The 72089-nt window shown below is 35.8% G+C and overlaps 3 protein-coding genes and 4 long non-coding RNA genes across 11 annotated transcripts; 5 read left to right on the top strand and 2 right to left on the bottom strand.

Moving 5' to 3' along the window:
* Nucleotides 1-13493: 13493 nt before the first annotated feature.
* Nucleotides 13494-14919, top strand: LOC147510659 (uncharacterized). Of its 2 annotated transcripts, none has more exons than XM_086599333.1 (2): nucleotides 13494-13561; nucleotides 14257-14919. In XM_086599333.1, the coding sequence occupies exons 1-2, from the start codon at nucleotides 13553-13555 to the stop codon at nucleotides 14653-14655; spliced, it is 408 nt and encodes a 135-aa protein (XP_086455459.1). In that variant the 5' UTR covers nucleotides 13494-13552; the 3' UTR covers nucleotides 14656-14919. The 2 variants fall into 2 exon arrangements, 1 of the variants encoding a protein (XP_086455459.1); XR_015216838.1 differs by lacking the exon at nucleotides 13494-13561 and adding an exon at nucleotides 13708-14075.
* An 18496-nt stretch (nucleotides 14920-33415) lies between these two features.
* LOC147510658 (uncharacterized) lies at nucleotides 33416-36342 on the top strand. Its single transcript, XR_015216837.1, has 4 exons — nucleotides 33416-33573; nucleotides 33929-34168; nucleotides 35490-35592; nucleotides 35699-36342. It is a non-coding gene; the product is annotated as an uncharacterized LOC147510658 (long non-coding RNA).
* A 13222-nt stretch (nucleotides 36343-49564) lies between these two features.
* Nucleotides 49565-50888, bottom strand: LOC147510657 (uncharacterized). Of its 4 annotated transcripts, none has more exons than XR_015216835.1 (4): nucleotides 50715-50888; nucleotides 50509-50604; nucleotides 50272-50369; nucleotides 49565-50156 (listed from the first exon to the last, which is right to left on the bottom strand). It is a non-coding gene; the product is annotated as an uncharacterized LOC147510657 (long non-coding RNA). The 4 variants fall into 4 exon arrangements; XR_015216836.1 differs by having other exon boundaries at nucleotides 50272-50359; XR_015216833.1 differs by lacking the exon at nucleotides 50715-50888 and having other exon boundaries at nucleotides 50509-50673.
* Nucleotides 50889-52279: 1391 nt separating this feature from the next.
* LOC147510656 (uncharacterized) lies at nucleotides 52280-53164 on the top strand. Its single transcript, XM_086598210.1, has 2 exons — nucleotides 52280-52488; nucleotides 52563-53164. Exons 1-2 carry the CDS (start codon nucleotides 52428-52430, stop codon nucleotides 53162-53164), a joined length of 663 nt encoding a protein of 220 aa, XP_086454336.1. The 5' UTR covers nucleotides 52280-52427.
* A 123-nt stretch (nucleotides 53165-53287) lies between these two features.
* On the top strand, nucleotides 53288-61666 carry LOC147510655 (uncharacterized). The gene is made up of 4 exons (XR_015218985.1): nucleotides 53288-53355; nucleotides 59929-60005; nucleotides 60877-60939; nucleotides 61020-61666. It is a non-coding gene; the product is annotated as an uncharacterized LOC147510655 (long non-coding RNA).
* Nucleotides 61548-67762, bottom strand: LOC147510654 (uncharacterized). Its single transcript, XR_015218984.1, has 4 exons — nucleotides 67657-67762; nucleotides 67342-67480; nucleotides 66828-67033; nucleotides 61548-61867 (listed from the first exon to the last, which is right to left on the bottom strand). It is a non-coding gene; the product is annotated as an uncharacterized LOC147510654 (long non-coding RNA).
* Nucleotides 67763-69408: 1646 nt separating this feature from the next.
* LOC147510653 (protein FAR1-RELATED SEQUENCE 5-like) lies at nucleotides 69409-70269 on the top strand. Its single transcript, XM_086598209.1, has one exon. It carries the CDS (start codon nucleotides 69409-69411, stop codon nucleotides 70267-70269), a length of 861 nt encoding a protein of 286 aa, XP_086454335.1.
* Nucleotides 70270-72089: the final 1820 nt, after the last annotated feature.

Below are 72089 nucleotides of genomic sequence, written 5' to 3'. Positions count from 1 at the left end.
GATAATAATAACCCAAAAATAGAAATAAAACCTTTTGTCAAAACCCTTCTAAAAAAATTAGAAAAACATAAACCCTTCAAATAAAGTATACAATGAATCATTAGCTATCAATATACATATATTATTTATTCAAGTAGATTTTAGGCTTTTGAGTCATTAGCTATTTATGTAGCAAGTCCGGCCATAGGCCGGGCCAAATGGCTAGTGATTTTAGTGTGTGAGAACCATAGTACAAAATATTGATATATTGCGATATTTCGCAATAAATATCTATATTTCAACAAAAGATATATAAATATCATGATATATTTAGAGATATATAAAACTGTAAATATTTGTGATATTATGATATTTGTGATATTTAGTAATATTTGGCGATATTTTGTGTAGGTAATAATTTTATTTAATATTTACTATTATATTTCAAATAAATATAAATTATATATCAATAAATATCCATAGTATCCACGATATTTTAGGTATATTTACGATATTTACCTATGAAACAATGTCAAATATTTCCAAAGAGAAAAATATATCCACGATACATATCCATAAATTGGGAATTGATATTTTACCATATCCTGATATTTTATACTATGGTGAGAACTTTACACTTTGTGGGCTTTACTTTGTGGGCTGATATGACACCCCCCACTAGACGACAATGCTAAGAGCAACTCTGTTAGGTTGGACGTGATCCAATTTTTTTTTTTTTTTGTTTTTGATTTTGTGATTAATTAAATTGGATGCCCTTAGTAATGAGTTATATAATTTGCATTAGTTTAGGGTTAGCACATTATTATCATCTGACTTACTCTCATGTTCAAAATAAATAATAATAAAATAGAAAATGATTAAGAAAACGATTGAAAAAAGAAACAATGAATCAGCAACATCGTCAATTATTCATGGGATTATTCATACAACCAGATTTTGAAATAAAAAAATGCAATCAAAATGATAAAGTAACTTCAATCGAACATTATCAGGTCTTGGCACCTCGCTCATTAATGGCTAGTATGATGTAGTTCCTCAGTCTCTCATGTTGGGAATGTGAAGGCGCATGACTAATTAACGTACCAATCCGGTGGGGCGAAGTGTAGTGAAAATATATGGTCCTAACAATGTTATAAATCAATTAGTCTTATTAGTCAAAATTAATCAACTAGCAAAATAGTTAATTGCAACAGACTAATAAAATGATGAACTAAAATATATAAAATTACCACAAAACCATGAGATTTTGATTAATATTACCTCCAAATCACGAATAATTTGATTATTCCCAACAAACTAATAAAATGAACTGAAATAAAATTATTCCCAAAAGTCGATCTCCAGTTAAAAATTACCTCCGAATTTGTTACACAATGTCGAGAATTGTTTCTTCCACACTTCCTAACAATCCAGGGAATTAAACGTGTTCGTATAGAATTCAATTCCACCTAAACAGGATTTCATTTAAGATTTCAACTTGTGTCGCAAGTACCTAACTTACATCAACCCTAAATTAGCCTAGGCATTCAAAATGTTGATTATATATACTAGCATAATGCACGTGCTCTGCACATGATAACCACTATTGATGTGCATGAACAATATATACTTGTGCTTATAGCAAGATGCACGTGCTATGCACGCGATATTAAACAAAACTTGCCGAAAAGTGTAAACATAATTTGGGTGAGCACGCTTACAATTGACATTATGTCTGAGCAGACACACTGGCAACCGTTTAAATTTTGAATTGAATGGAACTCCATTCCTATTTGATTTCCGGACATACCTAAGCAATAAACTTTTAAGTATAGCTCAAAATAACATGTACTTTGAGCTTCTCATCCTAACAAGTGCACGTTGCAAAACGACAAAGATAAAATATTAGTGCATCAAAAATATCTATGTAATGGTGTTCACTGAAATCAGTATCCAACCCTTAGGTAAATTGGGCATGCTTTCGATGAGCATGAACTGAGAAGTAGTCTTGAGTAATTGCTTCTATTTAATCGAGGACATTGGCTCGGTATTTCGCAATGTCGGTTGGCATGATGACATGTGCTTAGAGAACGTAGACAATGAAAATTTTGAATATTTAAACAAAAAATTGACTTGTGTATCTCAAATACATGGCAGCAAATTAAAGAAAAAATAGTGATATACATAATAAGAGAAAAAGGGCTGAGCTATGATGTGTCGGAGAAAGGATGAAGCCTTGTGAACTGCATACCGCTTCAAGCTAGCAAATGCTCGAGCAAGTAATATGACACTTGGATGTTGGAATAGTGTTCTGTAGTAGAAGCACAAACTTATATATCATCACAATCCAATATGTTCAATATTTTACTTGCCAAAACAACGACACCGATCCTTGATAGAAGAAGCACTAAGAGTCATGCAACTGAAATACGAATTGTTGTTTTTGTTCTGTATGCAATCATTTGGCAGTTCAACCATACAACTGGACTGGGCCATTTTTACAGAGTGGTCCAAATTTGTATAGGCAGTGGTTTCAAGTTCCAGAATACAAAAATGCATCTATAGTCTTCTAGCTGCAAAATAGTCAATCCTTCTTATCCAACAAAGTAATGGGCGAGTTTCTAAATACAGAATAATTTCAATTGCTCCCACATGCTAGAGTAACTTCTTCCTAACATATTTTTTATGGATGTTACCAGAAAACTATTATGTAGATTTGCTTAGATATTGCAAAAACTTCCACACCATCTTGGGTTCTGCGAAACATCTAATAGAAATCGGACTACTGCTAGCATCAAGATATTATATTGCATCATAGCCACATTCAAAACATTTCTGTCTAGGCTGGTCACATTCAAAATATTATACTCGTCCGTGCGAGCTGGATACAATTTTTACTATCCATAAGCTTTTTCTTCTACTTATTTACTAAGACAGACTTGGTCTCCAAAAGAAACCTAATCATCGAAAAAAAAAAAAAAAAAACTATTTATGAACAAATATAGAGAAGAAATCCCGTAATTGCAGTTGGGTCATCACATACCAATTTTGAGTTTTCAGAAGAAATTTGGATTTAAAAGCACAATTTAGTATCCAAGAGTTAGTTCGACAGATGAGAAAAAACAGTAGCAAACATATCTTTATGTCAAGTAACATCCGATAGTGGTAATACTTATTTACTTGGAAACATTTTCCCATCATTCTAGTATATAGTAGTCGTCGGAAGTTATAGAAAACTCACAAAGTTGACCTTATGGGCACTTTCAAGTGCTTGGCCACCTTTGATCAATACACCTTGAGAAGCACCAACTCCAGTACCAACCATAACTGCAGTTGTAGTTGCCAGGCCCAGTGCACATGGGTAGGCTATGGCCATAACAGATATTCCAAACTGAAGAGCCAGCTGAAAGCTATCCATTGAAGGAGGTATCTAAGATTTGGGGTACCAACTAAGTTTACCGCCCATATACCAGGCGAGCCAAGTGGACAATGAAAGCGTAATGACCTGCAAAAGTATAAGATATCATAAGATTCTAAATGGAGCTACACTGATTCAAAACAGATAGCATACAAAATTATTCCTACGGTCTAACTAAACTCAGTAGGTCTATGAAAATTATTCAACTTCACAATAAAGATTATTGATCCAATCCCCAAATGGTCCAACACTTGAGGAACACTGAATTGTAATGTTGTCTACAATAAGCTGTTAAAGAAAAAAATGGTCTGTTATCCTTTTAGTCTTTCCATTTACTGAAATGTATAAAAAAGTGAATTGGCTAAATTTATCCAAGAACAAATTTCTCGAACTTTGCGAGTAAAAAAAAAGGAAAAAGAAAAAGAGAAGTCTCCAACAAACTGAAAGGGAAGAAGAAAATGGCAAAAGTAAATACTAACCAGAGAAGACAAATGGACACTACTTATTACTCTTCTTCATCAGCTCCTTTGCTAACAAAGAAGAGTGAAAATGTCAAGGAAGAAGAGAAGCTTATAAGTTCATCACAATCTTTTGCAAAAGATTTGTGGGCTGAAACAAAGTTAATATGGTACATAGCAGGCCCAGCAATTCTAACATCAATTTGCCAGTATTCTTTGGCTACTGTGACTCAGACCTTATTGGGTCATGTTGGTACTTATGAACTTACCGCATTTGGAATGGAAAATCTTTTTGTTGCTGGTATTGGTTTTGGAGTTATGGTATGATTCGCCACTACCTTTTCGACATTTTTTGATCCATTAGCATGCATTTCTTCGTTTAGTTATGATCTCTGTATGACTGTATTGTTCCATTTAGTCATAGTATCACAGACTCACAGATCACTTGGCATAAGTACTTTTCTGGAGCACCGGGCCTTTTTTTTCGATCAGTTCTTCCAAGTTATTATACCATCTATTTAACAAAACTTTTCTCCTTTAAGGAGATTTCCCCCCCTTAAAATTCACTTAAGCTGGTGTATACAGTGGAGAGGCCGAGAGGCAGGATCGGATAATTTTTGTTAAGCTTATACTTATTTTTAATGGAAATGTGATTAATAAGTTTAGTAGCTTCTGATCCCAAAAAATAAAAGTTTAGTAGCTTGTATTGGTGAATGTAATTGCACTCACTTGTCTGATATTCGTATCATTTTTTTGGTAAAGTGATACTCGTGTCATCACGGACGCTCATTTCAAACATTACATATTGATACTGGCGAACGGGTTGAACGCGATTGAGAACCATATCGGTGAAAATGGGTGTCATAGACTCATAGAGCATGTACATTATTCTTTGAGAGGGTCGATATTATTATTACTCTTGTATCATATCGGACAGTAAAGGGCATTGTATGAAGCAATTATATATAGTGGTGATTCCACAAATTCCACAAGTCGAACCATCTGTGACAGGGCACTTTCAGACCCAACTCGTGTTGCTTGAACATGTAATACACCATTCTCATTCAAAGTTCCTCCAATCACTACATCACCCTTTTTCTTTGCCACGGGTCAGGCTTCTCTTGTTATCATACTCTCATTGACATGAACTTTGTCCCCATGTAACAATTCCATCTGAAGCTACCTTTGTACCAGGAAGTTCCTTAATTAAATCATTCTTTTGTATTAATCGACTATCAACTTCTTTTTCATTTGTCACATTTCCCTCAGTGTCAAGAGTTAACAACATAGCTGTTTCGGGTGCCAATTTCATAAGCTTTGCAATGGCCTCCGACGTCTTTTCCTTGGCTAACACTTCCAAGTAAAGGACGTGTTACTATCAGCATTCGTTGTTGGCGTGCAATAGAATGACGATCTTTCGGTGCCTCGGGCAACTGTAACAGTGATGGTGATAGTGCTGTCTGATTATTAAATGGTGCATGCACCTGTACCTGTTGTGAACTACACTTACGTTCTCTTCACTGGAAATTCCATTTGCCTGATCGAACTTGTCTGCTTTAACTTGTCTCTGTTGATGCGCATTACTTCTGTGCCCTGTAAGGTTTTTAAGTTCTTGGGTCATATGCACTGGCTGGTGAACAATTACATTGCTTTCCACAGAATGTTGCTTTAACTCTTCAGTATTTACTTTCAGGGACTCAGCCAAGCATGCTTGTATACTTACTTTTTCTGTTCCTTTGGACCTTTTTGCAACAAAAATGGATCCGCAAACGTTGGATGAAGTACGCCACAATTTAGCAATACAAATTTGAGGTAATGTATAGAACTTTGTTCAAAAAAAATTCATAACTTTGACCCATAATAAGTATAATGTAAACAACCTAAACAATTAATATTTTCTTCGATTACAATCACAAAGAGAACTGATCTTTCAAACGAAAGCTAGAATTTTAAAAAATGAGAGAATCACACTGGACAAAGATTATCTAAGAGCCTACACACATTGAGAACAGTTGGCACAGCCCAATATAATTCATGTCACTATAGTACAGAAAATAAGCTGCTGATATATGCATGAGAATTAATCTCAATTTCAATAGAGCAGGAGAAGACAAAGCTGAATGGTGCACAATGGCAGTTTTAACTCAACACTCCACTGACACTTTACACCAAAAATATTTATGCAGTCTTTGCCCAACTCGACAATTGCATATTCCCCAAAACAACAAAAAAATTCTAAGATTAACATTCTTATCTAGTGTTTGAAATTTCTCATGCATTCTGAATGGTGCATTAAACTTTCTATATGTATCTGAGGCCTTTCTAGAAGAGTGGCATATCAAGTAGATAGTCGAGTGAATCTCTAAAGCTCCACGTACTCGAAGGATGGACAACAGATACATAAAGCTCCAAGACATTATATTACGACAAACACACCATGCATATTAAATATCGATAAGTCTGCGAAAACTATTTATCAAAGAAAAGATCGAGTAGACCACAAATAACAATATTTAGAAACAATTATATTTGGCGTTAAAATTGAATTAGACACGCCAATATCTAATAGAATTGAAATAAAATAGACTGGAATGACCACATGGCTAAAATTTCAACAAAAGGATTTTCTTTTCTATTTTGGTTAAAGAAAAAACACTTTAATGACGAAGAAAGGATTAGTGGAATACCGGCTAAGCTAGCACCGATGAGCTGAAACCATAAGTTGTGAGGCAGATTCGAACATTGCTTTCAAGCCGACCGCAGACCCGACTCACTTTTGTAGAAGACTGTAAAAGTTTAATATATATATATCAATGTTATCGATTATCACGGTGGAAATAAAGATCCGAGTTTGAAAGTTTCCACGAGCTCAAAAGTTTCTCTGCTAACTTGTATACCGGTTAATGTACTTTCGTCCATTGCTTTCTTTGCAAGGCTTTAATCAATTAGAAGTTCTTGCATGCTTTTTATGCAAAGGATAGATGCAGGGTATTAGTAATTTTAGGTATCTTGGAAAAAAAAACGGAACCCTTTTTACTCCTTTCTTTGGAGTTATACCTTAAATCCGGCGACAAAAGAATACTGTCGGTGTAAATGATTGCGGTAATCTTATCAACAGATTATACTAACTGCCTAACATGCCCATTCAGTAGGAATAATGTCTCTGGATTGAACTTACTACCTAAATCGAAGTCCTGAACCTGAAGGGATCTCAGATCGATTGTCCTAGGTGGCTATGCTTGTCAAGATGAGGGAACTGCATAGTTTAGTGAGACGCGACGAGAACCTTTTCAAGGATGTGTTTCTCAAGAATTACTTCAATTATTAGATCTTTTGACACTCATGTAGTCATATGATCGTTTTTTAGGAAAGAGATTGGCAAGAACCAATGGAAGTCTATTAGTCGATATTTATGGTCACAGGATCAGTCTTTGTGATGTTACAAAATAGGTGGTAAAGGCCGTCCTCATAATGAACTTCAATCTTCTAGTTTGCATACCAACAAATGTAGTTTTTCTCAATGAATTATATCTGAGACTAAGGTTTTCCACTAATTCAAGTGTTTGTTATGTTCTTAGATGCTGAAATAGAACATTGCAGTTTTTTTTATGAACTCACCACAGTCTTCGAGAAATTGGTGAACTTCGTTGAGATTAGAGGCTGGTTGATGCCAGATGAAGAAGCTGCTTTCCCAATCTTTTTCCCTAATAGCTTCTTTACTTTGCAAGCCCTTGACAATATCTGAACCATAGAATCTTTCCTTCATGTACTCTTCATAATGCATGTTCACTAATCTTTTCACCTTCTCCATCAGTTCGACGTCAATCCCATGGTTCGAAACCTGTAATAAACTATTAGTACCTTAAAAAGATAGTTTAGAAAGAAAGGGAACTTGAGAAGTAAGAAAGATTTTTCATTGTTCGAACCTTAAAGAAACCCCACTTCTCACAAGCTTGGTGAAGAAGGTCCATTGTCTTATTGCTTAAATCACCATTAAGACCCTCGAGATCAATTACAGAGATCTCCATATTCTTCTTTCTCACTGACTGAAATAAAGGGGCACTCTCTGATCCATATACAGCAATGGACAACTCCTGGATTTTATGTTCCCTAACCTTAATCAATAACATTAACCATCTGATCAGTGCATCATACTATTTCCTTACTAATGTGTAACAGGGCATTAGCATTTCCATACTACAACCAAACTGACAATGATAGAATAGGAAACAGAGGGAATACCAGTAAGATTTTCCTGAAGCCATTTTGAGTTCTTTGGGCTAATATGACTGTCCCACCACCATGAATACATACGCCTCTCGATTCGGGATGTAACGATGTAGCCATGACTCCAGCCAAGGGCACAAAACTATCTTGTTATGTTACGCTCTGTTTACACCTCTCGTCTTTATACTCAAGATAATATTATCCAAACCAATATGGATTTAAAACTACTCTTTAATATAGAAATATGTGCTGAAAGCTAAAGCTAGCTGATCACTCCTTTTTCTTTTTCCTGCGTACAAAATCCAAATCAACTACCAAAAAAATAGAGATAAAAAATGACTGTAATTTCCACATACAACAATAAGAAAACTGGTCAACAAACAACATACAAAATAAATCAATGAACCAACGAACCAACCTTATAAATAAAAGTGTAACAGATGCTGATGTAGCATTGTGAAAGCAAGTTCCAGCAAAACCCACTGACCAAAACATGACAAAACCAAACCCCAACAATGAAATCTCACAAAACTCAAAACCTCTCAAGCATCGAATTGAGCATAAAACTAACCTTTTCTCAGGAGAATCATTTTTATTCACACCCAGTCTTGATGAAAAAAAAAAAACATTAACGAAGAGGACGAAGAGATGCGAAATCAAGTAATCAAATACAAGAGAAATATAATACCTTTTGAAACCGAGTTTTTGTTTTGTTTTTTTTTTTTTTGCTTTACTTCTAATAATAATCGGAAGTAGAAAGACAATCAGGGATATATGTTTGTTGTTGTTTTTTTTTTTTTTCTGTTTTAGTTTTTTTTAAGAGAGAGCAAATTAGAGGTGATTTGGGAGAGAGAAGAAGAGAAGAAGAAAAAGATGGTTGGTCTAACAATAGCACGAACCAGTAGATCCTTGGCGTCCCCTCGTGTTTCTTTTTCAACATGCTACATATATGCAAGAATAAAAGGTGGGATACGTAGAGATTAAGAGGGAGACGAAAAGAGAAAGGATTAGTATATTTATGGTAATTCAAGTCTTAATTTATGACTAATAAATATAGGCGTACAATTCATATAGTCATATAGTGCGTGCATTTGGTTTTCAACCTGAATTTACACGAAACTCCTTTGTGAGTGTGTTATAACTCAAGGGTATAAATGGAAATAAAAGTCAAAATGTCGGAATAGTCCTTTTTAAAGGTATTGAATATTTTATTTTAATATCTAATCAAGGGTATTTAGTTGTAGATAAAAAGTTGGTCTAATTTAAAAAGTCAGATTAATTATAGTGTACTTTACTAATATATATATATATATATATATATATATATATATAATATAAGTGAAATCCTTAAGCAATTGACCTTGTCTCTCACACAATGTATCAAATTCGGAGAACACCTATGCTTGTCTCTTTAAATCTCTCCATGGACTTTTTTATATTAGCTAAAAACCACTTTTATCTGTATTTGAGATGCCTCTTCAATAGTCTTGCAGAACGAACCAGGTAACATAATGAGTCCGGTATCTTCTCTTCATATTCATATATTTTGGAAATTTTAATACAACCCCTTTGGATTCTTAAAGAATTCTATAAATTCTCCAATCTATTGAGTAAAAGCCTGTAGTTGATTACGACCCCTTTGCCTCTCAAGACACTCTACATTGTTTAGAACGAAAGTTTCTCATTCTCTGCTTGGAGAAAAAAACTTATGGATGACAAATAAAAGACCAAAATCTTAGACTAGCATTTATAACTACAAAGTGTAAGAAACATATAACAAAACTAACTATTTATACATACTCCATTCTTGTTGATTTAGGGCTAATCTTTCTGCATATGGGTCTATAAATATGGCTTTATAAAATCCTCCAGAAAGAAGATAGTGATAAAATGGTAAAATTAACACTTGACAATCCTTCATGTCTAAATTCAGGACAAATGTTTTGTAACCCATATAACAATCTCAAGCTCTACGACCATGATTTGTAATATAACAATCTACTTATTAGTACAAGATAATGGAATTTTATGAAAAACTTCACTCTCTCGACAGTCAAAGACATGCGAAAAATTACACTCGGTAAATCCTCACCACTCTCTCAATAGGGACCCTGCAAAAAGGGCATATGTTGTGTGCAACGAGATACTCAAGACACTCAGTGCAAACCCCCAAATGCCCACATGGGAGTATAACCACCTATCTTGTAGTAGATCTCCATGCACAGGTTGCACAAACTAGATAGATCGGAAATTGCCTTCCATTTCATTATAGTTTGAAAAACTGAACATAATATTCAAAACAACTCACGATCCTAATACAAATAACAAAAATATAAAATAGATTAATTAAACCAACGAATTATACAACACAATAATTTACTTAGAAAAAAAAAGGAGGGCTCAAACCTTGAATCATTTTTGTTGTAAATGCTAGAAATAAAATTTGAGAGGAAAAAAAAAATGAGAGAGGAGAGTTTAGGGTTTTATGATTTATGAGAAGTAATTAAGAAATGAGGGTTTAGAGACTATGAGTTACACATAAGTATAATCCTAATACAATGAGAAATGTGTTTCGATAAAGTTTTATACTTGGGCATTGATAAACGTAAAATGAATAGTTTACCTACGAAATGAACGATGAACTCAAAACGTAAGTAAACTAAACTAAATTATGAGCCTATATTTATCAAAGTTTCTACTCTCAAATCTATCGAAATAGAGTGGAGTAACAAATTCGTTCCACTCCTAGTTCTCTAGCATGTGATGTTTTCTAGTTAACTAATCGGTCTTAAGTCTAATGAGAGTTTTACGAGGGGGAATTATACTACGATGCAATATGAAATTGATTATTTTAAATCTAACTACGAATGCTATGGAAATATGATTGTTTTGAATCTAGATAAAGGATTAGAGGGGAATTGAATCCACCTCGAATCCAACTTAATATAGCCTAGCATAGATTCTTGTATCTCGATTCTTACGTTCTTACGACAAGAAATTCGAGTTCTAATCCCTAGTGTTCATGGCATTTCTACCGAGTACTAATTAGCATGTGAGGTCGTCCACCCATTCTCATGGCGAATCACGACCTTCTAGAGTGGAATAGATTCTACAATGCTTCTACACTATACCACTAAGTTTTTATCAAGGCTTCATCAACCTCTCTAATGGAGGTTTTAGTCTCGAATCATCAACCCATCATTTCCCATTGAATTATAACTACACATCATATCAAAATTCTAACTTTACTAATCTAAATTAAACAATAATTGAAATCTAATTAATTAACTAAGAATGAAATAAGAACAAGAATTTAAACTAGATCTATAAATGCAAATGACAAAAATCGAAATTGAATAATAATAACTATTTTATTTATCTAATTAAATGACGAACAATCATTCAAGGAATTAAATAAAAACAAGATATGAAACTAATTAAATTAAACTAATTAAATCTAAGGAAAACTAGATCTAGAATTAATTAATGGAGGCTACTAATCTAATCTTTAATCTAGGTCTAATTATCTACCATTAACAAAGAGCTAAGCTTTTGTTTTTATACATTCAGATCCAAAAATCGTGCATGGGCTTGGAGCCATGTTTTGGGCCAAAGAATCAGGCCCAAAACCCAATTCTTTCAGTCCAAAAAGGCCTCTTCAGCTACAGTTGGCTTAAACAGACTTTTCGTCCACTTTTGCTCCTCTGATTGGGTCAAGGCTTGGACCATGGGAAAGCTCTTTCCGAGCCGGTCATTTTGACATAAGGTAGGCCCTATTCCGAGGTCTGAGTCCAAAGATACGACGCCGGAAGTTCTGCACGACTTGTGTCTTTTTTCTTTCCAGCGTTGACTTTTCAGCTTTTGACCGGGCTTTAGAAAGGCTTTATCTTCTTGAATCTTGGCCTTTAATCACGGAACTCCTTAGTAACCGACCTTTGCTCTTTTATCTCGCTAAAGTGGCACATTTCTGCACATAATGGACTTTGAAGCCTGAAATGCATAAAAACACGTAATCAGTGTTAACTCTTAATTATTACTAACATAATTGGTCTAAAAGTATGATTATTAAGGGGTTAAAACTACAGTTTTGGGCTCTTATCAAACCACCCCCAAATAGCATTTTGCTTGTGCTCAAGCAAATATGAGAAATTAGAATAAGTGACCAAAAATGGAGTTCTATCTACTCTCGTTTCGCTGAGTGCGATTGCATTGATCATATGCAACAAGGCCTTAAACCACTAGGAATTCCCTAGTGGACCGAGTTATAGTCTAGTGAGAGTTTTCAAAGTGAAGGTACTCACAAACTTCATCTATACTACAACGACTAAGAAATAAAACTATTGTTTCCTTATTCATGCTCTAAATTAACTATACCTCTCACTAGCAATGCATATAGAGTAATCAAGTCGAAACCTAAGCTAATATATGCATAATAATCAATCATCTACTTAATAAACATATATACAATGATAGTAATGCTATGAAATGCAATAATGAGTCCGTTTCGAAACTTTGGAATAAGCGTCCTTAAGTAGGTTCTCACATAAAAGTCAAGACAAAAATCACTCATTTTTTCCACCCAAGTTTTGCTACTCCAAAGGTGTGCGGTGGGCATACTTTACCTTACAATCTCAATGACACACAAGGAAGCCGAAGTTGATCAAACACATCTGCCACTTACTATCCCACTAACCTATTCCTAATTGAGCTAGAGGTCTTTATTAGGTGTTGTGGGGATTAGGAGATGGTTTAAGAAGGAATGAAATGGATATTCAAAAGGGACAAGTCTGAGATAATAGAGTCTTCATATTATGTAACTAGAGAAAACCTTGTTATTTACTTTTGCTTCTACACTTTGTTTCCATCCTTAGCCATATTTTTTATTTTTATTTTTCTTTGGCTTTTGACTCCTTTTATTCTATTTTTTTGGAGTTTTTATTTTATTTCTATTTTTATTTTTCTTTTCTTTGGATGGAAACTTCTTTTCTTTATTTTCTGAAGCAATTAACTAACTTTTGTTTACACAGGTTTTTCTCTTCTTCTTTCTTCCTTATTCTATTCTCAGACTTATCTAAATTGGGTAGGTTGATATATATATATATATATATATCGGTTTGTCTAGAGTGCCACTCTAAATCTGCCACTCTTATCTCACACTTTTCTTCAACCGTCCGATCTCACTTCAAGATCTGATGATCTAACACTCCAAATTTCAACCAACAAAGTGAGAGTAAAAATGTCTTTTCCTTCTCATCTTCTCAAAAACAAAAGAAAAAAACCAGATCTACAAATATAAATCAGTTCCTTAACCTTTCCACCCCGGAATTGTTATTAAGGTTTGGTCATGGATTTGTTTAGTACCGGTTATTAATTTGTGGTGTTGTGGTGGTATTCAAGCAAGAATACATATCTTGCTTTGTGTTCAGCGGTATATTTGGTGGCTCAGTACGCTCGCTATGAAATCAAAAGGATGGAAGCGGTACTGATACTTCCTTTTTCTGATAGCATTTCATATATCTTTAACTTATATTAAACTGAACCTTATTCGTAATAAAATTAGACCAGTAATATTCTTTTTTGTTTTAAGAATTAAAATTTGCTTATGAAGTGGATGTGATTGCTGTTTCGCCCTTTCTCTTTCTTTGCTTACTGTATTCTTTGGAAGATCCAAATGCAATATGACTAGAAGCAACAACTAACCTATCCAATATCCTTCAATACTCGACACTGAACCATGATCACCCCTATTTGTATTATATTGCGAAGTGGATGAGGGAGTCTTAGCTTTAGAGTCGTTTTAACTGCTTTAACTGTGCAGCTACTCTTATGCTTAGCAGTTCAAGGAGCTAAATGTGTTTAATTAGATGTTGGTGCAAGTCCAGTGAATGAGTGGGCAGCAAACCTGTCTATCCATGCCAATAATTTGATTATTAAATGAGAGGGTTATGATATATGTCCACTGTTATGGTCTTATGAATTGTCCATGAGCTTCAGTATGTGTGATCTTTACCCATACCATTTTTTTTTTTTTTTTTAAAAAAATCCCTTCAAAATTTATTCCTCAAGAAATTTTCTATTTTTGACATATTCCTCAAAAAATCCCTTTCATATTTTGACAAACTTCCTACTTTTACTTGTGTAGGTTTAGCCTTGATAATTGATTTCTCTTGACAGGAAGCAGGGGTTAAAAAAAAGCAAGCTGAAGAAGTAGAAAAGGCTAAAGAGCTGGAAGCGCTTGTTTTGGAAGAAGAAAAGAGGAAGTATGATCCTGCGCTATTGGAGGTAAAGGTTAGACTAGACGCGTTAGAGGAGGCTGTCAAAGGCATTGCTGTTGAACCTAAGAAACCGTCTGCTTCGGAGTTAACCAAAGACCAAGAAAATACAGAGAAAGAGAACCTTCAAACCGTCACGTCAAAGTTTGAAAGTAAATCACAAGACAGCACTACTGTGGCAAGTGATCGTTGCCGTGATCTGAGTTCAGGATCATCAAAACCTGATCCAAGCGAGAAACAAGTGACTGGGCCAAATCCAGCTATCAATGATCAAATAGGCCTGCAAAAGGGAAAGTCTTAAAGCTGACCCTAGAAGCTGGAGAAGTGCATGTGTATGTTTGCATCGATGATCCTCTTGGTTTTCTTATCTACCTGTGTGGGCTACTCCTCGCCATGATACCAATAGGCTTCCCAGTCCCACAATAGTTTGGATGGCAGAGCCTCTTCTCAAGGCTTTAATTTATCTTTTGAATGTTTGGTTTATATATACAAAAACATTTAGTTCACATTGGATTGTGTAGTTAAGTGTAGTAACATTATTACCATTGCTTGATTTAACCTTGTATGCTGAGCTGTCTTCCAGGTTACAGCTGCTTCTGAAAATCACTGTTATAGCTCAAAGTCCAAATCGTCCCGAGTCTCAACTCAAGTAGATTGAGAGTGGTATAGGTTTTCTCTCAATCAAAGATTTTCTCAACTGTCATTAGACATTAGAGTGTAAAATTACCTTTTTATAATTGGACATAAAGGCAGTCTCAGCCTGGCTATTTACGCTTCAAAGTAGATACGGAAGACTGGCCGAATTGATGATCCGGCTTTAAGGTTTCGTTGATAATTCATCATCAGTTATCAGATAATATAAATTACAAGGTACGAGAGAAGGACAGTCTTGATTTAAGATGAACAAGTATTAGAACGGTTCTAACAACAGTTCTACATAGATAAATAGATTGGTGCACAACGCATAAGCAACTGACTGACTGCTATTTTGGATTTATTCTTGGTCTGGAACAAGTTCCTTTGCTCTATAGGTGAAAATGATCCCAGGAAGACCATTATGGTTTTATGGCCTAAAACCTTTTGAGTTATGGTCTTAGTCTTGATGTTTCGGGTAAAGGGGGAGAAGAATCTCATTATTTTCTAGACAAGAAATGGATTGAATAGACGAACTTCAAAACTTTTTTTCGCAAACTGTAAGTATCCATCCAAGGCAGTAACCAGGGCAAAATCTATTGTGGAGAAGTTGTATGCAGGAGTTGAATACCCTTTTCTCCCTGAGACAGTAGAAACTGCATGTTTGGTTATCGTGGTTTAGATCAGTAGCAAGCATGAGCAGAGGAACTCTTGGTGAACGACAGTGCAGGATATCAGTATACATAATCCTCCATGACCAACAAACTGCACCAAACCATATAAAATCCTTCTGCAAACTCAGCTTCTCTGCAAATATAGATACAATATGATCTGGAAAATCTAACCAATCAACCTGGTGTCTATCAGAAGGATTAGGGATATAGGGGAAGATACTAATCTGTCTTCTATCCTTCTTTTTGTCTTCTAATAAAGTAACATCCTCAACATAAACACCAAAACCAAGTCTAAATAATTCATTTTCCTTCTGAATGCTTTTTTGCTGAATATCTGAATAATTCATTTTCCTTCTGAAAATTTTCTGAAAATTAGAAAGTTACATTTCTTAGAAGAGAGAAAGAAAGAAATTTATTCCATTACACAGAAATAGAAACAGAAATATTCATATTTCCTTGGCTATGTTTTCTCATGAAAGTCACTGTGCTGTATCTAAAATATCCATAAACAACAAGAGTTTCTCCAGATATATCCGAGTGCAACCTGTCTAGTTGAAGTACTTTCTGTTCCAAATTCTCTAATGTTAATCTATCATTGCTTTCATCCCAAAATGGCAATACCTCTACTACTACTTTCTGCAACAAGCCATTCTCGAGACCCTCCTTGAGAAGCTCTTTTAAATCTCCTCGTCCACTATGCAAGTCCAACAAAACACTGCACAAACCCCTTTTCCCGCAATAATCCAATATCGTGTTCAAATGCATCTGATCCAAGACCACACAAAGCAAGATATGTATTCTTGCTTGAATACCACCACAACACCACAGATTAATAACCGGTACTAAACAAATCCACGACCAAACCTTAATAACAATTCCGGGGTGGAAAGGTTAAGGAACTGATTTATATTTGTAGATCTGGTTTTTTTCTTTTGTTTTTGAGAAGATGAGAAGGAAAAGACATTTTTACCCCCACTTTGTTGGTTGAAATTTGGAATGTTAGATCATCAGATCTTGAAGTGAGATCGGACGGTTGAAGAAAAGTGTGAGATAAGAGTGGCAGATTTAGAGTGGCACTTATATATATATAGGGGAGGGATAGAGCCACAGGTACTGTAGCCACATTATAGGCACAGTGAATCCCAGCTCTCCATCTGTTTTAATCTAAGGGTCATGATGAAAAGTGTAATCGCCAGTTTTCACTTAGAAATAAAAGGAGGGTATTTTCGGAAAGCAAAATTTACCAAATCCCAAAACCCATTTTCTCTCCAAATCAGTTCGACCTTCTTCTCTCCAAAATTTGGTTCGATCAATTTCTCTAAAACCCTTCTTCACTGAAACGTCGACTCCTCTCTCTCCAAAGTCAGACGCCTCATGTAGGTAAATCTAGAGGTGTTAATTGGGATAAGATAGAAGAGGTACCATCACACATATTATTGCAAGACCAAATTTTATTTCCATTTTGGTGATACATCTTATCGTGGTGATCTAACTTTAGGAAAAAGAAGAGAAGCTAGATGGTGAATCGACGGCTTTGAATAAATTTTTCCCAACATATACTTAACTCCCCTTGGCTCCTACATGGGTTCAATGAGCAAATCATTTGTAAGTTTCTCAAAATTATTAATTAGTGTGTGCACATTTTCTTCTTTTACAATAGCATTTATCCGTGTTTTAAGCTAATTTCCTTAAAAATTATGGACTTGTAAAAGATATAAAAAATCCACCAATTTCTATTTGAATATTTTTGAAACAATTGTTGATTCACTTTAGAATTATAGATTTGTCATGAAATGGTCTTCGTCCAAACCCTTATTTATGACTATATTGCATTATCCGTTGGCTTCTCATATAAATTTGCATACTAAGATGTCATTGGGTTTTGCTAACATGACAAGTTGTTGAATTTTTATTTTACTTTAATTTTATTTTGAATCAAATATGAATTTTTCAACTAATTGGAAGGAGGTATGCAAAGTTTAACAACTCCTCATATGGTGAATGGAGCTTAACTTGAAAACTTTAAGTTCATATCTTTTTATTTGGCTTGTGTTTTGGTTTTTCTACTTTAATTCATGTTAAAATAAGTAACCGGTTATTCTTTTATTTTTTTTGTGATAGTTGTCCCTTGCATTTTGAGGTAGGATTATGTTAAGATTCTGAAATGAGTTTAACAAAGACACATTTATACTAGTACTAACATATAGGTTATAATATTGTCACATTTTTTATTTTGAATAATGGGTAGACTATACGCTTTTGCAAAAAGAAGTTCAAGATCTTGTGAAGTGGACCAATTTAACTTTAATTTTGTCCTAAATCTTATGCTTTCATCCGATTCTTAAAGTTACTAGTTTAATAGGTCTTTGATTCAAATCTATGTCAAAATTATATAGGTTTTTCGAGTTCATATTTTTTTGTTGGTAAATCCTTACTTGCCCTCAAAGTCCATTGCATGGTGGTAATTGTTTTTCACGAGTCTGTCAATTTCTTCCATTGTTGGGAATTCTCATGTCCGTATTTATACAGCGTAGGGACAAACATCTTTTCATTATCATCCCAAAGTGTGGGGTGCGAGGAGGACCACTCAAATGGTGAACGGTTAAATCTTCACCAACGGAGGTTGTGATTAAAAAATTGCATAATCTTATATATATATCTATCTGCCTTGCTTTTATGATTTCCGTGGATGTTGAAGAAAACCACCAGTTTGGGGCTAAAGTAGGGTGCTTCGGATCATCTTTTCATAATGATTTTCGACTAAAAAGTCGATAAAAATTATGGTGAGCATCTAATGTCTTGAACGAATTCCCATTTCAATTTCACATGTTCTCGCAATTTTCAGGATGCTCCCGGGTAGAATCTTTGAAACACCCGGACACCTACCAATTCCTAGCCAAGATATGGTTCATTCCAACTCAAAACTTTTAAGCTTAGCCAACCACATCACAAATTTTGTGGCCCTCTCTCTCTTGTCTCTCAATACTCATCTCCACAATTGCCTAATTCCCAAATAATTTCCACTTACACAAGCTCAAACAACCAAACTAAAGCACATTAATCTCCTCGAACTCTTCAAGCATCATCCCTAATCATCTCTTGTGAGAAGTCATTCTTTAAGGATGTACTAATTTTGTTCAATACTGTTGTAGGATCAACTCATTCTTCAAGTAAAGCATTTCCTATTTGGAGGTAACATAAAAGTCATAGTGGTAGATTTGATGTGGAAACTACGTCAACATTTCATTGCAACGTAGTTTACATCAAATCTACCACTGTTTTTAATGTTACCTCCAAATAGGAAATGCTTTACTTGAAGAACGAATTGATCCTACAATCTACATATTGAAAAAAATTAGTATCCATAAAAATGAGTTCTCACAGAGGGATGACTAGGGATGATGCCCCTCCGTTCGAGAGATTAATGTGCTTTAGTTTGTTTGAGGCTTGTGTAAGTGGAAATTATCCATGGGAATTAATGTTGTTGGAAGAGAGAGGGCCACAAAATTTGGAGTTGGCTAAGTAAAAGTTTTCACTTAAGGGGCTATGCTAGGAATTGGTAGGTGTGGTGGTGTTTCAAAGATTCTACCTTGAGCCGATTGAAATTGCTGAACCATGTGAAATTGAAATGGGAAGAACTGAAAAGTGCTCACCATAATTTTTCATCGACCGGTGGTGGAAATCGCTACTATGTACTCGATGGCAATTCGTTCAAGACATTAGATCTTTAGCCCCACATGTGCTGTTTTAACCCCCCGTGCCCGTCGACAATCATAAAAAGATGATCCAGGTGCTTAGATATATATATAAGGTGATCTTTTTAATCACAACCTCCGTTAGGTGAAGATTTAAACGTTCACCATTTGGAGTTACTTGCACCTCCCACTTGATACCACCCGAGAAAACACTAGTGGTCCTCCTTCTTGTATAAATACGGATAATGAGAAGATGTTTGTGCTACCTGGCTGGTGGCGGAAGAAATTTTCAGAACCTCCGTAGGAACAATTAACTTGACATGTTGTATCGAAGCCCAACAACGAAGTTGCATTTGGACTTGGAAAAAATATGAACTCGAAAAACCTATGATCCCAATTTTGACATAGATTTGAATCAATGCGACCTATTAAAAAGATATAACCTAAGAATCTTTATTAACGGATGAAAGCATAAGATTTAGGACCCAAAATTATTTAAATTGGTCCACCAGATTTGATCTACTTTTGCAAGGAAGCATAGTCTACCCATTATTTAAATAAACAAATGTGAAAAGATGTGCTCTTATGTTGCGTAGGTTCTAAATGTGTCTTTGTTAAACTCATTCTAAATAATCCTAACATTAAACCAAGACAAGCATATCACACATCAGGAAACTAGTTGACCAAAAAAATTATTTCTAACATGAATTAAAGCTACTAAATTAACCAAAAAAAAAAACAAATAAAAAGCATATGAACTTAAACTTTTCAAGTTAATCTCCATTACCATATGAGTTGTTAAACTTTGCATCCCACTTCCTTCCAATTTGTTGAAATTCATATCTTGTTCTAAAATAAAGAAGAAAAAAAGTAAAAATAAATATTCAACAAATTGACATCTTAGTAACGAAAACCCAACGGATAATGCAATATAGTCATAATAAGGGATTTTGGGCGTTCCCATGTGGAACATCTCCACTAAAGTGAATCAACAACCAGGGTTTCAAATGTATGGCGCACAATCATTTCATTGATTTGCAACCTATAAAGTCCATAATTTGATTAAGGAAATTGTTGGAAAATATTCAAATAAAAATTGCAAAATGTTATATCTTTTATTTTCCCTTTGACATTTTACAAATGATTTGCTCATTGCCTTCATGCTATAGTAACCAGGCATGTGCCCCAAGTGGTATATGAAGAAACCAACTGAAAAAAGAACCCATTCAAAGTTAAGGCGATCACCATCTAGCTTCTTTTCTTTTTTAACATCTTAGATCACCATAGAAGAGTCCGATAAGCACCACTAATGGAAATAAAATTTGGTCTTGCCCTAATAACTGTGATGGTACCTCTTCTATCTTATCCCAATTAACACCTCTAGATTTACCTACATGAGGCGCCGACTTTGGAGAGAGAGGAGTCGACGTTTGATGAAGAAGGGTTTTAGAAAATTGATCGAACCAAATTTTGGAGAGAAGAAGGTCGAACTGATTTGGAGAAAAATGGGTTTTGGGATTTGGTAAATTTTCTTTTCGAAAATACCCTCCTTTTATTTCTAAGTGAAAACCTGGAGATTACACTTTTCATCATGACCCTTAGATTAAAACAGGATGGAGAGAGGGATTCACTGTGCCTATAATGTGGCTACATGTGGCTCTATCCCTCCCCTATATATATATATATATATATATATATATATATATATATATATATATATATATATATATATATATATTTTTTTTTTTTTATTTTGTTTTGTTTTGTAACAGGGTAAATGATTTGTGGTTTATGAAAAGGGCTAATAAAAAAGGCTCGATTAAGGGTGACTAGCGGAAAATATACTTAGGTATATATATCGATCCAAATTTATATCGAGGGCCTATATATTAGGACATGGTATATGGTCATAAGTATATTTCTCTATATACTTCTCCCTTGTGTCATTTCTCAAATGTTTAACTCATATAAGGCTTTAGGCTATATTCTCACAGGATTTGTAGAATAAGTACTCTAGCCTAGATTTGAAAACTTACTTGCCAAACAATTATAGATACTCATGTAATATATTTATAGATAGATGCAAAGATTATTACCTACATATTAACCTAAGTTTCTAAAAACTATTCTAATGCAAAAGCTACATTGAGACTTCTAGATTATTAAGAGCATAGAGAAAAGAAACAATACCAATATTCCTAAGTGTATAGCATAAACTTTTTATTTTTATTTTTATTTTTTTTAAGACAAATAATACGTAATATACAACCTAATATGTGCTTAACATTTACATCGTGTTTCTATACCACCCCAAACAATTTGGGAGAAGGGGTTCATGAAACAATTCAATAGCACAATTAAATTATGTAACTAACTAATTTTTATAATTTTTAATATTTTATAAATAAAAGTGCATAATTTACATCCTAAAAGTGTCTAATTTTTGCAAATGTTTCTATCCCACCCCAAACAATCGAACGCTTTGTCCTCAAAGTGTAAAGAGATAAGGAAAGAATTTACCATAGAACGCGTGGCAAAATTGGCGCAGACTGTGAATGAAAATATTGTAAAGATGATATGATAATATGAAGCACAATTAAACCATTACGTGCTAAACTAACACAAACTCTTTTGGAGTAAACATGACAGGGCTTAGGGTGGCAACAAGATTTGAAATGAATACCAAAATCATACCCCCCCAAACAAAATTGGAAAACTCTTTTTAAGTTTGAAAATTTTGTTTGGCTTATACTCCAGAAAGTTGGTATTGTACGAAAACTTGGGTCTTTTAAGGTCAGATTCTCGAGACTTACTAGATTACTATTTTTATAGCTTTAAACTTTTTTACTTTTTATGAATTAGGTTTAATATAGAGGAAAACAATAAGCAGTAAAGACATAATTCACACCATAGAGAAACATGACTCAAAAACCAAGAAAACATGCAAGAGTGGAAAACGTGAGTTATGTGAACCGTGGACTTAGGATCCGGTACTTACAAGCACACACTCCATAGGGAGGGCTCGGTTACCTGAATGGTGCATTCACCAATATGGTTTTTGAGTGTGTGGTTAGCAAGGGGGGGACTCGCGAAGTGGTAAAGAAGCGGTGCAAAAGAGTTGCAGGATTCTTCTTCGATTTCGTCTACTACCAGGGAGTCATTGTTAAAGTCGGAATTTCCGAAGAAAAGGAATTTGTTAATTTGTTTCTCCGGAAACATGTTTTCGAAGTAATCTTGAGCTAAGCTCTCGATCATGCTAACCTCGCCATTTGTAGATGAATCGGGATCTCGTGTCCTCGTTTTGAAAACATTTACCTCAATGAAAAGATGGCCAAAGGACAAGGACATCGAACCATCGCGGCGGTTTATGGCCGCCGCGTTGGCGTGACCAAGAAGGGGCGCCCTAAAATGATAGGTACAGAGTCGTTAGTGACTTCGTAGTCGAGGATAACGGTCGGCCGGTAGTAAAATTTTGGACTTTAACCAAAGACGTTTTCAACCACACCCTTAGGATATTTAATAGTCCGATCAGCTAATTGCAATGTCATTTTAGTAGGTTGCATCTCCTCTAGACCTATTTGTTTATACAAATAAAATGGGAGTAAGTTAACACTAGCCCCCGTGTCTAGTAGCGGTCGTCGTGTGAGAATCTCCTAAGGTGCATTGTCATTGGGCTGATCTAATTGTGGTCCTTGTACTTAACAATTCCATTATTTTCGGATAAAGTTGGGAACCTTTAGGTTGGGAACCTTCAGGTTAGAAAGGCATCTTTAGGTATGTTGGTCTTACGCCTAGTAGTGCACAATTCTTTAAGAAACTTAGCGTGGTTAGGTAGCTTTTTATAGCTTCGAAAAAGGAAGGTTTATCGTTAGATTTTTGAAAACGTTCCTAATCTCCTCAAAGTTAGTATCCCCGGTTAGCATGGCTAATTTCTCGAGGGAACGGTGGTTTCGCTCTATATTTAGCGTATGGCTCGACTTGATGTGTAACCTTGGCTTTTCTGTTTCTTAGGTTGTGGTTTAACCGGTACCTCTACGGTGGTAGGTTCTTCGGTTTCTATTTCGTTATCTAGTTCGATATCCGGTGTAGGAGTATCGATGGGGTAACTATAGGCATAGTTACTTTGTTATCAACCACTCTTCCGAATCGGAGAGTGGTGATGGCATTTAGCTCACCTACGGTTATAGTTTCCGCATACTAGTATTACCGTTTACCTTAAAAGGTGTGGTTTGCCGTTCTAGGGTTAGGTATCGCTTGGCCTGAAACACGCCTTTTGGTTGGAGCTTTCTCTTGGGCTAACTGTTGGTTTAAATTATTAACGGATTGTAGAATGTGTTGGTTAGATTGAGCCATGGTTTGGAAAAGTTGTTGGCTCACTTGTATGAAGGTGTCAAGACGATCCGGTTGTGTGGGTGTAGTAGTCACGGGTGGTGTGAACTAACTATCTCGTTGATTATTTATGGGCATATTGTGATAGTTATTATTTACCTAACGATACCTCTATTAGCATTATAATTATTATAACTACATTGACCTTGTGCTTGACTTTTGTCGAGGTTGGCGCTTTGGTTGTTATAATTATTATAATTACCCCGATCCCCGTCCTTGTTGTGGTGGAGCTTGGTTATAACCGTTGTCCTAACATATTGATTATTGTACCACAGTAGGTGTGACTTGTTGGTTATTTCTCCAACCGAAGTTGGGATTTTGTCTCCAAGGGGCGTAGGTTCACTATTAATGGAACAAGAATGTTCATAGGCTATAGGACGATTAAAGTCGGGATGCTCGGGACTCCAACAGAAAACTACATGGATTGAATTTACAATTCATGACGGGGATAGGCTTTTGTTGTACAGAAATGGCCTCTACCTTTTTTGTGAGGGATTCAATTAGAGTTTTAAGCTCAGGATCTGATTTAACCTCAAACATACTGGTAGCCTTAACTGTTGAAGAAGAACTAGCGGAGCGGGAGTAATCGTCACTACCCCCCCAATTATTATTACGCTTAGTCTGATCTTCCAAAAATTTATATGCCTCTGAGGCTCCTTTACTTAGGAAACTACCCCCATTCATTATGTCTAAGACTTCTTTATGGTGGTGTAGAAGTCCTTTGAAAAAGGCACGAACTAACGTGTCTTTTGCTAGGTGATGGTGTGGACACTCTATAAGGAGATCGGTGAAACGATTCCAAGCCTCAAAATGATTCATGAGGATTCACCGAAAAGAAGTGAATCTTGGAAAGCATTTCATCCGTCTTTAGGGGGGGTAAAAATGTTCCATAAACAAATGAACAAGTTTGGCCCACAAGTCCACGAGAATTAGGCGGGCGCAGTTAACCAAGACGCCTTTATCAGCTAAGGTGAAAGGGAATACCCTCAATTTAATTTGTTCCGCACCAACCGTAGGATGGTGGAATGTTGTAAGGACTTGTTCAATCCTACGCATGTGCTGATAAGGTTTTTCATGGTCTAAACCATGAAAAACGGGTAACAAATTAAATATATTTGGGGGGATGCGGAAATCCTCCACTGGGTCTACTAGAACGATGCAAGATTTAGGGCTATCGCTCAAGGCTTTATAAAAGTCAGAGAGAGGAGTCTCTCTTTCTTCATCCATAATATCAGGTGGTGTATGTGAAATAGTAGCTAGAGGTGTAGTGGGTGGTAAACTAGATAGACTTGTTTGTTGACGTTGCCGTGTAATTACGTTAGTTATTTTTCTTCGACCAGACCTTAATCTCATGCAAGACTAAGTCGAACTTAACTAAACATGCAACACTCCAAACAATTCTGATATACTAGTAGAAACCTCTAACTTGAGATGCGAGGTATGGAAGAAAGGAATACCTGATAGCGTCCTTGCTTCGCTTATGAATAGCTTCTTGTTTACGCGTGTTTAGTGTAAATAACAAGTTAGAACACTGAAAAACTTAAAAATCGAAGTTCGAAACAAACCTGTAGAAATCCGGAAAATTTTGCTTAGAACGCGCCGCGCGCATAGAAGCGGGGTCGCTCCGTGTTCCAAGATAACTTAGCGGGTCGCTTCGGTATGGCGGGCCGCGCTCGTGTTCCAGTAACTTAGCGCGGGTCGCGCTCGGTATGGGCGCGGTCGCGCTCCGTGTTCCAATAACTTAGCGGGTCGGCGCTTCGGTATGAAGCGGCGGTCGCCGATCGGTAATTTTTCGCGAACTTTTCAATCTTTGAAACGAACAACCACCACGATGAATCAAACAAGGGTGGGTGGGTGAAATGAGACTTAAAAATGACTAATTATACTATGAAAACAATGCTAAAGTGAAACTAAGATGGCAGCGGCGCCATTTGATAAACGTAAAATGAATAGTTTACCTACGAAATGAACGATGAACTCAAAACGTAAGTAAACTAAACTAAATTATGAGCCTATATTTATCAAAGTTTCTACTCTCAAATCTATCGAAATAGAGTGGAGTAACAAATTCGTTCCACTCCTAGTTCTCTAGCATGTGATGTTTTCTAGTTAACTAATCGGTCTTAAGTCTAATGAGAGTTTTACGAGGGGGAATTATACTACGATGCAATATGAAATTGATTATTTTGAATCTAACTACGAATGCTATGGAAATATGATTGTTTTGAATCTAGATAAAGGATTAGAGGGGAATTGAATCCACCTCGAATCCAACTTAATAGCCTAGCATAGATTCTTGTATCTCGATTCTTACGTTCTTACGGCAAGAAATTCGAGTTCTAATCCCTAGTGTTCATGGCATTTCTACCGAGTACTAACTAGCATGTGAGGTCGTCCACCCATTCTCATGGCGAATCACGACCTTCTAGAGTGGAATAGATTCTACAATGCTTCTACACTATACCACTAAGTTTTCATCAAGGCTTCATCAACCCCTCTAATGGAGGTTTTAGCCTCGAATCATCAACCCATCATTTCCTATTGAATTATAACTACACATCATATCAAAATTCTAACTTTACTAATCTAAATTAAACAATAATTGAAATATAATTAATTAACTAAGAATGAAATAAGAACAAGAATTTAAACTAGATCTATAAATGCAAATGACAAAAATCGAAATTGAATAATAATAACTATTTTATTTATCTAATTAAATGACGAACAATCATTCAAGGAATTAAATAAAAGCAAGATATGAAACTAATTAAATTAAACTAATTAAATCTAAGAAAACTAGATCTAGAATTAATTAATAGAGGCTACTAATCTAATATTTAATCTAGGTCTAATTATCTACCATTAACAAAGAGCTAAGCTTTTGTTTTTATACATTCAGATCCAAAAATCGTGCATGGGCTTGGAGCCATGTTTTGGGCCAGAGAATCAGGCCCAAAACCCAATTCTTTCAGTTCAAAAAGGCCTCTTCAGCTGCAGTTGGCTTAAACAGACTTTTCGTCCTCTTCTGCTCCTCTGATTGGGTCAAGGCTTGGACCATTAGAATGATCTTTCCGAGACGGTCGTTTTGACATAAGGTAGGCCCCATTCCGAGGTCTGAGTCCAAAGATACGGCCTTCCCGAAGTTCTGCGACTTGTCTTGGCTGTTTTTCGCCCAAGGCTGACTTTTCAGCTTTTGACCGGGATTTAGAAAGGCTTTATCTTCTTGAATCTTGACCTTTAATCACGGAACTCCTTAGTAACCGACCTTTGCTCCTTTATCTCGCTAAAGTGGCACATTTACATACATAATGGACTTTGAAGCCTGAAATGCATAAAAACACGTAATCAGTGTTAACTCTTAATTATTACTCACATAATTGGTCTAAAAGTATGATTATTAAGGGGTTAAAACTACAGTTTTGGGCTCTTATCAGGCATCAAGGCTTTCAAATAGATTTTGGAGGTAACACTAACGTGGTAAAAGTCAAAGGAAGTCAAAGTATAAAAATCTTAATTTTGGAGGCAAGACTAACGTGGTAGAAGTCAAAGTGTAAAAATCTTAACTGAGGTAATATAAGAAAGTAAGAAACTATAAAGGAAGATGAAAGTTGATTTTCTGAAGGGGTATTTAGCTTTTGGGCCACATTATAAATGGGTAATATGCAATTGGTCACTAATTGTTCGTTTATTAGCTATTGGGCCAAAATTGACGGTGATCCGTCCATATTTTCTAAAATGGCACATTTACCCTTGCACGTGATTGAAATAAACGGCTAAGATCAAAGTTATTTTCACATCAACAGCCACCATAACGTTTTATCTTGACCGTTTATTTGTGACACGCGTCCTAATCTCTCACTACATATCCTATTAGCTGGAAAAACACTAATTAATCGCCCAAAAACACTCACTTCTTTCAGACAACACTCTCGCTTACATCATTCTTTCAGACAACCTGTTTGTGTGCGAGGGTAGCAAACCTGTTTCAGACAACCTGTTTTCATATGCTAAGAACCAACTTAACACATTTTCAAACGCTAGGAATAAATGTGGTAGCTTTGGAGTAGATAGACTGGACTTGTAGATCTGATATGTGCATTCAAGCTTAAGGAAGTTAGTTTGTAAGTAAAAACTAAACCTTTTTCAGTTTAGTTACGTTTGTTCAATTGTTTATACTATTTTGCATGGTTTGAATGTTTGTTTGTATAAAGAAGTACGTGGGTGTCTTTTTGGAGCAAATCCTAATTATCAATTAAAAAATTGGCCTAAACCCTAATTGTTTATTATGTTGTGGTTCCAAGCCCTAATTCTTAAATACAGTAATGGTCCCAAACCCTAATTTTTAATACAAAAAATTAGGGCTTTTTAAGTAATCTGGACTACTATAGTTACATTTTTTTTTAATACATTTTATATTAATCAATTAGAGGTATATATTAGTTTGTTGCCACATTATTTTACTGTTTAAAAAATGTAGCACCTAAACCCTAAACCTTAAATGTAACACAATGTTCACTTGTTGGTTGTTGTCTCACAGACCTATAAAATGGGAAAAAGTAAGGGCAAGGGTATAAAGGGCAAGGCCAAGGGTCCAAAACAAAGGAGAGGTGAGGAGTATCCAGACCATTTAATGTCTGTTTGTAGATTTAGGTATAACAATTGGGCAGAGGATGAGGTTAGGGCTGCTAGAGCTTATGTTGATGAGCATGGTGATGATGTAACTCGTGAACAAGTCCATGATCACATATTTGAATATAGGGACAAGAAAGAAGCAGACAGGAGTTGTTGTAGGACTACCTCCATTTGATTCTGATGATGATCAGGATCTATCTGAGCATGACTTGGAGTATTTGGATTGGCTTGATGCAATAAGTAATCCAAATGCTGCTGGGGAGGGTGAGGATGAGGCTCAGGCTAAGGTTAAGGGTGAGGGAAGTTCAAGTCAAGCACAAACTGCTGGAGGGGGAAGTCAGGCACAACCTAGAATGGTTGTGTAGGTTTTGATGTGTCCCCAGGAGTATAAAGCTATGCAGACTGCACTGAAGAATAAGAGGAAGTCATGTTATTCTTGTTTTAATGTGATGGTGTTATGTTTGGTACAATGGCTATAAGGTGTCATGCTTTTGCTTGTTATGTTTAGGGTCTTTATGTTTATGTTTTAGCCCTATGTTTTATTATGGATTGTAATGTAGTTTATTATGGATTATAAATGTTATGAAGTTTATAAATGTTATGAAGTTTATAAATGTTATGAAGTTTATTCCATTGTTGATTTATATAGTTTATTTTCATTTTATGTTCCAATAGTATGGTTGTATCTGTTATGGGAACTCTGAGAGGTGATAGGGTGTTTGTGTTGCACTATGATGGTTTTTGGATGCCTTTTGCACCTAGGAAGGTTAATTACTCTATGTATAGGGGTGTGGAGAGGTGTGACTATGAGGTAAATGGTGAAGAGATGTGTTATCTCGATTTGATCAAGGAGATACATAAGCAGTTTGGGGATGACAAACCAGTGTCATGTGTCAAATTCATTGCTAAGGAATGATAAGGATATGTTGAAAATGTGGGATTTGATTAAACCTGAAAGGGATAAGAGGTATCATTTGTTTGTAACCCCATCAAGTTTTGAAGATAGCCTACAACTAAGTCAAGCCCAGCCCAGTGTCGACAATAAGCCCTTGAAGCCCCCAACATCCAACAAACAGCCTGAAATCCTATTAACACCAAAAGCAACAAACCAAATCAACCATGAAGTGAGAAAATCACCTAGGATTAACCTTAACCCAACAGTCCCAACAGTCCCAACAACACCAAAAACAAAAAAACAAAGGGTGGTTGTGTCTGAAGTCAGAAAATCACCTAGGCTTAACCATGTTCCTTCGACAACCCCAACAACACCAAAAGCTCCAAATCAGACCATTGCTCAGCTAAGAAAGTCACCAAGACTTCATCCTACACCTACAACACCAATGAAAGCCAAAAAACTCTATTTTTAAGCTGAAGGTAGGGTGGAACCTCAACTCACTGCAGAAGATGTTCTAAAGGACTGGACAGCTGTGATTGATAGTGGTGTGGCATTTAAGGACTTGGTTGACAATGAAGTGAAAGATTGTGAGGGTGGAGTCATTGAAGATGATGAGGTTGATATGTTTATACAAGTGGGAGATGAGTATGGTCCTAGTATTAAGCTAAGTACTGATTATGTTAGTGAAGCTTCTTCTAATGAGGAAGATGTTGATTTTGTGCCTAACCCTATAGACAAGGACAGTGAAGGTGAAGAACCTGATTTGGTGGATGAGCAACCTGATTTGGATGGGGATAATAATGATGAGGATGATGACATCAGTGCTTTTGTGAAGTTACCAAATAATTTTTATGTAGATGAAGAACAGGAGATAATAGAAGAAAATGGAACCACAGAAGTGAGATTGCAACTGCTACCTAAAATGGAATGGAGAACATTTAAAGAGTGTAGGGAGTTTATGAAGAACCTAACAATATATCAGAAGTTTAGTTATGTTCAAGTTAGAAATAACAAGACCAGAATCCACTTGAAGTGTAAGGACCCAGAATGTGGATGGAGTGTGTATTGCACTGTGATGAGTGACAAACACACTTTCAAGTTGAGGAACTATGTGGAGACTCACAGTTGTGAGGCTGATGGAAAAAATAATAATGCACAAGCAACATGTGGATGGGTAGCTGATAAGTTGGAAGGGTTTTTAAGATCTCATCCACAGATGAAACCCAATGACCTAATTTTGGAAGTGTTGGATCAGTTTGGGGTTGGCATTTCTTATTATACTGCTTGGAAGGCTAAAGTTAGAGTACTTGAGAGGATTAATGGTAACTATGAAGCTAGTTACCACAAGATAGTATAACTGAAAACACAAATACTTAAGAGGAATGAAGGATCATTGGCAAAGTGGTATAAGGATCAAGATGGTGAGTTTATTAGTTTTTTCCTGGCCTATAAGGCATCACTTGATGGATTTGTTCAAGGATGTTGTCACACCCCGAATTTCGACAGAATTCGGAAAAACAATATTTGTTCCCGACTCTTCGATCTCCGAGATGTGACACACTCTCAACTTCCAAAAACCCATAAACAGTTTAAATATGTGGATAATTAAAAACCAATAAGAATTTAACATTTAACAAAAGTCCTCTTCATTACAAAACTTCACAAATAAGATTAGGTTACAACTCTCCTTTCAATAACTCTTTAATTAAAATTACAAATGAAAATACAAAAACATTGTCTAGACTGAAAATCTATATCACCTCAAGGGAAAACAAAACCTATCTTGAAAAGTGATGCTAACGCCAACTACAAGCAGCAACCAACCTTCTTCAACACTAAACCTGTCAAGACTTATCAACTATGTTCATTTAATGAACACACCCGATAAGCAAACATGCAAATCGGGTCAGCATTATAAAAATACTGGTGTGAGAAGCTTTAAAATACAACATATACTTATACATATACATACATAATCCATAAGGCAGTTAGTTCCTTCCCCGAGGCGCCTTAACTTTCAACGACTAATACAGCATCCTTAAGTATAATAATTAAGGCAGGTAGTTCCTCCACTAAGGCGCTTTATCTTCCCACTAACCACACAACAAACCATACACATAATAAAAAGGCATTTAGTTCCTCCACGAGGCTCCTTAGGTTCTAACTAAACTATAACCAGCCAAGCATATTCCATACTTACCTCATTTCATGCTCAATTACAGAGTGAGTCGTCTCTGCACAAGTAATTAGTTTGACCCACCCTTCTGCTAAACCATATACAATCATCTATTTAAAGATATATCATTAACCAACATATTACCATAATTATATTAATTAAGGCTTTCTTTGTGTGTCCCTAAAATTCACGTCGTATCTATGTTTTACCTAGTTTCCCTGGCTACCACAATCGCTTCCCAATGCCGAACATGTACATCCACATGCCTCCCCTTACATAATGAACCACTCCGTGTGTAACTACTCTGAGCGGGATGCCGCACACTAGGTAACCCTCACACGAAAGCCATTATGTAAGTACTGCCACTATTCGGCATAAAATATCGCGCGTCTCGTTCTAATTTTGCGAACGGAATAATCAAGCCACCATTCGGCTACGATTGCCCAACACATGGGTCAATCAACATCTTATATATACACCCTATATAAGGGCCAATCAAATTACTGCGCCCACAGGGGCAAATCACATGAGTTGTGGTAGCTAGGTTCTAGGATTTTCGTTCGTAATTTATTCAGTGTCATACATTTATGACTCATAATAATTCCACTATATCACGTCGCAAGGTCAAATACCTTATTGCACTAAGCCACAATATTTAAAAATATCTCAATTATATCTCGTAACCACTTTCATTCTTTCACGTGCCAATGTATTATTGCACTACATACAATCCCGGGAAATATCCACAAATACTCTACTAGCATCTCACGGATAAAAATAATGGAGTGTCTATACATTTATTTCTCCACAACTATTGCATTTAATATATATATATATATATATATATATATATATATATATATATATATATATATATATATATATATATATATATATATATCTTACTATATTAGAAAAAATCTGGGGGGGTTGATGAACGATTTTTTTTCACGTCACGTCCTGAGGGGTACAATGGTCTTTTCACTATCTAATTCGGGGGTATTTTGGTATGTTAATAATCTAACAGCCCCTTCCTTCGCTTACATGTGTTCTCTTCATCAAACTGAATTAATTAGACAGAAACCTTCGTTCCCCATTATTTCTCTCATTCTCAATTTTCGTTCTCACTCCTCCAATTTCTCGGCGGAAAAGAAAAAAACCGTGCAAAAATCAAAACCCACTCAACGAGGGTATCTCTAGAGCTGGTGTTTATTTTATTCCTTCGTTTTTTAAGACTGGGAAAGATGTTAAAGCCTGAAGAATTGTTGGAAGCAATTTTTTTTACTGGTGCTGATGCTTCTCCTGAAGACCAAGAACGAATTGATAAGGTAAATTTGTTAATAAGTTGTTTTGTTTTGTGTTTTCCAGTTTCAATGATGTAGAAGAGATATGGCTTTGGGTATTAATAAGGATTTGTGTTTGTTGATATGAATATATAGATGGCAACATTGAGTCCAGTGAAATAGAAACTCAAGTCTTATTTATACCACCTCGACATCATATCGATTTTGCAGACTCAGGTGTGTTGTTTGTGTTATAAATCTATCAATATAAGAAATCCCGAATCATATAAAAAAAAGTTTGACATCGAATCATGATGAGTAGTTAACTGGTTTATCCTTTTCCACCAAGTTATAAACAATATAAATGTAATTTTAAAAATCGTTATTATTTTCTTAAATGTGACTCAACTTCTTTCTTGCAGTTCATAGAAAAGATTATTGAGGAGGCCACAAAAAAAGTCCCCCACATTAATTCTTTGCGGGGTTGTGGCTCATGTATCCCGAACAATTAGATATTACGTTAAAGAGTTGGCCGCCAGCTTTAACTTCACCTGGTTACGGTACTTGGAGGCTTTTCGGAGAATTACTCTTCCGAATTTGATTCTTCTTGCTCTACTCTCTCATTAGTCTTGGATATTTAGCATCGGTTTGTTATTTTGACAAATTGCCCAAAGAAATGCCAAGTTCTTTGACATTGTGTTTTCCACTTTCTTATGCCAAAGTTCTCCTTAAAAACAGTGGCTTTCGATGAGGATTTCGAAGCTGAATTAGCTGAAAGTCATGATGCAAGAACAGAAGTATCATTGCTGGCTAAAGGCTCGGACGTTGAGCTAACTGAAGTAGGTTATTTGATTTATTGGTTACATTTTGGTATGCCAGTATTCGTTCAACCATGCATATTCGTCCTTTTTTGCATGCTACTTTCTATTGCTGCACCCTTAATAGAATTTTCATTACAATTATGTGATTTTATGTGTGTACTCTTTTACAGTAAAAAAACCTATCAAAGAATTGCATTATTTTGTAAAATGTCAATTTAGACCATTAACAAATAACCACAACAAACAAAATGAAAAATAAAAAAATTTAAAACAGAAACAGAAACGAACATTTTGAGCATTCATTGACGCTATATATTCCTTTTTGGTTTGCTTCGTAGAAAAGATTCTAACGTTCTGTTGTCCTTCCTGTTAGGCATTTATGAACACCGAATTGTATGCGCGTGTTTCTGTCGCTGTACTCTTTCATGAGCTAGCCAATCGGGCTGATAGACTGGGATCTGTAAAGGAAAATAAAGACTGCCATGTTGCACTCCATGCCGGAAAATCTTTTCTGTTAGAGCTTCTCGATTCAACAGAATAGATAGGTGTTTCCCTGTGGCTATACCTTCTTTGTCCCATAATAATGCTAAGCCATCTCTTTCCAATAATACAGGTATTCTATCACCTCGATTATCTGGTCATAAAAAAAAAAGAACGTTTATGCACTGTACACAAGGTGGTTGACTTTGATATTTATGAGCATGTGATTAAGTTAACAACCTATGTTAGTGAATGAAAATATAAAATATTAGAAAGTAACTATGTGCTATGAGCATATGCAGGTTATTTTACCCTATAAGAAATCTGATTTCTTGAGATTAGTGAATGAAAATGGCATTTGATTATGAACTACCCTGAATTTTGGACGCATACATGAACCAAACCAATTTTAACATGGTCTGCCTTCCCCTGAATGTGAAAATATGAGAGTTACCAAATCTATAATTTAAAATATTTGTCAATGTAATCAAAGAACTCTATCAAATAATACTTTAGAAGTGTAAAGATCGACCAATTTCATTAATTTCTCTTTATCACATGTTACAGAGGCTCTTGTGTTTCAGTGTATATTGATTATGTTGTTTTGTTGGTATGGTGCGTGGCCTGTTCCTTGATCTTAGAGTTTTGTGTTTGACGAATGCAGTTCCAAGTTTCATTAATTACATTAGTTAGTCTATGTTTCATTCCTACCCTATGAAAAAATATTTGAGCAAATGATATACTCAGGTCAATCTTAATTTTTCACGATGCGGTAATTGCATTTAGATATTAGAACAAATACAGATAAACCCTGGCCCGATGCATGACTTGGCCCGATGCATGACTAAGTTATACCCTCCCGAGCTAAAATATGTCAAAATAGTTCTTACTATATAATTACATTTCTTATGGGTGTGTTAACCGAGATAGTTAGAAGTCCTAAAACAGAATTATATAGTTGGAAGTCCTTACTATATTGACTGCAGAAGTCCTGAAACAGAATTTTGGTCCTGAGGTTGTTGTATGGAGTGCTGGACTAATCTTGTTCATCCTACTTTCTGGGATTTAAGTTTTCATGTATCCCAAGTCAATTTCAATTAAGCGTGAAAGTGCGTCTCCTACTCTCTTCTTAGATTCGGTAGGAAATAGAGATTGATCGTTTTCTTATGTTTGACTTTTGTGGAAATGCCCGAGTTGACGTAGCAACTTTCTATGTTAAAAAAAACTAGCTATAAACTGAGTTAAGTTGAAATCAGAACCTTTTAAAGATCCTATTCTTCTGCATTTCTTTCGTTTCGTTATTTTAATAGAATATCTTTTGCTATTCCCATTTTTGCTATTGTTGTTGATCTTTTGTATAGTGTTTTGTATAGTGGCTCCTATACAATCTATAGTTGAGCATGCTTCCCTTACTGAGTGTGACCGTAATCAATTATTTGTTTATCCTTGAGTAGGAGTTGTTGTTCACCTTCCTACTGAAGTAAATACTTGAAGATGCGAGGGAGAAAGTGCATCCAAACTAAAAGACCTACTGGCAAGAAAAGGACGCTTCATACGGTATGTGCGTATGTACGTTAATTAATTGGACCTATATTATTTTAACCTGTTCTGGTGTGTCTGATGCCTTTTGATTTTTACATATCCTGACTTTTTGTTTCCATAGGTGGAGCAAGGCATCTGCTTGGGAATCCAGTCCCTTATTTGCTGACACTGATTGGAAACGAATTGTGGTGCCTGTGATGAGATTGTATATGGAGACAACTGATGGATCTTTCATATAATCCAAGGAGAGTGCATTAGTCTGGAACCATTAGGATGCAGATTTGGATTCTGGGTCCTGTAAGGCCATGGAGCTATTGGACCATTTGGAAAGTGTACTTACAAATGAACCTGTTGCTGTTAAGAAGGGGCATCATATTGTCGAAGTTGTGAAGATGCTTCAAGGACTTGCATCTGCTTCTTGTCAGAAGCCAATCAAGATATAGTTATAATACTCAAGTCTCTTTTGAGAGTGTTGAATGAAATACACCTGAATCATAAACTTTTGTTCTTGAGTTGCATACAAGTGCGATGATGTTAATATGGTATGGATAGACTGCATGCCTGATAGTATACCTTGGATTGTGTACTTACACGTCCTTGGGGAACGGTGTTGTGCGAAAATGTAGGAATATGCTTGCTATTGATAGTACCTTAATTGAATACTTTATGAGGTGTTGTTGATACAATTTTACTACATGGGTCATGCTGGAACTACTTTGTTTGAGTTTAACAAAGACTGGCTTGATTTTCATAATGCAATGTCATTTGAAAAGTATTTTGAAGCTGATCATTTTGGCCGCCTCAATTTTCGGCTATTTTTCTTCTTTTTTTGACCAGTCTTTTTTTTTTATCAGACTATTTTTTTTTCTTCAATTTAGTTGGAATGAGAATGAAAACTAGATCAATTATGAACCAAGTTACTATAGATGGTACTTAGTGTGGGTGAGCAAGTGGATGTTGTAGGCACTAAGCAGCAGTTCAATTTAGATTTTACAGCAAAAAACAATTTTGCAATCTTGAACTGATATGTTCAAAAAGTTCGTGGAGTTGACGCAATAGTATAAGCAAATAACTACTGAATGCAACACCACTTTGCATACCACGCCATCGAAGGCGTGTTTGCAGTATATATATATATATATATATATATATATATATATATATATATATATATATATATATATATATATATCAACATGTTATATAATGTCACAATATCAAAGTCAAATCTTAATTAGATAATGACAACCAAATTTATACAAGCTTCCACAACATTTTAGCATTTGATTTGTCCATACAATTTACAACATAAAATGTAGCACAATTAAACAGTCCACAGTCCACAATCAAATCCCAAAAATCTAAAGTCCATGAATCTAAGTCCGTATGTAGTTTAATACTCATAAAAACATATATATCAAATTCTTATTATCAGAATTCCCCTCTAGTTACGTGCCAATATTTATATGCTTTAAACACTACTTACGTCAAATCTTAATTAGATAATGACAAACAAGGTTATACAATGTTCGACAATATTTTATTACTACATTTGTCCATATACTTAAATATGTGAAAAACTGGAAAAACAATATTCCACAGTCAACGGTCAACGGTCAAAGTCAAAGTCAACACGTCATTGTCAAAGTCAAACTGTCGTTTCCATGTTCAACAGGTTCAGGGTCGTAGCCATGGTTCATGGCTAAGGGCAAAGGTGCATGGCTCATGGGCTCATGACTAAGGTAATGGCTAAGGTCATGGTTCGGACCCACTAGCCAAGCCCAAACCCAACCTTAGAACCCGAAAGTCTAAACGTTTAAAGACCCAAATAGATCTATTTGAAGTTATATGGACCGGCCCAAAAACCAAAATTAGAAACTGGCTCAAAACACAAATGGGTTTGGCCCGGAGAATTAAACTGAAACCGGCCCAACACTTAAACTAAAACTGGTCCACAACAAAGGATTAATCCGGCCCAATAACTAACTAATGTTTAGGCCCAAAAACTTAAACTGAACTGGCCCACAACTTAATCTGGAATTGGCCCAACACACTAATAGATTTCAGCCCAAAACAAAACAAAATAGAACTGGCCTAAAGGAAAACCAACTAAGGCCCAACTAACACAACTAAAACCAGGCCCAAAGAAACAAAATAGAACTGGCCCAACCAACTTAAACTTGCTAAGGCCCAAGACCCAACCCCCAACCCCCAACAGTTCATCTTCTCCAGGCTTCTTCCTCCACCAGCAGCCCCAAATTTCGGCCACCCCAATCTCCACTTGCCACCCAAAAACAACCAACCGAAATTGGTTAGGGGGAAAAACCCCACAACATTAACAAAACCGAAACCCTCAAATCATTCAATCCATATCTTCTTCAAAACCAGATCTAGAATTTTCCGACCGCCATTAATGGCTTCTACAACCTCCGACAGTCCCCCACCAAATACCAACATTCAAACATACCTCAACAACCAACAAAATCAACCAAATAACAGTTTGAATTATGTTACTGGAGGACGTCTGGGCATGCCGCCATTAATGGACCTTCTAGCTTTCAATCAACACTCTCCAGCACTCACTTAACCCCCTCCCCACGAATCTACAACCCATCATCAGTCCACAACCAAACGAAAATGACAATGACAGTTACATAAAATTTGGACAGGCGATTCCTTGGTGCCGCCATGAATACATTTACAGAGCTCCGACAGAGCTTCGACAGCACCATCCACCGCTTCTAAACTCGACATCAACCAACGAGATTTAATATATAAACAGTGTTCAATAATCTACAACAGTTCCAACTCGTATACAGACCAACAGTTTGTTTTGGCTCGCAGCCATTAACGGCCTCCAAGCTTAAGCTTCGACAGTTCAAATACAAATTTTCGATATTTAACGAAGTTTAATAATACGACAGGCACGACGTCGAATAAAACATGATAATGAGCAATATCAATAGGCCGAAACCTTAGACAGAGAAATATGTACACGGAAAACTATAGATTCGGTAAAATAGCAAAAATAGCTACTCACCTTTATTAACAACTCCACGAATCCCTCGTAGTCCGAATTGTCGCGCTCCACCCTCCAGCAATCCAGCTTTTATCTCTGCCTCCATTTTTATTATTTTATTCTCTAAAAACTTTATTCTCTTTAACAATGTGATTATATACTTGGGTTTGAAACCCAAGTCCAATACAGACTCGGGCCCAGAAACCAGGCCCACATATCTCAAATCCAATCCAGCAAATTTTAAATAATAATTAAATTAATTAATTAATAAATAAATACGTATTTTAAATATGGGCGTTACAGATGTAGACCAGTAATTGGTCTAGATGGATGCTTTCTGAAAGGTAACTATGGGGGTTGTGTATTGAGTGTCATTGGATTAGATGCTATGAATGGGCTGTTTCGTCTTGGTATATATATATGCAGAGGTGAAGATAAGTGTACATGGAATGATTTCTTGAAGAATCTCAAACCTCATTTGAACAAACACCCAAAGAAACTTACATTCATATCAGATAGGCAGAAATGGCTTATAGATGTTGTTCTTTCCTTTTGCAAATCACAGGTACAACCAAACTTATATTCATATTATAGTTCTTATCTTATTATAGATTGCATGTATAAGAATGGGTTGTTTTCTTTATTGTTCACATATTTTGTTTTAGACATATGTATAAGAATTTCAAGTCAGAATTCAAGGGTGATTACTTGCAAAGTTTAAGTTGGGGGTGCAACAAAGGCATATAAAGTACCTGAGCATGTAACATTTATGGATCAGTTGGAAGAGGAGGAGCCAGATGCAAAGAAGTGGTTAGAAAAAGAATCATTAAACTGTTGGGCTAGATCACACTTTGATTTGACATCAAAATGTGATGCTATAACAAACAATTTCAGTGAGTCATTTAACAGTTGGATCCTAAAAATTAGGGACAGGCCCTTACTTCAATTTGTGGACAAATACAGCTTGGTTGTTATGGGCTTATTGCATCATAGAAGAGAGCTTGCATGTGAGATGGCAGATAATGAGTTGATACCAGCTGTTAGAGATGTGATTATTGAAAGACTTGAGAAGAAGCACACCAGATATAAGGTTTCAGGAGTCTCACAAACTGTATACTGTGCCATCACCATAAAAAGTGAAAAAAAAAATGTTGTGGGATTTGGTTAAACAAGAGTGTGCTTGTATAGTTTGGCAAATGGCTGGGATTCCATGTGTGCATGTTATAGGCTGTGATCGGACCATTCAAAAAAAAAAAGAAAGTTGGGCAAGGTATATTTTTTAGTTGCTATTTAGTAAGACCATTCAAATGCTATTTAGTTGCTATTTAGTAAGATATTCAAATGTTAACAGGCATTGCGCAGTCCATTTTATCATGTGAATGCATTCAGAGCAACTTATGGTGGTTATATATTTCCATTTGACAATGAAGAGGATTGGGGCAAGGTACTTTTGGATTTGTCTTATCAATCATATTTCCAATTCTCCACTGGGATTCTTATGTATTGTTATATGACAGATTAAACCAGAAGATGTTGTACAACCTCCACCACTCGAGAGACATCCAGGTAGACCTAAAAAACAGAGGATAAAATGTGATGATGAAAAGAAGGCAACAAGTAAGAGAAAGTGTAAGAAATGTCTTGAACCAGGGCATAATAAGATGACATGTCCACTAGGGAAAGATCAACCATCAAAGAAATCAAGGAAATCATATGAAGCCAATGAAGCTGAAGACATTAAACCTGAAGTTGGGAATGCGGAGAACAATGAAGGTGAACGGGCAGAAGAGGTGGTGGCAGAAGGTGGGCATGATAGCCCTACAAGAACTAGAGGTGGTAGAAAAAGAGGTGGGGATAATAATGTGAATGTGCAGCTAGTGATTGATGTCCCTGAAGCTGAAGTTCAGAATATGCAAAATGATGTCCCTAGAGCAAGGAGAAGTGGAAGAGCTAGTAGAGCTGGTGGTATGAGAGGTGCAGGCCAACATGTGAATTTGCAGCCAGTGATTGATGTCCCTGAAGCTGAGAATCTGCAAGTCCCTGAAGCAAGGAGAGGTGGAAGAACTGGTAGAGCTGAAGCTGCAAATGTTAGGAGATATGGAACAAGAAGTGGTACAGGCAGAGGAGGTGGTAGAGGCTTGGGCTGGTGGTTGGGTGAAGATTCACAACCACCCTCGACACCAGGACAATCTACACCTTGTATTGTGTTAAGTGAGTCTCTTACTCAATCCCAACCTCAGTAGTGCAAGCCAACATGTTGCTTAGTTGAGACACTCTATTTATTTGAGATACTCTGTTAAAGTTGGCATGCTGCTTTCGTGGCTGTGTTTATGGGCATCATATATTTTTTGTTATTTTGTATGCTTTATGGAAGTTCACTTTTGCAGAATGATCGATTATGGAAGTTATGAAAGTTCACTTTTGCAGACTAAATTATGGAAGTTCACCTATGCAGACTAAATTATGGAAGTTCAAATGATCAATTATCAATACAGGTTTAACTAGCTTTATTTTTGTTAGAAAAGCATGTTTATTCAAGTTGCACTGAGTACACACTCACTCCCCCCTCACTCACTCACTCACAAGTACTAGTAGGTAAATGACATTGTGGGCACAAGTGATAGCTCTTGCAAAGAGGAAATTCTTCTTTGTATAATTGGCAACTTGGAAGCACCTCTTTGTTGGAGTAGATCTCTTGCACAATACTACGAGCCTCGAATGAGCACTTAAGCAACTTGGTTTCTAGGGTACCAGTCTCGTTATACTGTAAAATCACACGCATAAACCCACAACACCAAGCTTTAGGGCAGTGAACACCTATGTAAGTACATGTTGAGGCATAATACCCTTCTTCCTTGCAAAATTGGCAGACCTAAAAAAACACATATTAGGGATTAGTGCCAACAATAATCTACCTCATTAGGGATTAGTCCTAATTAAAACTATTTATTTTGCGTTTGGTCCAACTGAACTGCCATTAAAGAGAAAGGTCGAACAGGTCACAAGGTGAGAAACTTACCTTTGGAGGAGAGAGAACCACCATTTCACTTCCACCCATTTTTTAAAGTGTATGTTTGAAAGGATTTTAAGTGTATTTTTTGAAGTGTATGTTTGAAGGTAGGTAGGCTCCCATGGTTGAAATATATAGGGAGTGGAAGAAGACAGCTTCTAACGGCTATATTAATTGGGGCCGTTGGATCGAATCTTAATTTTACCGTTTTTTTGTTTGATTTCAAATTTCACATCATAGACATGTGCGAGGGGTGTTTTAGGCATTACAAAATTTTAGTTTTTCAGACCAATGGTTCAGTCACGGTCAATGCAAAGTCAACGCAGTCAACTATCAATTTTGGCCCAATAGCTAATAAACGAACAATTGGTGACCAACTGCATATTACCCATTTATAAGTGGCCCAAAAGCTAAATACCCCTTTTCTGAATATAAGATTTTGTTAGTGTAGACTATGTACTTATATAATTAGTCGATCTCCATGCACAGGTTGCACAAACTAGATAGATCGGAAATTGCCTTCCATTTCATTATAGTTTGAAAAACTGAATAGAATATTCAAAACAACTCACGATCTTAATACAAATAACAAAATTAAAATATAAAATAGATTAATTAAACCAACGAATTATACAACACAATAATTTACTTAGAAAAAAAAGGATCAAACCTTGAATCATTTTTGTTGTAAATGCTAGAAATAAAATTTGAGAGGAAAAAAAAATGAGAGAGGATAGTTTAGGGTTTTATGATTTATGAGAAGTAATTAAGAAATGAGGGTTTAGAGACTATGAGTTATACATAAGTATAATCCTAATACAATGAAGAATGTGTTTCGATAAAGTTTTATACTTGGGCATCAAGGCTTTCAAATAGATTTTGGAGGTAAGACTAACGTGGTAAAAGTCAAAGGAAGTCAAAGTATAAAAATCTTAATTTTGGAGGCAAGACTAACGTGGTAGAAGTCAAAGTGTAAAAATCTTAACTGAGGTAATATAAGAAAGTAAGAAACTATAAAGGAAGATGAAAGTTGATTTTCTGAATATAAGATTTTGTTAGTGTAGACTATGTACTGATATAATTAGTCGATCTCCATGCACAAGTTGCACAAACAAGATAGATCGAAAATTGCCTTCCATTTCATTATAGTTTGAAAAACTAAACAGAATATTCAAAACAACTCACGATCTTAATACAAATAACAAAATTAAAATATAAAATAGATTAATTAAACCAATGACTTATACAACACAATAATTTACTTAGAAAAAAAAGGGATCAAACCTTGAATCATTTTTGTTGTAAATGCTGGAAATAAAATTTGAGAGGGGAAAAAAATGAGAGAGGAGAGTTTAGAGTTTAGAGTTTAGAGTTTTATGATTTATGATTTATGATTTATGAGAAATAAGAAATGAGAGTTTAGAGACTATGAGTTACACATAACTGACATAAGTATAATCCTAATACAATGAGAAATGTGTTTCGATAAAGTTTTATACTTGGGCATCAAGTCTTTCAAATAGATTTTGGAGGTAAAACTAACGTGGTAAAAGTCAAAGGAAGTCAAAGTATAAAAATCTTAATTTTGGAGGCAAGACTAACGTGGTAGAAGTCAAAGTGTAAAAATCTTAACTGAGGTAATATAAGAAAGTAAGAAATGATAAAGGAAGATGAAAATTGATTTTCTAAATATAAGATTGTGTTAGTGTAGACTATGTACTGATATAATTGAAAGAAAAAACATTACAATTCAAGATTTTTTATTTTTTATTTTTTTGATAAAACTCACAGAAAAATTAACTTATATAAACAACAAAGGAAGGACAAAGTGGATATTTTGTCAGAATAATTTCAAAATAAAAAGTGATAGCTTAATAAAAATAATAATAACAAAGTGAAATTTAAAAAGATAGAAGGTTTCACCGTGCAGATGATGGCATCTGAAAGGCTACAGATTGCATAGATCCTTTGATAGTTCACATCCTTCCTTGAAGCCTTCCAATGACTTCCTTGGAAGCTTGCCATGTTTTTTCGATTTCCATGACCACATCATCTTAAGGTTATTGTTTCTTTGTCCCTTGATCACCATGACCACTTTATCTTAAGATTATTGTTTATCTTAACATGAATTTTTTGTATATATACTGCTCCTGATAGGGTTATACTAGCCCATGACTTTCCAACTTTGACTATCTTATATATACAATCAAAAAACATGTGCTATGCACATGAATGACAATGTTTTTATCTAATTTGGTCAATGACAATTAAAACTTAGACTTTTTTTAAAAAATGAATAAATACACTGTCAAAGCAAGTACATGTGTTCCTTAACGTACGTGAGCAATGACACATCCTAATTAAGCACATAAAATATAGACACATCATTAGATACAATCTTTGCAAAGCGGGCCCGCAAATAATAGTAAATTTAAATGGATGCCAGATTAACGAAGCCCTAGGTAGCTAGGGAATAACGTAAAGTAAAATAAACTTTTATAATATGAAAATGTTGAAGATGTCAATTTTAGTTGACCGTCATTACAATGGCATGACTGGAAACTGGGCATGAAGCTGCAACTAAAATCAAATGAGTTACTCTATTCATTGGGTTAATCGACGAATGGCTGTTCGAGGAAGAACTTAAATATGATGTAGCATTATGTGATCTTCTTTCAGTTTAGAGTTAGAACCTGCAATATGAAAGTATGCAACAACTTTAGAGAACACATTAAGTTACCTAAAATGTGTACATGCAACCGTACCAAAACTATTCTAATGTTATCAGTATTTAAGATTAGGGAACAAAAATATGCAAATTAAAAGAGACTCAAGATTTCGACCAACTTTATGGCCAATAAATCACTACTTGTTTCACACTTTCACTTCCCTAACACCATGTCCACATCCCCACGTCAAGTGTTAAACACTAAACAGGTGTATTACTAAATCATTGTGTCATTTGTTCATTCTAGAAAGAAAGTACAAAGCATAATAGTAACAATATAGACCTAAACAAATTAACCTGATGCAATTTCTTGTGCAGATCACAATAGGAAAACCAACCACTTACTACATAGGAATATATAGAAGACTTTCTAGCTGTCCACTAGCATCAAATGTGAGGAACAAATTAGAAGCATTAAAGTGAATACACACGTGATTCAAAGTTTTTTGAACGATCTTTTCACAAACGAATTGGGATTTGGGAATGGGTAGTGGTCTCTTTATCAAGTAATATAGTGATCTGAAATACTAATTCTATTCTTCATTAGACTAATTCCAATGGAATTAAAACCATATAATAACTCAACATTCGTACCAAAAAAGGTAGAAACTAATTTTTCCTTTAAAATAAGTGCTTGGAAAATGCAATCAAGGACTTAAAAAAGTAAGGAAAATTGAGATTGCTATTGCATTATCCCATACTCCCTTCTACATACCTAGTCGAACTGTTATAGGGTAAACGAAAATTAAAAGTAAAAAAAAAAAATCACCTTCTGTTCGACCAAGGAACCATATTCTTGGAAATAACACTAAGACGTAGCTTTCAGTTAGCACCATTAGTCTTGTCTGCTTTTTAAATGGTTTAATTAAGAATCAGAAGACATGTGCATGGCTTGATTGCACTAGTGTTATGGTCGTCCTTCACCAAAATATCCTACCCATCCCCTCCCACCTCCTCTTCCTCTTGTGCTCCTTCCGCTTCCCCTCTGCCTCGGCTCTCCCATTGCTATTACTTTGCAGTTACTGCTACATATTTACTTGATGTATCTTCTGCGCATTAAATTGTTAATGCTGCAACCACACACTAGTTGTTGCTAGTGCACATTATGCTTCTCCTGCTAACATGCAGACCGTTAGATTAGACTACCCAATCACCGATTTGCAGGTTGAAACATAACAAGGACTGGACTACCTTGGCCTTGAACGATTGCGAGTTCATGGCATCCCAAACCCTGACATGAAATATCCAAAATCCTTGATACAAAAAAAGTGGCTTTTTGCAATGAGGTTTTTTCCACGGTCAAGAGTTTTGTGGCTAGATAGTGTTTGTTGCCACAACTTGTAGAAGTCTTGGCAAGAAGGTACATTTTGCTTCCCCTATTTCCTTCCATTGCAAAAGGTACATTTCTTGCAACAGATGTAGTCTAGCCATGGCTTTAAGTTTGGCCTTTTGCAACAAGGAAGTTCTAGCCCCGACTTTAAGTAAATCTAAAGCGACAGCAATGGCGAAAAGTTCTTATTTTGTTATTACTAATTTATTTTCTAAAAACAGATTAGTTCTCGCGCCTGTTTTCGTTCCTCCATCCCCCCCCCAGTGAAAAGTTGAATCCATAACCTCAAAGGCTCAAATAACAAAAAAAAAACCATAAACTGGCCCCCTTTATCTTCTTCACTAGGCCACTGCTTCGTTCTTCACTTCGCTAATCTCATTCTTTATGTTTTGTTCTTCATCCTAGCTTCATAGGTAACCTTTTTGGCCAAACTTTTACAATTTATTTTGATTTTTAGGTCCTCTAATTTTGTGTTTGCAATGGAATCAATGGATTGAGGTTCTAATCTTATCTACACTATTTCTAGGTAAAAGGTGTGACTTTTAAGTTTAAAGCTTGTACTTTCTTCTTGCAGACCTCAGCCCCAATCTACTCGGATCTGTTGCTCCTCTTTTGAAAATCGAGTTCATATAAGCTCGATGTGGCAAGTAGGTCCCTATCAAACTATTTTTTCTTTGTTTCCCTCTTTCCCTCAGTCCCAGCAATTGAAAGGTTTGGAGCCCTCTACTTTAGGGTGCTTACACATTCTCTAAAAAAGGAGAATTTAAAGGTAAAGTTTAGAATTTGTGCATTTAATTTATCTTGTATACATGCAACTTCCATTGTTTTAGATGATCTGTGAGTGAGGGGTCCCTATCTGATTCTTTTGTTTTGGTTTGTAGATATTTTTTGGACTTGTAAAATTGGGATGATTAATGTAGATAGGTTTGCGTCGATTGTACACAACATTTTTTAGATTAATTTCAATAACTTTGAGTGATTGTATGTTTTGTTAGTCTAAGATTAACTATATATGTTTTGCATTACTTGTTTGACTACACACATAGAATTGAAGAGCTTTTACTGTTAGTATGGTCAACAGTATGCATGGTCTTTGTGTTTTGTTTCTTCGTCATGGCTTGGTCTATTTTTTCATGAGGACCTTGTAGGTGTCACAACAATTAGAATCGATTCTAATGTTCTATTGCATTTCTTCAGGGATGGTTCCTTCATAAGTTATATGTACGTGCTGTAGCTGTTTGGTAGGGGATAGACTTATATAAAATAAAATCATCCCAATTCCTCCCCAGTTAGCTGTTAAGTTGATGCTAAAAAATTGATACCCTAATATGTGTAAAATTGATAATGATATCATGCCATATCACTTTGTGGTTTTTGAATAACTTTTGATTGTATTGTACATCTTCCTTTTCACCTGCTAATATTAATTCCTTAATTTGTTAATTTTAGTATCTTAGAATTTGCTTTTCCTCAATCAACAAAGATGGTTATAAGAGAATCGGTTGAACCACTGTGGGAACTGGGAAGAACGTACATTGGCCTTTAGGAATTGCAACACTAAAGTTCGGTAAACTCTCTCTTGGCAATGTGGCTCCCAAGATTGAAGGTTTGTTTCAGTATGGTCTTTTACCTTATAGGAGTGTACTCTGATGGATCTTATGCTTTTAGTTGCAGGACATTGACAGGTAATCTTAAACAAGCTTATAATTTCTTTGTTTGTGTAGTTGAATGTGTAGTGAATGACAATTGCTTGCAAGAAGACCATTAATTGCGGCTTGTTGTATTATCTTTGTTTTTGGATTTGCAAAGTATGCTAATTTTTTGTGTGGCATTAAAAGAGTTCAGGGAAGCTTAAAAGGAAAGGTGAGATAGGGGTCTGGTGAGGTATGTCTTGTGTGTATTAAATTAGAGGGTTTGTAGTATTCAATGTGATTCAATGGGCTTCACTCATTATTATTTATATAGTACGTCCTTCTATTCATTTAAACTTTTTTGTTATATTACTGAACAAACTTTGCTAGTACTTGAGTATAAGTCCCACTAAAGGTGCAAGTACTGTTTTAACTTTTAATCCAATGTGTGTTATGAACTTTTAAAGTCATTTCATGATTCTCAGATGACATAAGTTCTTGCAAATTCTAAATTTGTGTTAATTGTTGTTTGTTTACGCAGAAAATGAATGCCCATCAATGGCTTCTTGTACATGCATGGTCAATTCCGAACTTTATGGTTTTTGTGATTTTGGCGCTGATAGGCAGAATATGGTACTACTACGCATGCGTATTGCTGGATTTTGAACTTCCATCACAAAAACTTTTTGTGTAGATATTTTGATACTTTTGTTTGTGTGATACTGAAATACTCCAAAAATGGATTGTTGTTTCTCTTAATTTGGTAGTGATTGGAATTGTTTATGTAGCTTCTATGTGAAATGAAATTTCAGTTTAGATTCTCATTCATAGTTTTATGTGGTTTTAGTAATATATATATATATATATATATATATATATATATATATATATATATATATATATATATGACGTCCGTTCGGACTTTAGTTAAAAACCGAAATTTCCAAATATAATCTCGCTAAGGGTTTTCTCAAAACTCTCTCACTCGCTCCCCCTCTCCTATTCTCTCTCCAACTTTTTTTTTAGAGACAGAGAGTTGATAGAAAGTAGAAAAGAATCCAAGTAAAGATTTCAGTTTCAACACTGAAATCCCAGCAAAAGAATAATTACATTTTCTTAGTCACATACTCATATTCGTTTCAATCTCCTCAGATCTCCTTCGTTTTTCGTTTAATGCTAGGAGATCTGCTATGACGAATTCACTCGTTCGAATCGGTACCGTTGAAGGGGATTTGGTTAAAAGAGCTTTAGCCGCTTTGATTCGACCTTCATCACATCATCAAAGAAGAAGAGCAGCTTTTCAACCAGGAGTTGAAACTACGAGTGATAGAGTGACAGGGAGGATTTGGAAAGAACAGTAGTTGAGTCATCCTCATGTTGTCTTGGTAGTAAAGTTCTTTTAGATGTAATTTGTGTCTTCTTTTCATGTATTTTTTTTCCAAGTGCTAGAAGGCAAACTCTCTTTGCTTGAGCTTGCAAAATATACATGAGCGAGAACTGAGAAGACATTATATTTACCAGGGAGGAGTTAATGTTTGATGACATTTTCTGATGTACTTTCTAGTGTTACTTGAAGAGTTGGCTTTTTTTTTTTCATTAAACCAATACTTTTTATTCATGAATTAATACGATTATAGTAAGCACACAAGCCAAAATAGGTTACAAGGAACAAATAACATAACTTGAAAACAGCCAACTTGAAGAGTTGGCTTGAAACTATATAATATAACTTTGAACCTTTTCGGAGTCAAAGGTTATATATAGTTTGTATGTTTTGATATTTGGCTTGGTGAGTTAGGTCTTGGGGACATCTTTTGCAATGCAGAGAAACATGTCTCTTGCTTATGTGGATCATTAATGGGTCGTTACTTTTACAGTTATCATAAAGAAATGGTATTTCAATTTGTTAATTCTCATGATTAATTTATGGGATGCTAATTAGTCTTGGTGATTGGGTTGAACTGCTAATTAGTTTTGCAATTGGGTCCCTAGAACAGGTTAAGCAGGTAGAATTGCCGCAATTCAAATAATGAATGCCTGTTTCCACATTCTGGAGAATTTTCTGTTACAGTACTTGAGGCAAATTTGGAGAACATTCAATCTGAACTTCTGAAGGACTTGAGACCCTTTGGAGAAATGAGACCTCTTTGAGCTGCGGCTTTGTCATAAAGTGGTGGTTCGCTAATGTCTTACAAAGACCGTGATAAGAGCACTGAGCTAAAATTTAGAGTGAAAAATAACATATAAGAATTCATTGGAAAATGATGTCTTCTAGACCAACAGATATCTATCTCATACCATATGGCTTCACAAAGAAGTAGTTTTACATATCAGAGATCTAGCTCTCTCGAGTGATATTTGAATGAAATAGCACAATACAAAATCAAACCTTTTCTTCTTATTGATATATTTCAAGGACAAAACTTTACTCAACCACTCCAATCATCCATGGAGGTGAAGACCCAAACAGAATATTACGCACATCGTGCTTTGTAAGCATTCCATCCTTGAAGACGGTACTCTCGAGCAGTCTCAACTGGGTTAGTGGCCTTTATGATCCCCTGACCAACAATCATGATGTCACTGCCTCTATCTTTGATAACCTGAAGAGAACATTGAACCGACACCCGCAAGTCATTTTACTAGGCATCGACATCGACAAAGAAGATTTGGACATGGAGTGATTTCACAAATCTCATTTGCTCCGCTCATCATTAGTTTTTTCCCTTTAGATTATACGCCATAAATGTACAATGTCGAAGTTACTAGCATAGCTCATTTCTGCCAGAAAGAAACTGTGCAAAGTTACCAGCGGAGCTCATTTCTGCAAGCAGAAGCAAACCCCTACCACGAGGCAACCCCTACATAGTACCAAAAGTTATAAACAAGGCATACAATGTGCATATCAAAAGGCTGCATAAATAAAACGACACTATCACAGATTTAACACAATACAATTAATTTTCAAATTTATACCTTCAGTTTTAGACCATCCACAATGCCAGGTCCATATATAATATGTGCATTCACTATGTCAGCCCAATCCAATATGCGGAAGATGCCTCTGCAAGCAGCTAACAACGTCAAGTAAAAAATAATAGTATCAAGCATCTAACTCCTTCAAAAAAGAATCGTAGATACAAGCCTAACAACTAGATAATACGCAAGTATGTCTATTTATAAAAAAATAATATTTTCTACCACAGATTCTACTTGGAAAAGTGTCCTTTCATCTTTGATCTCCTCTTTTGTTCATCTCTTCATCTTCAATTGCTTGGACTTGGTAGATGTATCTCCGACCGGGGAAAACTGGGAGAACAAAAAAGATTAAGGGTTCGAAGAAATAATACAAACGAGCCTATTTCTTCTATATCATAAAGATTCAATCTGGTTGAAAAGCTGGTTGAAATAATACAAACGAGCCTGGTTGAAAAGATGCTCTTCTTCTTTGATGATGTGATGAAGGTCGAATCAAAGCGGCTAAAGCTCTTTTAACCAAATCCCCTTCAACGGTACCGATTCGAACGAGTGAATTCGTCATAGCAGATCTCCTAGCATTAAACGAAAAATGAAGGAGATCTGAGGAGATTGAAACGAATATGAGTATGTGACTAAGAAAATGTAATTATTCTTTTGCTCAGATTCTTTTCTACTTTCTGTCAACTCTCTTTCTCTGGAAAAAAAAAAGTTGGAGAGAGAATAGGATAGAGAGAGAGAGAGCGAATGAAAGAGTTTTGAGAAAACCCTTCGCGAGATTATATTTGGAAATTTCGGTTTTTAACTAAAGTCCGTAAACGGACGTCCGTCTAGGAGCGGGGCTGTAAAAAAACACTTTTTGCCACGCCCATTTGCTGCAAAAAAAAAAACCAAAAATAATGTCTGGAGAAACATTTATTGCCATGACTGTGGCAATAAATACTTTTAGCAGCGGCCGTGCCCGCAACAAAAGGAAATTCATTTATTTTGAAAAAATTAAATTAATTCAAACAAAAAAATATGTCTTGCCACGACATGGCCGTGGCTAAATTAATGTTCATTCTCTTGCAGCGGTGGCAAAAATTGTGGCAACAAATTTCTTTCCACACCCTTTTTTGCCTCGAGTGTGGCTAAAAGTTTTCTCATGGCAAAACACATGTTGCCACGAAATTTGGACTTTTCGCCACCACAACTGGCCGTATCAAAAAATCATATTTTTAGTAGTGAGTATTGCCTTGCAATAAGTATAGAAGCCATATATCTTGCAAAATATCAAAAGGAAACCCTACATGTAAACCAAGTGACTGGACAATATGAAGAACTGCTGAAGTGACAATGTGTGAATAATCAAAGACCATTAATACTGAGTAGTGGAAAATGCTCCCAGTGACCCACGTCAGCCCCCCTTTTTTCTCTGAGACTGACACATCAGATTTTTCATAAAAAAAGGAATTCTACGCCCTTTTTTGCCGATTTCAATTGTTCGTAATCCAAAATAGATAAAAACCTCTTTCTATGCTCTTTTTCCAATTATACAAAACACTTCCAACTCTCCAAAAAAAAAATTCATCTCTTCAAACCCTCTCTCTTATTCTTCTCTTCTTCCAAAAACTATGAATAATGTAAACAACACGCTTACTTTGGATGTCGTAGTGGTGGAAAGGGTAGTAATAAAATCATAGGAACAGAAACTATGAAAGAAGAAAAAGAAAATAATGTTATGAAAGAAAAACAGGATGAGGATTTGGAAGAAGAAGAAGAACTCTTTCAGGTGAAAAAGAGGCGGAGGAACGTTTGTAATGTGGATGGGGAGGAACCTTTATTTTCTCCAAAGTTTGATTTTCTACTTAAATTGATTAAAATTGAGGTTGAGAAACGTGATCTTCATGGTGCAAATGTTGTAAATATTGATTCTTTAACTAGGGTTTCAAGTAAGAAGAAATTGAGGGGTTCTAAAGGACGAGTAGCTAAGTGCACATGCAATCGTGAAATCATTAATCAAAAAAATGATTTGGCTGGTTCTAAGACTAATGATGAAAAAGTGGTGAAGAGGGACCAGCTCTTCCTCAAAACCCCAGTCCAATCAATCCATCTGCAAAGAAGAAGCAAAGTTCCCAGCTTTTCCATACAAACCATACGACATACAAATAGATTTCATGAAAGCTCTTTATAAATCAATAAACAAAGGCGGTGTTTCCATGCTCGAAAGTCCCACCGGTATTCCATACTCCTCTCTCTCTTTATTATATTTATTATTTATTTATTTGTTGTTATTGTTTGGATTAAAACAGGAACTGGTAAAACCCTGAGTTTGATATGCAGTGCAATGCAATGGTATGTTGATAATAAACAACGGTTGAAACAAAATGAATCTGATAAAAATGTTGTATCTAGAGATGGGGATACCGATGATGAGCCTGATTGGATGAGAGATTTTAGTGTAGAGAAAAATGAGACAGACTTGAAAGTGGTTAAGAAGAAAAGGAGTAGGAAATTTGTGAAGAGTAATAAATGTAGAGATTTGTTTACCAAGAGTGGAGAAGAAGAAGAGGAGAAGGTGAAGGGAAGAGAATGTGGTGGTGGTGGTGAGGAGGTGAGTGAAGAGAAGGAGTTTTTAGTGGAAGAATATGAGGGTGAGGATGAAGGGAAGTTGAAGAGGAAAGGTGGGTTTGATGGGTTGAGTTCGTCGAGTGATGAAGACGGGTATAAAGAGGAGGAGGAAGAAGAGGAAGTGGAGGAGTTGAAGGTTTATTTTTGTAGTCGAACACATTCTCAACTTTATCAGTTTGTAAAGGAGTTAAACAAGACAGTTTTTGGTTCAGAGATGAAGGTTGTTTGTTTGGTTTCCAGGAAGAATTTTTGTATCAATGAAGGTGTGTGTAAGTTACTTTAATATTTGGATATTTAGTTTTGATTCGTTTTGTGAAAATACAATCTCATATATTATATGTTTTGGTTGGTTTGATTTGTTTGTGTTGTAGAGGTAGTCAAGCTTGGGAGTTCTACTCGGATTAATGTTCTACTCGGATTAATGAGCGTTGCTTGGAGCTTCAAAAAAAGAAGAAAGATGTTTCCAAAGCCAAGGTAGTAAACCATTTATGATTGATTGACTTAACTGCTACCCATTCTATATTAGTTTAAAATGGAAAGTAAATAATTTTAGATTAGGAGAATTACATGTATTCCAAGATAAATTTGGATCATGGGAATATTTATATAGATATCAACCACAACTTCTACTCCTGCTTCCATCTAAGGTTGTGATACTCGGAGGCTTCATTACGATTTTAAACCCTAGAATATTGCTAATAGGAAAAAGATGTATTTTATGGTTACACTTAGATACAAAAAAATCATTCATTTAAAAAATTAATTCCGGAAGATTGTTGCTACCTTTATGTAGCCCTGTTTTAGCAATATTTTCAAAAACAAACATAGCATTCAAGAATTACATCCCAATCAACGTTGATGTTAATTCACTATTCTTAAGTTATTGATGCACTGTGGAGAAGATTGAGTACTACAACATGGAGCAGTGAATGCTGCCTATTTATGAAATTAATATGAATTCCTCATCTATGCCATATTTGTGTAGTTATCCAATATCAAGTTTATCGGCACACAGCCTCAGGCTAGCTAACTTTGACAATAAACATTCAAACCCAACTTCCCTCCTCCTATCATTCAAACATTCAAACCTCTTAAGATTTCCTCGGATCTACAGCTAAATTTCCTCATATCTATCTACTAGGTAAAGAGGGCAAATCTATGCCTTCCTCATATAGTTCTTAGGTTCTTAGGTTAGCAAGAGCGGATAAGCTATGACAAATAACCCTCGCGTTGGTGAGGGTAATACCTCAGCAAATAATAAGACATGGAGCTCTCTTTTCACGAATCCAACCTCTCATTTCTCAAGTGGTCAATTGGATTGGATTGAAACTGATATGGATCTAGATGAAGTAGATGTACCCGAGGACATTTTAGTTGAAGGGTTTGAGAAATGGAAAGATTACTTAGTTGGATTCTTTGTGGACAAGAGGCTACCTTTTCCAGTGGTTAAGAGAATGCTTGAAAGATCATGGAAGACAAAAGCTCACTATGAGATAGCTAATGATCGAGAATTGTTCTACTTCAAGTTTACTGATGATGAGGATAGACAAATGGTCCTAGAGAAAGGACCACTTTTTGTTGCTGGACGTGTCTTTATGGTTCGACAATGGACAGAAGACCTTGAAATACAGCGAAAGAACATGACCACTCTGCCCATATGGGTCAAGTTATGGAATGTACCGAAACAACTATGGACTCGTAAAGGTATGAGCTTTGTTGGGAGTAGACTTGGGAAACCACACTGCTGGGATGATGCAAGCCAAAAAAACTTAAGGTTGGACTATGCCAAGGTCTGTGTTGAAGTTCCCATAGATTCAAAGTATCCTGATACTTTGAGGTTCAAGTTCGGAGGAATTCCTGCTGAGGTAACAGTGGAATACATGTGGCTTCCAGCTATATGCAAACTTTGCAACAAATTGGGGCATAAGGAACCGAAATGCCCTACCAGAACCACAACTGAGCAGTTTGTAGCCGCTGTGAATAAACTAAATGAACCCAGGGCAAACGGAGGGACAAAAGAGGCCACTACAACAGTGGAAGGAACAAGACAGGATGAACTGGGAGCAATGAGTACTGTAAGAGATGTGGTGTTGCCACAAGAAAGCAACCAAGCAATTGTTCCTTATGAGGAACCAATCGTGGAGAATAATAACAGTCTAAGGACTCTAGCTGTGAATGTCAATATGGAAGCAAGAACACAAGTACAAGAAGGTCTTAGGACATCAATACATGAAGCAGGACAACAACAGCCAAGCAACAGACAAGAGGAGGTTGCCATCTTGCGTCCACCTTTGGAACAACAAGGTCAGAGGAGTAGAGGTCCACCCAGCCAAATGATGCAGACTTATAGTAATGAAGGACAAAGTATTAGGTCACAGAACATAATGCTGGTCTCTGAATGTAATGTTAACAATAGTGTCAGGAATGATATGAATTACCAAGAAGAGAGAAATCAGTTTCCTGCCCTGGCTGATAGCAATGAGGAACTAGAGGATGATATATCGGAGAAAGAAGAAGACCTATTCTCAGACCTTGTAGTTGAGGAGTTGTCAGAATCTAACAGAAGGAACACTAGATCTAGAAGTGGGAAAGGGATGATAACTACGAGTTCTGAAAGTTCAGCGAGACCTATTCCAGTCAAAACGAAGACGAGAGCCCAACTGAAAAGGAACAGAAGAAGAAGTAACATCCCCAATTACGGAGAAGAGAGGAAAGAGCAAGTCTAAAGGAAGTAGGAAAAAATCCTCGAACACATGGAAGTGAGTATAAGTGCTTGGAATGCCAGGGGTATGAATAAGATTTCTAAAGCAAAAGAAATATATAAGTTTAGTGTGAAGAACAACGTGTGCTTGCAAGGTTTGTTTGAGACAAAAGTTAGGGAAAGTAAGAGTGATGATATAAGAAAGGTGTGCTGGCCTTCATGGCAATGGACTCACAATTACACAAGTGATGTCAGTGGACGTATTTGGATCTTTTGGGATGACAGGAGGGTAAAGGTGCACAAGATAAAAGAAAGTGAGCAGTTCATCCATTGTAATGTAACCTTGCTGCATAATGGTGCTTCTTTTGTTTTAACTCTAGTTTATGCTAGTAATAGTAAGAGAGCAAGATTACATCTATGGGATGAGTTACAGTTTATGAATAACTCAATACAGTCCTCGTGGATACTAATGGGGGATTTTAATAATGTGCTTTATTCCTATGAGAGAATTGGTGGTGAGCCAGTTCACCCTAGAGAGACATCTCCATTTGCCAAATTCATCTCTCAACCAAGTCTATCAGACTTAAAATCCACTGGAAGTTTCTTCACATGGACTAATTTTGGTGAAGTAATAAGAAAATGGTCAAAGATAGATAGAACCTTGGTAAACAATCACTGGCTAACAGAGTTTAACAACTCTGTAGTGGAGTTCCACACCCAAGGCATCTCTGATCATTCACCCTTGGTTTTATGGCTATATGAGAAGGAGAGAGGATATTACCCATTTAGATTCTGTAACTTTTGGGCCTTACACCCGGACTTCCTGGGCACTGTGCAGTTGTGTTGGGAGACTACGGTCTATGGTAATGATCTGTACATTCTAACTCAGAAGCTTAAGATTCTCAAGTCTAAGCTTAAAAGTTGGGCAAGACAACACCTCTCTGATATCCAAAAGAGAGTGGAAGTAGCTAGAGAAAACTTAAAATGCACTCAGAAACAGCTGCAGATTAGCCCTATGGATATAACATTATGCAACAAGGAGAAAGAAGCAAGAACTAGATTGTGTTTACTACTGGACATGGAAGAGGAAGATTACAAGCAAAGGTTTGAATGTGATGGGATGCAATATGGAGATAAATGCAATGCTTACTTTCATAATGCCATTAAAGAAAAGAAGAATAGGAACTTCATATGGGCCTTGGATGATATCCAAGGCAATAGATATCAAGGGCAGGAACAGGTGGCTCAAGCAATGATAGAATATTATCAAAACTTGTTAGGAGGTATTAGTGAGGCAAAGTGTGAAGACTTTGAACTAGAGGAACTGGAGTTGAGAAATGTAATTGAGGGAGATGCAGCTGAGAAGCTTATTGTACAAGTTACAGAGGCTGAGATTCATGATGCGTTGTTCTCTATGCAAGAAAATACATCACCTGGGCCAGATGGTTTCAATGTATTCTTCTTCAAGAAAACATGGAATATAGTGGGAGAACAGTTCGTCAAGGGAGTGAAGTCAGTATTCACTAATAAGATGCTACCTGGGGGTGTTAACTCTACTTTTTTGAGTCTAATCCCAAAGAAGAACAAGCCAACGAGAGTAGATGAATTTAGACCAATTGCATGTTGCAATGTAGTCTATAAGTGCATCTCAAAAGTCATAAGTAACAGGATGAAGCCTCTCATGCCTGCTCTTACAGAGTTAAACCAATCTGCCTTTGTTATTGGAAGGTCCATTCAGGACAATCTACTCCTTGCACATGAACTATTGAGGGGCTATAGCAGAACTCATGGTACTCCTCGATGCTCTATCAAGATAGATATCCAAAAAGCTTACGACTCTGTAGATTGGGAAGCTATGGAAGTTATTTTGACAAGATTTAGATTCCCTAGTCTTTTTGTGGAATGGATCAAGATGTGTTTCACGACACCAAGCTTTTCTATTTTGGTAAATGGATTACCACATTGCTACTTTAAGAGCACAAAAGGATTAAGACAGGGAGATCCTCTATCTCCCTATCTCTTTGTACTCATCATGGAAATCCTAGGGGGGTTACTAAAACAAGCAGTGAAAAGAAAAGACATCGAGTACCACTCTAGATGCAAAAGAGTACAAATTATGCATTTGAGTTTTGCAGATGATGTGATGATATTCTACAAAGGGGAAGGTGCTTCCATTTATGGTGTGAAGGTGGTTCTCTCCCACTTCTCTACTCTCACAGGTCTTAAACTGAATGTAAGAAAGACTACTCTTCTCTCTGGTAGTCTCAGTCCATCCGCAAGTTCTACCCTAGCAGATATCCTGGGTGTGGAGTTGATCTCACCACCAGTCAAGTATTTGGGCTTACCTCTCACTGCCTCGAGACTAGGCATCAAGGATTGTCTACCTTTAGTGGAGTTGGTTACAATAAGGATCTCAAATTGGAAGAATGTTTTCTTGACCTTAGCAGGAAGGCTTCAACTGATACATTCTGTGTTATCATCTTTTCACAATTACTGGGCCAAAACATTCATACTGCCAAAAGGTGTGATCAACAAAATCTCTAAGATTACAAATAGGTTCCTATGGGTAGGCCCGACCATGCAGAGTAAGGTTCACAAAGCCAGCCACAGTACTATAAGATATAGTAAGAGTGAAGGAGGGTTGAGTATTGTGGATACTAAAGTTTGGAATGTTGCTGCATACTGTGGTTTGATTTACAAGATTGCAAGCAAAGAAGAAACTCTATAGACCAAGTGGATTTGGGAATATCAGTTGCGAGGCAAGAATTTCTGGACAATGAAGGTACCTTCAGATTGCTCATGGGAATGGAGATTGATTCTTAAACATAGAAAAAGAGGCTCTCAAATTTACCAAGTACATCATAGTAAATGGTGAGTAGACCAGCCTTTGGCACCACCCTTGGTGCTCACACCAACTCTTGTATGAGAACGCAGAAGCTAAGTTAGCATTTCAAATTACCGATAGTAGTGCAAAGGTGTCGAAACTCATTTCGACAAAAAATGGAACTTCGAGAGTCTTTGAACCTACCGAAAAAAGTGAGCTCAAGAAAGCTATTCGAACACGAGATTCAAGATATGATGCAACAAGACTTCACAGTATGGACAGAAACAGCTACAGGCAAATTCTCCACGAAATCAGCATATATGAGTCTCAAAAAGATTAGAGAGAAAGTCAAATGGTATAAACTTGTTTGGGGGAAACTAACAGTTCCCAATCACTCTTTCATTGCATGGCAACTGTTCAGTGGTAGCCTCTCCACGCAAGATAGGCTCATGAAGAAGAGGATCCTACACCACTCTCAGTGTTGTTTGTGTATGCAGGGTAGAGAGAATTCTCACCATCTTTTCTTTGACTGTCTATACACAAAGGATATATGGTCTGAAGTAAAGAGACACTTAGGCTTAAACCATACAGTTATGGAATCTAATCAAGAGTGGTATGATATCATGAGGATCACAAGAAACAACACTACTACATCTGAGATTATCAGAGCTATGGTGTGTGCTGTGGTGTATGGTATCTGGAATGAAAGGAACAGGTGAAAAAGATGAAAAACTACTTGTAACAAGTTCTCAAGAAGGCACCAGATTCTGACGAGACTAGAAGAATGGTGAGCTTGTTGGGGTTACGAACTGTATGGATCCCCAGAATGGTTAATCAATGTGTTTGGCAGAAACCTAGCTCTTTCATGCTCAATTCCGATGGAACTCTGCAACCACACTGTGCTGGATACGGAGGAGTGATTAGAGATAAAGATGGAAATGTACTTCTAACATACAACGATAGCTCCAAATACAGGTCAATCTTGTTTCAGGAACTACTGGGTATCATGGAAGGCATCAAGGCAACAAGCATGATAAGTATAAGGCAACTGGAAATCAACTCAGATTCCAAGCGAGCAATCAACATACTGAAGGGACTAGAACCAGCACCCTGGTTATGTCTTAATATAGTTGAGACTATCAGAATCCAAATGCAATGCTTTGAGAGGATTGAACTCAGCCACATCTTCAGGGAAACTAATAGAGCTGCTGACTTCATAGCAAAGACTTGTAACATGAGTAGTCATAGTGTCAACTATAGTATAGGGCCTTTCGATCAGAGATTATCTGTAATATTAGCAGAGGATGCGAATGGTACAATATACAATAGATTCTGAAATTAATGTAGGTTGAGGTCTGCCTAGCCTCTAAACATTTAAAAAAAAAAAAAAGTTCATCGGCACACCAAGTGCATAATGGATCTCTGCCTCATTTTTGGACAACAATTGCAATAATCTACTGATAAATGGTAACTGTTTTTGTTTATTCACTAACAAACTTTATTGTCGTCTTCTTTCTTTTAGCCATTACTTCAATGATTTGACTTCAACTTCAGGCTTTACAATATCAGCTTGCTTGGTAACACTCAGATGTCTTAGAGGTATGGCAAGTGTCATTTTTACACTATTTCTGACCCCATTCATGATTTGGTTAAATGCGATACAATTCATTACTCATTGGCTTCTACATGTCATGAAATATTTCAAATAATGAGATGATGTAATTGTTTTGAACCACATCATGATAGCTGTTTTGAATTTTCAATCACCACCTAGCAGTCACAAACCTAAAAAAAAAAATATATATATATATATATATATATATATATATATATATATTTTTTTTTTTTTTTTTTGTTTGTTTCTGTGAATGTTGAGCATGGCTAGATAATGTTGTAGGATTAGGAATGTAATGAGATATATGAGTCGATTAGTGGTGCCGATTTGCACCTACAATGAGTGCAAATGATTCAAGTTAAACTGCGTAGCTGAAGCTATACAATTTTTTAGTTAAGGTGTAGAATGCACTGTGACATTATTTAGAAGACTGTTGGAACCAGTATTACGTTGGCTCCATTTGGGTGAAGGTGGCTTGGGTCAGAAGCTTGGGTTTTGCGTTTAATTTAAACTCTATCTTAAATGTCAGTTTTCGAGGTCAAGAGGTCTCTCTTGATTTCAAATTGATATGGTTGCGGTTGCGGTCTGCAGCTTGCTGTTGCAAAATAATTCTTTCGTGAGTGTGATAACATGAAAGCTGAGCATGTCTGATGGAAACATTAATCTCAGCTTTGATGTATAGTGTCACGGGATGCATGCTCATTAATCTTATTTAATGAACCTATGCACAACCTATTTTCAAGTTGCACTATCATTTTTATTGCATTCTTCCAATTGGCAGACTATGGATGAATATTGTTCTGTATTGTGACCCGTTCATTTTTTTTTGCTAAATTGAGCACAAATATTTTGCAGGTCAAGCTCTTTAGGAAAGTGCTCAATACATGTAGTTGGCCACATACTTTTAGAAAAAAGAAGGTAAGGTAATACATTATAACTTTTTTTGACATTGCATTAGAAGAAATTATAAACTCAGTTCAGGTTTTTTCCTGCTTCAGAATCACTGGGAGTTGTACTAAAGCCAACCCACCTTGCTATTGGAATGAAGTCTGAATCTGATGGATACCTTTTAGGAGGCGTACAAAGAGTGTCAGCAGCTTTACTGAAAAACAAAATAGGTTATCGATTGAGACACCAACCCCCATTATAAACTCAGTTCAGGTTTTCCTCTGCTTCAAAATCACTGAGTTGTACTAAAGCCAACCCACCTTCATGTTGTCATTAAGTCTGAATCTAATGGATACCTTTTAGGAGGCGTATAAAGAGTGTCAACAGCTTTACTGAAAAACAAAATAGGTTATCGATTGAGACACCAACCCCCATTATAAACTCAGTTCAAGTTTTCCTCTGCTTCAAAATCACTGAGAGTTGTACTAAAGCCAACCCACCTTCATGTTGTCATTAAGTCTGAATCTAATGGATACCTTTTAGGAGGCGTACATAGATTGTCACCTGCTTTAATGAAAAACGAAGTAGGTAATCGAGACACTGACAACACCCCCACCCCCCGACACACGCACACCCACTTTAGGTTAATTCAATTGATATTTCCCTGTTATCGTATAGTTACAGTACAACCAAATAACGATCACTTCCAAAGTCCAGGTACAGCTGACACTTATACAGTTACACTGACCAGTGACCATATGGATTAGGTGTTTAGAGACCTCATTGGGCTTCTCTTATGTTGGAAAGTGTATCCACCTCACTTTCCATTCTCCTTTCCATATAATTAGTTGCCACTGATTTTTACAGGTGTGCTATGTAAATATCTCCCGCAGACCGCAGTTTTCTCCTTTCTTTGGTGAGCTAAGTTACATCGATCATGATGGCTTGATTACTGGCGCTGAAGCAAAAAATCAATTTGACACTATATTAGTATTTCATAGTTCTCTGAAAACAACAATTTTTTTGGATAGGGTTTTCCTATTAATATTAGATGAACCACTTTGTCGTTTCATTAATTTAAACACTCGCTTTGCCGAAGTTACGGATCAGTCTTCAATAGATGTTATATATCTAATATATACTTTTGCACACTAACTGACTTGAGCAACAAGCTACTGTGTTCAATGTTGGGTGGAGACTACCCTTCTATATTAGTAAAGGGAAAATTGTTATAACGTGGTGAGGGTTCACGTAAAGGACTAACTAATTAATCAGGGAAAGTAACAAAAAAAAGCCAGTTGATGCAATAAGAATCTGTTTATAACTTCCCAGTCCCCTGTTTTGGTTAGGAATGCTTGGAAGTAAACAGAAATATTGATAGAACAGGTGATGCATGACTAATGAAGAAGAAAGTTGGTCATCTCAAAACACACTGGAGGTTCAACTCAAAGTAAAATTTAAGTCATCATCAAAATCAAAGATGATTAGTGGCTATAAGTGGATTGTTAATTGAAGACATGGGTCTACAAGATTTTAGTTAAGCAGATGAAACAAGTTCTTGCTGATAACAAAACATCACCTGCTGAGTGAACTTTAGCTTGGCAAGCTTTCAATTAACACACATGACAAATATAAATTATGGATGGCCTCCTCCTATCCAGTTCTTATGCAATCCTAACAATAAATACTTCTATCATACAATAGAAATAACATATCCCAGCTTCCCAAACTGACAAAACCACATGGAGGAAATAGGGGACTCCAAATCCAATCACATAACAACGAAAAATATTAACAGTAATAATAATCGATATCAACAATTATGGCCATGCCTTATACCTTTTCCAGGAATGTTGCTGATGTTATTTGCCCTTCCTTTTACCTTGACTCAACACATTTCCAACCATGTAGAAAAAAAAATTATAAAAAACGTTTAAGCTAATACAATAACATCAATCTAATGATAATACATGGCTGCCACGAAATCTATTGTTATACACACACACACACACACACACACACACACACACACACACACATATATATATATATATATATATATATATATATATATATATATATATACTAGCTTGTAGGCCCGTGCATACGCACTGACTCTTTTGAAAATATTTTGTTTTTTTTTAGAAAATTGGGACTACCATTTTAGTCGCTAACCCGTTTTGATTTTCTAACAAATTATTTTAATTAAGTTTTAAAAACCTTTTTTTTTTCAATTCGGAAAGAGATCATGTTTTAATAGGAGAATAATTTCCATTTTAATTAGATATGTTAGATTTTTCCCTTTTCAATAGGGGAGGAATTCCCATTTTAATAGGAGAATGATTCCCGTTTTAATTAGAAGTGCTAGAATTTGTTTTAATAGGAGAAAAATTTCCGTTATAATAGGAGAAGAATTTATGTTTTAATAGGAGATGACGTGGAATTTTAATAGAGCTCGAAAAATATCCCTTGTAGAAGATTTAATATTAAGATTAGCTCATAGGCCCGTGCATACGCATCGGTTCTTCTGAAAACATTTAGATTTTTTTTAGAAAATTGGGACTACCGCTTTTAGTCGCTAACTTCGTTTTTAATTTTCTAATAAATTATTTTAAATGAAGTTGTAATTAAATTTTAAAACCCTTTTTTTCAATTGGAAGAAAGATCATGTTTTAATAGGAGAATAATTTTTTCGTTTTAATTAGATATGCTAGATTTTCTCTTTTTCAATAAGGAGGAATTCCCATTTTAATAGAAGAATGATTCCCGCTAATTTAGAAATGTTAAAATTTGTTTTAATAGGAGATGCATTTCCGTAATAATAGGAGATGAATTCCCGTTATAAAAAAAGATTATCGTTTTTCAAATAGAAGAGAAATTCTCGTTTTAATAGGAGATGGCGTGAAATTTTAATAGAGCTCGTTTTTCAATTGGAAAATAGATTTTGTTTTAATAGGAGAAGGATTCCCGCTTTAATTAGAAGTGTTAGAATTTATTTTAATAGGATAAGAATTCTCGTTATAATAGAAGAGGAATTCTTATTTTTCAAATAGGAGAGAAATTCTCGTTTTAATAAGAGATGACGTGGAATTTTAATAGAACTCGAAAAATATCCTTTGTGGGAGCTTTAATATTAAGATATAGATATATATATCGATAATCACGAAATTCCAAGAGATTTCCTTTGTCTCTTGACATTCCTTAATAATAAAATCCCCTTGATAGTCTCTTACCCAGTGTTCATGATTCCGAACAGAATATCGGAATTCCACCTAATATTTTGGTTTTTCAAAAAACAAGGAAAAAACAACATAAGGTCGAAATATTGATGATTATGAAATTAGTTGAAATTCCGAATAAGACATAGGTCGAAATATTATGAATTTCGGTTTTTGAATTTGTCAAAATTCCAATAATTACGAAATCCCTAATTATGCTCTAACCACAATTCCTACAAGAAGAATTTTGTTGTTATTACGTTTTCCAATAATTTTGTACCGTGTATTTCCTTATTCGAAATGTTCCACACTACTATCCTACTTCAAAATGTTTTTCATTAATTTGACACAAAAATTATCAAAATTAACTAATATACATCATTGAATAATTTTTTTTAGCACATTAATTACACTTTTCATTGCCTACTTATCAATTTTTTTCCATCACAATAAATAGTAAACGCACGTGGAATTTTAAATCACATTATCAAACATGTTTCTTTATGGAATCCGTACAAATATTGGGCATGGAGATTGACAGAGATAGGAAGAAGCGACAGATAGTTGTATCTCAGAAGAAATACCTTCAGAAAGTAATTTCTCGATTTGGTATGGAGAATGCAAAGTCGGTTTCTACACCTTTAGCTGGGCTTTTTAGGCTTTCAGCTAAGTTCTCTCATAAATATTGTTTGTTAATTTGTTTTTGCAGAGATTACTTTTCCAGTGCAACAAACCTATTACATTACCTGGCACTCAAATGCCTTGATGTCGAGCAACTCAAAGATGAACTTTTGTTCTCCGACCTTCTGAATTTGGACAACATCAACCCTTACGTTCTTGCAAGCATTACTGCGGCCATTCAGATGTTGGAAACACATTCTAACTTTCTTAACAACAAAGTCAATGGTGATCCCACAACTCCTGATCTTGATATAATGTGGGATTCTAAAGCCACTTGGGAATATTCAAACCAAAAAGACAAAGGAGAATAATTTAGGAAGAAGGCATCGTCTCATGTACAGACATTATTAGGTCCACTTCGAGATGAAAAATCCACCCACATTATGGTAACAGTTGGCAAAGAAGCTACTGAGAATGACATGCTTCTAAGTGATCTTCTGAAGGCAGGTGCCACCATTATCCGCATCAATTGTGCATATGGTGACACGAAAGTCTTATGTGTGTCGGCTGCTTAAGTGCTTTTAATGCATTGCTTTAGGACTTACAATCTATGTCTAGCTGAGTAACCAATTGATTTAATCTAGATACACGTTTATATATATGTTTATGAATTATGCATATTTTTTTTGTTAACTCAACAAATTATATTCTTCTTAAGAATATTAAGGAACACGAAAAAGCTTTCGTTAAAACAAGTTTGGGGTCACTGATCTTAAAACCATTACCAAGATGACAACCTCCTTCACCCATTTACTCAATTTAGTTAATGAATGATATGCCTTTTTGTTGAGATTCCATCTGTGTATCTGAATATATTTCTTTGGTGATTGAGCATGATGATAAATCATAGGAATTAATTAGGCTAAAAAAATTAAAACCAATTGTAAAAGTAAGGCTACTTTCAAAAGGTAGCAAGAATGAGTTCCTTATTGCATTGTATTAGAATTTGAAAGTTTCTGTCCATCTGCAACTATTAATATCTTGGCGTATGAACTCTCATTGTTTAATAATCTCATTGTAATTCGATGCAATGAATTCGCTAGATAATAGAGGTTGGGTGTTATGCAAATGGAGAGACCATTGTGCGCAATGAATATAATTTGGTTATCGCTTAAACATATAGTATGTTTTGAGTACGTGTTCTATTTCTTGATTGTTGCATTATATTTTGCTATAGTTTATATAGGTGAGGATGATAAAAATTGTTATTTAGAACAATAATAACCCAAAAATAGAAATAAAACCTTTCGTCAAACCCTTTCAAAAAAAATTAGAAAAATATAAACTCTTCAAACAAAGTATGGCAATGAATAATTATTATTTATTGAATTGGACTTTAGACTTTTGAGTCATTAGCTATCTATGTAGCAAGTCTGGCCATAGGCCGGGCCAAATGGCTAGTATTTTATAATATATGAGATTTAACAGTAAACTATGGACATATGCATATGCCATATCTTGATGGTTTTTTGCCATTGTTCAGACCAAAGATATTACGATTGTGACTGGACAATATAAATAACTATTGAAGTATTGATGAAGTGACAATGCATGCTAATCACGTTTGGAGGAGCCTAATTAACACATATCTTAACAAACAAACCATCCATCTTGGAGGTTGTGGGCTTGTGGCAATATAAAGAACACCAAATGTTAGAGCATCTTACAATTTTAAGATATCATTTAATAAGAAATAGGCGACATTATCATTTAACAGTTTGAGGAATATTAATTGTTAACCTAGCAAAACACTATATCAAATCATCTCATATATATATATAGCTTATACGCATTATCCTCACTATGTAAACATTCATATTTACCTTAAATTGCCAAGTACAAACACACACAAAAGGCAGTGAGTAGCTTTTTAGGCATTGATTATCTCATTGGACTTGGGTAAAAGAGGTGGCAAATTTGTCTAACAAATTTACCATTCTTTGTAGCCCATTCCTTTGTGACTAAAGATAATACGCTTATTTGTTTTTTCTGGAAGCAGTAATCTTAAAATTCTCTTACCAGAGATACTTGATTCTTTGCTTTGGCTGGCATGCTAGAGTATTAAAAGGCCACTTTCCATACAAATTCTCCAAAGAAGTTGCAGGCACATCTTCTTCCTCCTCTTCCGTCATAACAACATTACCGTTCACTTTAAGCGCCATCATTAACAACTCCAATCCCTTTCCCATTTCTAACATTTCAATTCCCATCACAACATCGAACATCTATATAAAAGAAATAATATAACTCAGTAAGTTTTTACTCAGTCTACCACTTTAAACAATCATAGAAATCACTTGAATAATCTAGCAAGACAACCATTGATTACATGTCCCTTCATAGTTTGTACAAATTAATATAAAAAACACGATTTGAAACACATCTTGTAAAAAAGTCGCGTTCATCCAAAAAACAGGCTTTATCTTATTTTTATATATGACCATTGCAAAAGAAAGTATAATGATTGGAATAAAAAAGATATAAATGAAAATTAATAATATACACATATATATAAAGCAAGTAGAGATCTAACCTGTTTTCTAGTAACTCAACCATGTTGGCTGAAAATGACTTTGTTTGACAATACGTGTATACTTTCATTGTTCATCGTTTAGTAGTAATAGTTCTCTGTCAGATACCAATTTTAGTTTCCCCGATTGAAGCTATTATATCTAGCCAACAATTTAATCAACAGTATATTCATCAATATAACCGAATGTAGATAATATGAAGGGCGAAAGAAAATTTATATCTTATAAAAAAAAAAATATGTAATTAGTACTTTTGTAAAATTTGTCAAATTCAATTCAATTGAAAACTATAAAATTGACTGTCACAATTCACTCACCCAAATCAGATCCAACTAGTAGAGAACAACTGAGTTCAGGGTCGGCTCTGGGGCAGGCCAACTAGGCAGCCGCCTAGAGCCCCCCAATGTTTTGGTCAAAATTTAGGCCCTGACTGAAACTTAATAGGCTAATACCCATTAGGCTACAACCAAAAGTTGTCTGGTCCAGTCCAGTCTGGTAATTACAATAGGCCACTTAAGCATTGGACACTCGACCACTTGTGTAAAAGGCCTATTTTTCATAATAATATAGGCCCCTTTAAGGAAGCTCGCTTAGAGCCCTCTAAAGTTCAGAGTCGGCCCTGACTGAGTTGATCGAATTTTTTTTGTAGGATTTGCTTGCAAAGAGAGTTTGCTCTAGGGGCAAATGGAAGGACTAAGCTCTCAATAAACATGTTGAATACTTAGTTAAGAAACCGACAAAAGAATTAGACGTTAGCAAGACATACTTTAGGATAGCAATTCCTCACCTAATTCAAATAAAGGGCCACCCTTATAATCAGAAAATAAACGGCTAGTAGTGGTAGCATCTATAACATTCCATGTAAGACCCCACACAATATTTGCAGATAGCAAACTCTTAATGACGGGTCGTTTACCCGGTGAACTTTTTGCTTGATGAAGAATTAGGTTTTTTTTGTTTGTTCTTGATGAAGCAGGCGATAAGAGAAAAAAAGTGTAGGTGGTAGATGGCGAGAGAAGACCATCGGTTTGTTGAAACAATTAAATTTGCTAATTAAAGTACGGGGGTTTAGGAAGACAAAGGGTTTTCTAATTAAAGTCGGTATTTAAAATAGTGTGTGGATTTGGTTTTTTAATTTACCACCACATGAAATGACCGGTTATCCCTATTAAAAAATGTTAAACAACACTTTAATTAAAGGACAATATTAGTACTAACAATTTATATAGGTGTAAAAAGACCAAATAGTCATTTTTAATAGTATTTAGGTGTTTAATTTAATTATTCATTTGGGATATTATGTGTAAGAAAAATATCCAGGATGAATTTAAGAAGCCATATTAATTATAGAAGATGCTCCTAGTAGTAGAGATGTTATGTGCGGACTGTTGGGTGTTAATGATGCCCATTTCACTTGTGAAGTGTGATTGTCACATAAAAATCTTAAAAAGTAGGTGGCTATAAAATCAGTTTTTTCTAAATTTCTAAATATCTAATTACCAGTCTAATTTGGAGCTTATATCATCTAAATAATCACGAGACCAAATCAGAACTCTCGTGTACTAAAAAACAGTTTTCCACAATTCCACTAACAAAGATTTTTGGTAATCCTTTAAAAAAAGAGCATGTCTTCAGTGCGCGTGATGTATGGCTACGCACAATTCCTGACCACATATTTTCCAACCCATAACCGGTAGCCGAAGTGCCCACCTAAGGGTAGCGTTGGCATTTCACATATTTTCATTCATCCCCAATTTATCGTATTTTCTATTCTTCTTAATTAGATTGCGCGCCCAAATTTTCTCACCCCTTTCACCTCTTCTTAAATTCATGGTCAATCATTTACTTCTTTCACTCTCTAAAGTTTACAGCAAGGAAGTAGAGCAAAAAGAGTGACAAAGAACCAACAACACTACCGGACTTGAATACGCTCAACATTGAGGTTAGTTTATCATCCAATCACTGAAGTCGATTTAATCTTTCCTCTTCTCTTTAAGGTACATTATAATTTTTCATATTTAGGTCGTTTGTACTACAAAAAAGTTTTCTTTATTTAGGTAGGCACTCCTATGACGAATCGAATAAGGCTCGATGATGACGAAGAGTTTCTTAGAAGTCTATGTTTCGAAAGTTTTGGGTATGATGAAAGTGATTCTCTGGATGTGGAATCAACTGTTTCCCTGATGGAGAATGAAAATATTGACAGTAGTGATAGCGATGCTGAAGAGTCTGATACATATAGGGCTTATATAGAAGACAAAACAACATTTTTATCTATGCAGTTCAAGACCTCGGACGAGGCTTACACTATTTATAATGAGTATGCCAAATCAGTTGGCTTCAGTGTTCGTAAGGATGTTTATAGAATTCATCCAAATGGAGTTGCTATTAAGCGGAGATTTGTGTGTTCATCCCAAGGTCAACGACATGCAGATAAACTCCAATCGATGACACCCAAAAGAACACCCAGACAGGCCACTAGGTTAAATTGTAAAGCCTGCATTGTTGTTGTTTTTGATTCTGAAGCAAAGTTTTGGACTGTGAAAGAGTTTATTGGGGAACACACACATCCACTTGTACGGTATCCGAGTTCAATGTTTCTTCGGTCACATAGAAATGTGAGTCGAGAAGCGTTGGAATTTGCTACGTGCCTAAATGATGTCGGTGTTCGTAAATGCCAAGTGATGGGTCACTATGCACATATAGCTAGATGTTTCCTTAATGTTGGTTTTACGAAAAAAGACTTGTATAACAAAATGGGAAAAGAGAGGAGAAGTCGCTGTATTGATGGCGACGCCAACACACTGCTTGCCAACTTAGAGGACAAGGTGAAGTTAGATCCTTTATTTCATTACAACTATGAGTTAAATGTGAGTGGGCAAATTATCGGTCGTTTTGGGCGATTCCACCTCCCTTTGGATTACTTGTAGCTTTGGTGATGTGTTGTTGTTTGATTCAACGCATACATGAGCAATCGATTATCCGGATGCCGATCGTTGTGTTTTGCTGGAATCAACAACCACCTACGCACTATATAGTTTTGGTTTTGCTCGATCATAAGTGAGTGCGGCGACACTTATAAAGTGGGTATTGAAATCATTTATTGATGCAATGTGGTGGTGAACACCCTAAATCGATTATTACCGATGGTGACGCAGCCGATTCGTAAGCTTTGAAATCTATTCTTCCAGATTTGAAACACCGGCCGTGGCTCTTGGCACGTATTGAAAAATTGCATCACCAATGTCAAAATCCCGGATTTGCAAATGAGTTCAGCTCTATTATGTTTATGAAATGATCTCGGGAGAGTTCAAGAAAGGTGGAGACAACTAGTGGAAAAATAACGGTTAGTCATAACACATGGGTGATGAAGGTACGTAAGAAACGGGCGAAGGTGGGCGTAATCGTATCTTCATGGTGAGTTCTTTGGCGGTTGCGTAGCAACCAACGCTATGAGTCTATTAACTCTATTATAAGACATCATGTTAAGCCCGGGATGCGGCTGTTTGAGCTATTTGGGAAAATGGAATTGGCAGTTGCAAATATCCGTCACCGAGAGCACGAAGAAGAGGTAAGGATCGACAACGAAGCCTTTCATTGGTAGCCACTTGATTGAATATGCAAAGCAGGCAGAATCCATCTATACTCGAGCTACTTTTCTTGCTTTTATGAAGTAGTTACAGGAGGAATCGATGTACACTGTAGAAGATAAACGTGATGTGGGTGACAATATTCATGTATACACCATCAGCCGTCATCTGAACAGGCAAAAAAAGACGAGTGTGGAATACAACCTTTTAGAGCAAGATGCTAGATGTTCATGTGGGCTATTTCAGTCGTTTAGATTTCCATGTAGACATATCATTTCAGTTTACAAACACGAGGACCTTCATGAAATACCCCAGAGCTGTTTTTTAAGGAGATGGACACGAGTTGCTAAATCTGTCATTCCAAATAACGATCCAAGTTTTTCTTCGCAGGCTGCTTCCATTATTCGTCATAGTGAGCTTATAGGGAAATGCAAGAAGATATGTTTGTGGGCCTCTCAAACGACCAAAAACAAATGAAGTTTTAAATCCATGTTATCATCTTTTTCTAGAGCTTCCGCAAGGTCCCATTAAGTTCCCTTTGAAATGCCTTATATTCCACCGAAAAGTGGTACAATGGATGGCATTCCGTCTTCTAAAGGCACCGCCGAGGTAGAGATGCCTTTCACCCCACCTAAAACCCCCATCGTCCATTTGTTAATGATCCACCACACGTAAAATCGAAGGGGTAGGCCGCATAAACGTAGTAGATTGAAAGGTCGAATGAGACAAGAAAAAAGAAGTGTGGGCACTGTGGTATATCGTCCGGGCACACAAGGCCCATATGTCCACTTTTGCATCCAAACGATGGGGGTAAGTTTCTTATACCGTTGCCATATTTCACTTGTCCGTTAACATTAAATAGTTACAAAAGTTTGTTGATTCGATTTGTATTCGTCAATATCTTTCTTGTGGTGCACCGCTTTACGTGTCCAGTGCTAAAAGCAACTATGTCGAAATGCGTCTTGCGGGAGTTGCCGATGTGAGTGAGGATGATGACGGGTTAAATAGAGATATTGGATGTAAGTGATAATTTTTGCGTTATCTTCTTTTTATAAACGCAAAAAAAATGTTTCTTGTTTGTTATTTTCATGGGGTTCAAAGTAATGTTGCTTGTTTGGTGGGTGTAGTGGAAGTTGGTAATGAAGCAGGAGGATCTCGAA

Source organism: Coptis chinensis, chromosome 3 (assembly GCF_015680905.1).
Source record: "Coptis chinensis isolate HL-2020 chromosome 3, ASM1568090v1, whole genome shotgun sequence".
Classification (NCBI taxonomy): domain Eukaryota; kingdom Viridiplantae; phylum Streptophyta; class Magnoliopsida; order Ranunculales; family Ranunculaceae; genus Coptis; species Coptis chinensis.
The sequence above is the reverse complement of the archived record's forward strand: the minus strand, read 5'-3'. Positions and strand labels throughout refer to the sequence as shown.

Excerpts from the sequence above, each read along its gene's own strand:
- LOC147510653 (XM_086598209.1), top strand. The coding sequence starts at position 69,409 with ATGACGAATCGAATAAGGCTCGATGATGACGAAGAGTTTCTTAGAAGT.
- LOC147510656 (XM_086598210.1), top strand. The coding sequence starts at position 52,428 with ATGAAAGCTCTTTATAAATCAATAAACAAAGGCGGTGTTTCCATGCTC. Across the intron at positions 52,489-52,562 it reads CATGCTCGAAAGTCCCACCG|GAACTGGTAAAACCCTGAGT; the intron begins GTATTCCATACT and ends GGATTAAAACAG.